We start from the raw sequence: 72,089 nt of genomic DNA on the forward strand, positions 1-72,089 counted from the left end.
TACAAATATGATGAATGAACTATTAAAATCATTGATTTATTTTATTTATTATACTTAAACATAAGCAAAAAACAAATAATGGCATTCTATTTCAAACAAAAGATGATCTCAAGAAGAGTACCTATACTTTTTGAGCGAATTTTATACTACAGAAAATATTTTTATTTAAAAAAATTTCTCTCAATTTTAGAGAGAAATTCCTGTTTATAATGTAATAAGTTTAAAATTATAAGAGTTTTATTGAATTTTGTTAGTGGTACATATAATATATGTACCGGAGGCGCAAAAGAATTAAAAAATACAAAAACCAATTTTTTCAAAAATTAAAAAATTGCTGAAAATTTATTTTTTAGATATTTTTGAACCATAATACACCTACAAAATTTTATCAAAATCCGTCAAAACGTGAAAGAGAAAATTTGTCTACAAGAATTGACAAGAAACTATAACCTAATGAAGATTGTGTTCATAAAAAACTGGATACTGTTGGAGTTAAAGGAAAGGCTAGATTAAGAAGCATTGAGTCATTATGGAGATATGTCTCTTACAGAATCTATGATGACCCTAGAGAATGTAGAAGATTTACCATAAATAATTGATGAAAATTTCCAAAATTTTTTTCAGTGTAGATCAAAAGGCCAAATGGATATAATATGTATATAAATATACACTCAGAAAAAAATTTGTTCGAAACAACCAAATTTTGGTTGAATCAACTAAATAAATGCATTGCTATACAGTCAACCAAACGTTTGTTTGATTCAACCAAAAAATTTCTTCCAATACGTTTATTTGTATTAACCAAATGCTTATTACACTTAACCAAAAAATTTTATTTAATATAACTAAAAAATTTGTTTATTTCAAGAGAAAAGATTTGTTTGATTCAAATAAATAGTTTTAGTAAACGTATTTGGTTCATTTAAATAAATATTTTTGTTTCAAAATTTTGTTATTTATTTTCCTCTAATAATATTTGAATTTCCTAATTTAATATTTTCTAGTACATATTATTGGTTAATTTATAATTTATTATATAATTATTGATATTTTAAAATTATACATATAATAAATTATAAATTAACCAATAATATGTATACTAGAAAATATTAAATTAGGAAACTCAAAGATTATTAGAGGAAAATAAATAACAATTAAGTAAAATATTATATACGTATTTCTTCATATAAACAAAATTACTTAATTATAAAAAAACATTTGAAATATTACATTAAACATATTATAATTATGATTTTTATACGTGCACTCAGAAAAAAGTTTATTCGAAACAACAAACTGAAAACTTCACAAAACCTTTTTGTAAATATTCTTCTCACTGGTACAAATTAAATATGCAGTAAGTCAATGAACACAATGTATTTAATATTTATTTAACCGACACTTATAATTTTTTTTCTTTGATTTACCGATTTAACAAATAAATTTGACGCGAACGCGGACTGTAGACAAGTGAGATCGCCATTTTTAAATTCCCAGTAAGAAACGAAAAATTAAAAAGTATTAAAAAGATTCTATTCTTTTGAATGTTATTTCTGTCCAATACTTTTCTATCCAGTGAGAGCAATATAAATAGTAACGATATCAATCCTCTTGAATACCCAGTAAGAAAGCAAAGATTAAGAAGCATTAAAAAAATTCTATCCTTTTGAATGACATTTCTGCCCTATGCTTCTGAATTCCGCGACAGTAGTATAATAATATAATACTAATATTGTTGACATATAGAATGTTCAATTACTTTCAAATAACTGCACTCATGAATTTATTTGCTATTTTAAAAAGGAATAATTATTAAATTATCAGTTAAGAGGGTTAAAAGTGTTTAAAGGTCTCTGAAATTTTTAGGTTAAGATTTATTGTCTAACAGAATAACGGTCCTGACTCGTTTAAATGACGTTAAATTGGTAAACAATCAATTTTTCAGCAAGTTTTTCTTTGAACACAAACACTTTTTACAAAATCTGCCACCGTATGTATCTTATAAATTACAAAAATCCAGAAGATTGCTTGAATGCATGCAGAAGCGCGGTTCCAATGAAAAATTGAAAAGTGATATAATGACAGGCTGTAATAATTTCGGATGGGATTGGAAAGCATTCAGAAAAAAATTTTGTCTTTGTTAAAAATTACAAAAAGAATTGAATAGCATTCATTTTTAGACGAAACGTGGTCCTATCATGGTATAGAAAAGTATTGGACAGAAATGGCATTCAAAAGTATTGGATAATTTCTACTACACCATACAGAGTTTGAATTATTTCAATCCTTTTCTATTTTTCGTTTCTTACTGGGTTCACACATGTACTTTTTGAGACAAGCAAATATTTTTGTTCGACTCAAATAAAATGATTTGGTTGAATCAAACAAAGTTGTGTGTTGTGTCGAACAAACTGTATTTAACTAAACAATATTCTGTATTCAAAACACAAATTTGGTTAAATGAAACAAACAACTTCAAATAAAAAATTTCTTTCCAATAACCAAACAAATTTTACGTATTTATTAAAATAAACCAAATTTTTATTTAAATCAACAAAATTGTTTTATCGTGACAAATAAAATAGGTTAATTAGACAGTTTGGTTAAGTGAAATAAACTTTTTCTCTGAGTGTAATATAGATCTTAGTATTATTCTATTTGCTTAATTCACTGTAAAAAAAGAGCGTCTTGGTTTAAGACGTTTACGTGGTCACATTGAAGACGTTTATAAGCGTCTTATTTGCCTTCTAAAATGCATGTATTTGGAGGTTATGTTTTTCATTTAAGACGCTCAAATAAGACGCTTATTTACATAAGACGTTTATAAACGTCTAAACGTCTTACTTTTAGACGCCATTTTTTGCAGTGTTATTATTCATAAATCCTGTCTTTGTGCAGTTATATTATAACAGTAATACTAATATTAATTTGTAATACAAAATTAGAAGATAAGAATTGAAACATATTTATTTACTTTATGAATAAACGTTTTAGATATGGTATCTAAAATTACTTACATATACACTTTCTAAAATATCTTTAACTAATTTGAAGATAATCGTTTCTTTTTTTAACAAAATAATCAGGATTAATGTGGAACGGGAATGTAAAATTTATGAATTTTTAGCTTATTATACATCAGAAATAACATCAAATACTACCTCGTTTCCTATACCAATTTCCTATGTCGTATACGACGTAAGACAAGACTGCCCTACAACGGAAAAAGACACATAAGCGACATTTTGGTGAAAAATAAGTTTTTAGTATCAATGGATTCGTAATCAAAAACTGCATCTAACTATCGTAATTAAAATAAAAAATTTAAATTATTTATAGTAAAAAATTAAGTTTGAAAATATTGGAATTTGCGAAAAATGAGCAATTGCAATGGAAAAAGACACATGAGGTACTTTGCGTTGTCCAGAATCTGCAGAAGGCATGAATTACGTCACAAAATACAGTGTGAAAATACACACAAAGTCGTTTGCGTTCTTTTTCCATTGTAAATACTGCCGAGCTGGGCTTCGTTTGCGAAACCACATCTGCAAGGGCGCATATGTATTTTTTTAGTTTGTAAACTCAGTGAGTAGAGCAAAGATGTCCAGCGGAAACTATACGCAAGCGACATCGGTTTACCTCGGAACTGCTTTGCGTATGTTTCTTCGCTGGACATCTTTGCTCCGCTCGATGACTTTACAACGAAAAACTCTGCAAGCGACTTTGTGTTCTTTTTACGTTGTATTTGCGATGAAAAAACTTCACAAGTGCATTTATTAACAGAGATTGTTTAAATAATTAATTTTTTTTACTCAATTAGAAAAAGCACATGCTATTTACCTTAGTAAGGATATTTTTATTCATGAAAAATGAGCTCTCAATGAAGTTTTTAACGCAAACACGGTTTTTCTCAAATATCTCCGTTGGACCTATTTGTCGCTTATGTGTCTTTTTCCGTTGTAGGGCAGAAGACGTGACTTCGGTTAACAGTGTAGTAAAAATTAATTTTACTTAATTTAATTTTTTTTGTCTTCAAATTTTATGATCTTTTTTATTATCTTAGTATTTTCGACAACAAATTTCAATTTTGAAAAATCAAATTTTTAGTTAAGAAATTTATTTTGTTAACTAATTACAGAAAGTAAAGAAAAAAATTGCATTGAATGAAATATTGCAAAATGAAGAACCCTATCATGTCCGTGCCTTTCCTTCACTGATTTGAGATGAAGGTCGAAAAAAATGAACAGCAAGTGAATTTTACTTTCTATTGAAGCAATATTTCAATGAAAGGAACAAATTTTGACGTTTTATGTTTTTCATTTCAACAGGAGGAGAGGAGGAAGAATGGAATAATTTTACTAGTGGTAGGGATGCACGATTCTTTATTATTGTCGACGTAAATACTGTGGCTCAGGAAAAGTGGTTGCTCGCGTGGGGCATTTGCAAGGTTCTTTGATTGTAAACCGGTAAGAAAGAAAAATTTCATGATCCCTTGCAAGTGAGGCAAATTCGAATCAGTCTGAATCAGTCGGTGGTCCAACGCTCAAGAAAACGGTTATATCGTTTTACTTACCGCGATTCTGAGGGCTGGAGGGTGGGTTTACATTCTTACTGTGATTTCTTGATTTGACGTACTTAAAAACTCTTATTTGCCTCCCATTGGACTATTGTGCCTAAAACAACTCTTTCATCTAGTTATTTTGTTTTTAGGTAAATTAAAAATTACTTTTAAAATATTTTAATGTACACCCATACACTAAAATAATAATCAGTATATTATTTTGTATTACCCTATTTAATTCAATATGTTTTCAAAATAGTACAAATAATTTATGAATGTAGTTAACAAAATAAAATTTTAGTTGAAATTTAACTAAATGTTTTAAAAAATTCATTATTAAAATATATTATTAATTAAAGTATAAAATTTATAAAATAAATTAAATACGTTGAATGAAAACATACTACTATTTATTTATTTAAATAGAAACTATTTTATAAATATTTTTTTAAATTGGAAAAATTTATTTAAAAAAACAATTTAAAGAACATTTCCACTTAAAGAAGTGTTTTTTATAAACTGTTGATGAAACTATTATTTTTAACCATTGCGTTAAAATAAGTAACCCATTAATTTAAGTATAACAATAAAGAATAGATTAATATTATAAAATAAACAGAACAAAAAATTACAAATAAACCTTAACGAAATTAATATACATGTATACTAAAGAAATTTTAACGAAAATAATGAATACTAATATGACAAGGAAGATAACTTAATAACAAGATAATTAACAAGTATGTAAATAATTATAGCAATTCATTATTAAGCATTGTAGAAAATACACAATAAAAACAAATTTTCTACAATAATGTTAATTTTTGATCTCTGATGATTTCAAAGTAGTTGACAGTGAATATAAATTAAATAGAAAAAACCGGGAATTTCGCATAATGACTTACTAGAATAACCGTAGACGGTAGTCTGTGAAGGTAAACTAATAATTTAATTATTTGATCTGTATCTAAATGACGCAGTAGTAAATGCCCTCTTAATAAGAGTTGAAATGTTTAATAGAAAAAAGTGTGTATGTCAGCAAGTTGCTACTAAGAGTATATTATGAAAACCAGTTTATTCTTCTTTTAAAAAACCTCAGAATTTCAATACAATCTAAATTTGGTAAAAGATTCATAACAAAAAATTGCTTAGAGAAATCTATAATTAATAATGTGTATAATAATACATAAGTATATAATATAATAACTATTATAAATCGTTGTATTTTTTATCCTAACCTTGTAATATTTTGGTTTATACATTTTTTATTTAAAGTTTAACATTAGAAATGATTAGAAATTATGAGTTATCTATTAAACGATTTTCATATTTGTTAATAATTAATTATGTTTTTTTCATAAAATTTTAAAATTTTTAATTTAAAATAATTGTATTTTGTATTCTATATAAAACCAACAATAAGAACTTACTGGATCCTGTTAAATTTTAAAATAATTTATTATCAACATGTTATTTTCAAAATTATTTAGCAAAGAATATGAGTTTTTTCATACAAAATTCTTTGATTTGAAAAATTACACCTTTGTTTATAATCCAAAAATAATGGTGATGGTTGCATAAAGACACATATTTAATTAAAAACTTAAATAAACTTCCTTTACTTTGTCATATGTCTTTTTTTACTATTACGCGATCTCATATTGTACTTTCGAAGAAAATTACGCAATCAAATATTGAGCGTCAATATGTGCTACAAATAATGATATTTTGCTCATTTTATCTGTCAAGAAAATCGCTTACTCTCGAGTTAAGCAAAGTACATAAAAATTATCATCTTTCACACCTGAATGAGTAAACGGCAAATTATTACTTTAATTTAAATACTTTTTACAATTTCTATTACTAAGTTCTGTGAAAATAATTTTATACGCAACAAAATTGGATATTTAATTATTTCACATTTTCTAACTGTTTCTTGTAAATTTAAAGAACGAATATAAATATGTTTCATTTATTAGCTTTTATTTTTTAATACAAATTATGTAAAATTTCCCAAAGGTTAAAAATAAATTTCCAAATGTACGAAAATAATACAACGAATACATTCAGACAAGTGGTAAATTAACACTAACTTTCCAAAATTCATTTGTTTTATTATTTTTCTATAGTGTTTAATTATTAAAGGCCTTAGTATAAAAGTGAAAATTTCTCAACATTTATTCTGTCCGTCCTATGAAAACATTACCAGGCATATATGTAGAGACGCATGATTATTCCCCAAATGTTATTAGACCGAACTGTCATTTTACCGAATTGCATTTATCCGAACTGTTATTTTAACGAAATGTCACTTTTGCAAATCGTCATTTTTACGAATTGACACTTTTGCGAAAAGTCATTTTTGCGAAATATCATTTTTACGAATAGTTATTGTTCTGAAATGTCACTTTTTCGAATTGTCATTTTTACGAAATGTCATTTTTGCGAATTGTCATTTTTACGAATTGTCGTTTATGCGAACTGACATTTTTTCGAATTGTCATTTTTACGAAATGACACTATTGCGAATTGTCATTTTTGCGAAAATTGCTATAGTAAATCTATATATGCATACAAGTTTACTATAGCAATTTTTGCAAAAATGACAATTCGAAAAAATAGCAGTTCGCATAAATGACAATTCGCAAAAATGACTTTTCGCAAAAGTGGCAATTCGTAAATATGTCGATTCGTAAAAGTGACATTTCGTTAAAATTCGGTAAAATGACAGTTCGGTCAAGTGCCATTTGGGGAATAATCATGCGTCTCGTTTTTTACATATCCAAGTTTTCACCTATGAAGGCCGAAAAGTGGCTTCTCTTAATTATAGAGGTTTTTGTACTTATAGAAGTTCAAGTTCGACTTTTCTCACTTATTGAGGTTTTTTTAATTAAAGTTGCATTCATTCGAATTCATTTATAATTTTTAGTTCAACAAGTTGTCCAAAAAATTAACTTTCTACTGTTTTTTTCGAAAAGCTTAAAGTAATATTTCAACATAAATATCTATAGCCTTTACTGTTTTTCCCCATATCCTCAATTGCTAAATAAATTCTGGAGTAACTCTTGAACAAAGATTTTCCGTGCAATAAAATAAGAATATCTATATTCTATAAGAAATAAAATAAATTACCCAGAGAAATTCATCAAATTACTCTTTAAGTCAGAATAAGTGATAACTTGTCCTTTTATTTTAATAAGTACATATATAAACATCTAAGAAGTGAATATTCAGCTATTCGAATTTAGCGAAAATTTGGAGAGTAGACTTAGATATTGAAATTATTGTGAAATAACAAAATAATAAAAGTAGACGTATTTTTTTTGGTTGATAAGAGAATCAGATTTTCAACTTAGTAGATTATTAAAATTACCAAAAATATAATTTTAGGTATATTTTAATTTGTCACTGAAATATATAACAAAACAAAGTAAATTAAAATTATAAGCAAAATAATTTTATTTTTTACATGTCGAAAGAATAAGCTTTTATTAATACAGAAAAGATTTCATGTCCGAATAAATGACAACCAATGAAACGCGCAATGCATATAGCACAAAGGCTTAAAAAATAATTGAAAATGTTGAAATAATTGAATGATAAAAATTATTTAAATACAATATGATTTATTGTGAGAGGAAATACTTTTTTTCGACACACCTATTGCACTAATTACCTCCTGATTACAGCAATCGCGTTTTCGCGTATGTACTAAGGAATAAACTTGCAGTATAGGTAGAGTTCGCGACTCGATAATTTGATGCATTTCTCTCGATCAATTACTCCACCACATTTAGAATTTTTTAAATATTTGATAGCTTTGGGTAATAATCACAAAAATAAAGTATCCTTACGCGGTTGCATATTATAGTTGTGCTCTGGAATTTATAAGCTTAACGAATTGTGCACGCATGACCACTTTTAGAAATGAAAATATCTCTCTATTTAGATTATATAATAGAATATAATAGAATTGATTTAATCAATAATGATAGTATTGAAAAAATTATTTAAATATTTTATACGTAGATTATTAGTAAACTAGCATAAATAACGCGCGCGTGAAGTTTCTTTTTTTAATTGCCATTTGAAAATTCAACTATTTACAAAAATTCTACACAAAATATACTTAAATATATAAAAATAAAAAAATAGTGAAAAAATAAAGAAGTATAATATTATCTATCCAACCATTAAAAAAACAAAAGCATAATCATAACTAAATTCAGTTGTGAACAGACTGGACAGAATGAATAAATATTGATGCATACGACGATTATTATAGTTAATTGGCTGCCAATGCTCTGAATTGTTGCTTGGGTGTTGCTGAACAACATTCTGATTGATATAGATTTTTAAATTAACTTTTAAGTAGTAGCAGGTCCACCCGTACGTAATCACTATTTCTCTAAATTTATTCAGGAAAGTCAGGAAATTTTGACAAAAGTACTAAAATAATATTCAATTTAAAAAATTCATAAGAATATTTTGAATGTTCTATTCGGTACCTGCGGACAAAAATTCCAAACCAAAATGTCCAAGACATAAAGTCCAAAGTCAATGAAGTCCAAAAAAATAGTTTATGTTGGATTTTTGGATTGGACTTTATGTCTTGGTCAAAATGTCCAAATCAAAAAATCCAAATCCAAATTTTCAAAATTATAAAGTATAATGTCGTTTTAATCGTTCTATATTAATTTTAAAATGTGAAAGTTACAAAGTATAAAATAACAGGGAATTTAATTCGACTTGAAAAAACAGAGAATAAGACAGAAATTTTATGCAGAACACCGGGAATTTTTTCACCAAATTAAAAAAGTTTTATTATTTTCATTGGTTTTTAAAATGTCGCTTTGTATTTCAATTTGTATAGATATTTATACTGTTCTCTAAATTTGAATTAATTAAAAATAATTAATTTGATAGTTTTTGCATCTAAAAATTATATTATTATTCAATAATTATAATTATTATTGAACTTCTCTGTTATAATTTAAAATTTCTGAATGTTCAAATAAATTATATATTTTTAGTACTTTAGCAAATTTAATTTTTATTGCTTATTAAGGAAATAATTAATTATTCAATTATTTTCAATATAATTTGAATAAAATTGAAAAATCAAATTTTCAATTATAATATTATAAACAAACAAGATTATTTTAAAAAAAATTTTCTCTTTCGTTTTTTTTTGTAGTTTGGATTCCTTTTCTTGAATATTTTGGTGTGGATTTTTTGGATTGGACTTTTTGTCCTACCTTTCTTATATTCTTTAGCATTGAAAAGATTTTATTTATTTCAAACTCATCCTATTTTTAACAATAATTGAACTTTACAGATATAAAATTGAATTTTTTCATTTATTTTTTTATTTAATAAAATTGAAATTGTTTTATTTATTTTTTATTATTATTTCGATAAATATAGTTTTTAGCAAATAGAAAATTTTGTAAATATTTTTTCCAAAATAAATAAAAAATTTCTTAAACAAAATTTGATTTATAACTTTTTTTTCACGTGCTTTGTTTATAAATTGTAATTGAGAAGCGAAAAATGTGCAAAATATTTTTTACTTTGTAATTTTAATTTCCCAACAATTTTTTAATTTTATTGAAAAATTGCTGTACTTATAATTTTTATTTGTCAAGCAATTAAGTTTTTCATATTGAAAAAAGGAAAATAATTAACATGAAAAATAACAATCATTTGTTAAGTACGTCTAAAATGTTTGTTACAAAGTGCTAATTTTTTTGGAAACAAAGGAAATAATGAAAAATAACATTAATAATTTTTTTCGATTAATGAAAATATTATTGAATTATTTAACAAATAAAAATAAAAGGAATAACTTCTAAATAAAATAAAATAATATTATTAAATTTAAAAAATAGTGAAAAAATAAAGAAGTATAGGGTCAGTCCACTGACTTTCGTCCTGATTCCATTAACCACAATATTATTTCGAAAATTTTATTTTTTCAAATTTTATTATTAATCAAAAGTTGGCCTCTCAGAGTGTTATTTTGTAACCTTAAATTTTTCACTTTTTTAAAATCGTTTTTATTCAATAACTATTTTATTTCATGTAACAGAACTTACCAAAAGCATAAATTATTTGATGGTGAATCAGAAATCGAAGCAATTGCTATGAAAATATATTATTTTTAATTAATTAAGTGAAATCAAACATTTTTTTCACAAAAAAAATTTCCGATTTTTTGAAGACTAACTTTTTTCTCAATGCTCCTAAAATTTCAATCTTCTCCGTGTAGCTTAACAGTAATATAATTTACTCAATATTAAAATTTGACGTATGTGTTTTGCTTCGTTTTCGAAATATTAATTTTTTTAAATTCTTCACTTAAAAAGGTTAATTTTAGGACTTGAAGTTAACCGACCAATTTCACATCACTCTATTTACACGTTGAAATTCGATGAGAATTGTATAAAATTAACCTTTTTAAGAAAATATAAATTTAAAAATTAATTTTTCAAAAACGAAGCAAAACACATACGTCAAATTTTAAGATTAAGTTAATTATGTCGTTATTCAACTATACGAAGAAGACTGAAATTTTAGAAGCATTGAGAAAAAAGTTATAGTCTTCAGAAAATAGGAAAATTTTTTTGTGAAAAAAATTTTTGATTTCACTTTATTAATTAAAAATAATATATTTTCATAGTAATTGCTTCGATTCCTGATTTACGATTAATAATGATTTATGCTTTTGGTAAGTTCTGTTATATGAAATAAAATAGTTATTGAATAAAAACGATTTAAAAAAAGTGAAAAATTTAAGGTTACAAAATAACACTCTAAGAGGCCAACTTTTGATTAATAATAAAATTTGAAAAAATAAAATTTTCGAAATAATATTGTGGTTAATGGGATCAGGAAGTCTTCGAGTTTTACATATTTTTAAACCAGAGTCAGTGGAGTGACCCTATAATATTATCTATCAAAACATATAAAAAAACAAAAGCATAATCATGACTAACTTCAGGTGTGAACAGACTGGACAGAATGAATGAATGCATGAATACGACGATTATTATAGTTAATAATTAATAATTGAAGAACAGAATAGAGTTATGTTGTCAATCGGATTATTAATGTAGAACAAATGAATTTTATTTTTTAAAATAAATAAATTTATTTTGATGTTCTCACAGTTTAGGCAACAATAAAATATTGTAAAAAGGAAAGTAATTTTTTAAATCTATATTAACAATCGTTTTTTTTCTGTCTCTTGTCATAATATAACCCAAAAATTTTTTTTGACTTTTTTATAATTTGTACTTTTGTAATTTTGGTCGATGACGAAGGACTCAAAAAAAAGAAAGCCAGATGAAAGGTCGCTAAAAACGTTCGTAGATAAGGTGGTAGACAAGGCGTCAAAGTAAAGCCAGGTCAGTAAAATATATATAGATGTAACCGCGAGGATGAGCTATGATCGTCAAGGTCTCTGAAGGCACGACTATGTCAATGTGCTAAGGAAATTTAGAAGAGAGGTTTTGTTTTGTCCATTAATTTTTTATAAACTTCAATATACAATTTTTTCTAAAACAAAATGATAGTTATTTTCCAGTCGTCAGATAAAACGACACTTAAAATAATATAAATATTATTTTTGAATTCTGAAGACGATATTCCAAGAATTTGCAAATATTTTTACTTATAAATTGTAAAGCTTTATTTATATAAACTATATAAAGTTACTTATAAAATATTATGCGTATACAATACTGTACTTCTTACTTTATTGAAAAAGTTTAAAAAGTAAAAAAGAGTAAAACTTGATGAATTAGATTAAAAGACTATTGACTTCATTTCTGCATTTTGAGAAATGTAAATTTTGAATTTTCAAGATCAGGAAACATAAAAAGAATTATAAAAGCTAATTTGAAAGTTTTTGCCATAACAATGCTTTTATAAGGAAGCGATATCAATACCTTCATTGATCTTACATAAACAAATTTATATTAAAAAATATTCAACTTATTCTTGTAATTTCATTCGAAAATATGCAAATAGATTTTGTTTTAATTTAAAAATATTTTAAAAGAATTCACATTGACAAAACCTAAAAAGAAGAATTTTTAGTAAGGAAACATAAAAGAAAGAAGACAATTAAACCTCTCATATAAGTAATAAATCTTTATTTAACAGTTACTTTATTGTTTCGCAACTATTACATAGTACGTAGAGTGACATTACTGAATCAAATTAATAATTTCTAAATTATCAAAAAACTTTTTCCACCTTTGATAAATTCCAACTGAATGATAAATTCCTTTTCTTTAATTATTACTAAATAATATTGTTCCAGAATACATTTTAAAGGTTAATTTAATTCTTTTAACGCTTTTAACATTTCATTTTCGTTGAGAAATTATTAATTTACTTATAAAAATTAAAAGGCAGTAAGCTTTAATTAAAACGAAAATAGTCCTAATGAAATAAATTACATGTTATAAATTCTTATTATCATTTAAAAACTTTTTTAAATAAATAATAATTCACTTTCTCGGTATTTTGAACTTTGACTCCAATTCTCATTAAGAACAATCTTTTATAGTGTAACTACAAATGTTTGAAATGAACGAGTTTCTTAGATCATTAATGTTACTACTACGTATTATAAATTTTTTTAATTTCATTTCTAGAAAATAAAATTGAAATTTTGCAAAATTTATTGATTCTTTTCAAAAATATGAGAAAAACTAATTTAATATTTTTAAGATGTCAACAAATTTTAAATTACTTATTGAAGTAAATAAATATTATAAACGAATGAAAATAATTATAAAAAAAATTAAATATATAAAATATTAAAATCTACTTTATTATAATTGTTAAGCTTATACAGTATTTTTTTATTGAAACTGATTTTAAAATAATTAAATTTTTCACTTTTTAAATGGGATATTATGAAATTCAACAGCCCTTAGCATGACAAGAAATATAAGATGAATAAATAAAAACTGTTTTATTTCTGTTTGTTAGTAAGATATAAAATTGCATGTAAATAAAAATTGCAAATAATTACATCATGATTTAATTGTGATTCTTATGAATAAATGTGGTAATAAAATACCACACTAATAGATTTACCAAGCTTCTACCTTGATTAGTACCATTATTCAGCAATATTTTGTTAACTATTTATGTACTCAAGTGCACTAATGATAGTGTTACTCAGTATTAGATGTGATTCATTAATTCATCAACAGGATTTTACTCAGAAAAAAACTGTTTAATTTTAATACAAACACTTTTTAAAAATCTCTAATAAAATATTTGTAAATCTGAAAGCCTAATAACTTCTAATTGAAATAGCCAAGTACAAATAAAAAAATTCTAGGAATTATTAAAAAAAATACATTAAGTCATAACGAATAACATTGTGATTGTCAAACATTATTATTGTTTTTTTAAACTATGAAGAATAAAGAAATAAAATATTTTAAGTTCTATTAAAATGATACGAGAAAATATCTATAATTTTAAACGCACGGGTAATTAATTGCTAAGAGATCTATTATCAAACTTGCTTGAATTTAAAAAGCTTATTATCATAATTCTTCAGCAATTTTTGCGTCAAATTTCAATTTTAATTAATTTTCTCTTTTTAAAATTTGTTTCCTCTTTTATGTTTCACTTAACTTTTAACCTGCTTCGTCTAAAATATTATTTTTAAGTTTCGTTTTTATTTGTTTTCAAAAAATTAAAATGGGATATGTCAAATGTGACAATTATCATGCGTGTGTTATGACGCACGTAGTTTTTATGCGAATACAAAAGTAATCGGCGGACACCTGTATTTTTTACAATATATATAAATTAATTTTTAGACACGTTGAAGTTAATATAAAAGTGTTTTTAAACATTTTTAATAGAACCACAAATGGAAGCAAATCAATCAAAAAAATTAGTTGAATGCGAATTTATACAGTAGGGGAGATCGGGGTAAATCCGGTCACTTTTGGTCAGATAGGTAAAAATTTAGAAAATTATTCTCTAAATTCAGATTAATTTATATCATTCGAAAGCTTATCATTTCTAATACCAAAATAAAAACGATTTTTTATTTATCCTTCTTAGTTTAACTTATAAATAATTTTTAATTCACATATACTAAATTTCAAAATTACAATTTTCCAGGATAAATTCGTTCACTTAATTTTTTTAAGACGGAACAGTTTTATTTTTTAAATATTAAAATTCGTCTTATTCCCGTCTTAAGTACGAATTATTATTTATAAATTATGAGTTCTATAAACAATAAATATTGGTTTAATAAATATATAGGTTTCATGAATTACAAATGTTGATTTAAATAATGTTATATTTTATTAAGAGAAAGTGAAATTTGGTTACAATTTTAGATTCAACAAGTTATAAATTTTATTATTGGTAAAATATAATACGTGAAATTATTTTATTCTAAACTTTTAATTTAAAACTAAGTGGCCGGCTTTACCCCAATTTCACGTGACCGACATAACCCTGAAAGTATTCCTCACATTTCAGAATAAATTTAATTAAATTTTTTTGAAAACAAACAAAACTATATATGGGTCAAAATTCAACTGCCCAGGTCAAAAAATGAATTTTCTCTCAACTTTGTTGAAATATTACTATTATTAGTAGAAGTGTAAATATAAATTTTTTTTACTTTGATAAAATATTTTTTGAGTTATGGAGTTTCATAATTTTGATTTTTTTGAAAATATCTTTTTTTTGATTTAATATATTGATAAGTAAAATTAATCAAACTTAAAGTATGAATAGTGATTTTTTAAGGGTTTTTTACGATCTATCAGCTGGTGATAAAAAAAGTTGTCTTCTTTCAATATGACCTTGAAATTCAAGGTAAAGTTCTTAATTTCAATATAACTCAAAATCGGTTTTTTTTATTTTTTTCTAATTTATCACAATTGAAAGCTTACCTTTTTTTCTATAAGCCATGTAAAAATCAGAGTGGGACCATGAAAATTTTTAAAGAAAATAATTATAAATCATCATGTCAATTGGAATAGGTTAGAAAAAGATAAAAAAACAGATTTTGAGATATATTGAAATTAAGAATTTTACCTTGAATTTCAAGGTCAAATTGAAAGAAAACAAATTTTTTTCATCACCAGCTGATAGATTGTAAAAAACCCTTTAAAAATCACTATTCATACTTTAACCCTTTGAGGGGCACATTATACATATGGACGGATTTTCTTTACATCTCAAGTCTTAATATTTTTGGAGTCGCTGATTACGAATTTGAAGTTATTTTTTAAAAATTCAAAATGGCGGATCCAATATGGCGGACATTTCTTTTTAATTAATCGGATTCGCTTGAAAACGTTTACTCGGGGGTTTTCGAGGTCGCTGATTACGAATCTGATATTAGTTTTTAAAAATTAAAAATGGCCGATTCATTATGGCGGATAATTTTTTTTCAATTAATCCTATTTGCTTGAAAATGTTTATTTGGCAGTTTTTATGGTCGCTAATTACGAATCTGATGTAAGTTTTTAAAAATTCAAAATGGCGGATCTAATATGGCGGATGACTCTTTATAAAAAGTTTATCCAATTGACCTAAAAGTTGGTTCTCGGGTGAACCCCGGTTACTGATTAAAAATTCGGTGATAGTTTTTTAAAATTCAAAATGGCGTTTGCAATATGGTTTATGAGATTTTTCAAAATTTATTCAGATTTGCTTGACACTTACTTTTAAAAGTTAATGCTTTTTAGAAATCTAAGATCAATTGGATAATTGTAAAAACTGAGTTTCTGAATAACTAGAATTTTTTTTTGTAAAACTAGCAGGAGTTTTATAATAAACATATTCCAGTTTATTAATTTAAAAAATTTTTCTTCTAATTATTAATCCACAATCTAAATTTGAAAATAGACTAAAGATTTGCAATCAGGGACTACAAAAACCTCCGAGTAACAAGTTTCGTGACAATCTAATAAATTTTTACATTTGTCATCTATCATATTGGATCCGCAATCTCGAATTTTTTAAAACTAACATCAGATTCGTCATCAACGATCCCAAAAAACACCGAGTGACAAGTTTCAGGTAAAACTAGACAATTTAAAAAAATCTTCCGCCATATTAGATCCGCCATTTTGAAATTTTAAAAACCAACATCAGATTCGTCATCAGCGAACTCTGAAACCCCCAAGTGACAAGTTTCATGTAAAACTAAACAATTTTTTAAAAATCGTCCGCCATATTGGATCCGCCATTTTGAATTTTTAAAAACCAACATCAGAATCGTCATCAGCGATCCCTAAAACCCCCGAGTGATAAGTTTCATGTAAAACTAAACAGTTTTTAAAAAATCGTCTGCCATATTAGATCCGCCATTTTTAATTTTTAAAAACTGATGTCATATTCGTAATCAGCTACCCCAAAAACCCCCGAGTAACAATTTTTTAGTCGATTTTCAAATGTTTAAAAAATTCGTGATTTTTAACAATATTAATAATTTATGAATTTTTTTAAACAATAGGAATTTTTTAACATGATCTAGGTTACAATTTTTAAAGCCCTATTCTTCCTGAAAAGAACGCACTACATTTGACTCAAAAATATTAATTTTTGTCAAAGATATTGAGGTTTTTGTAGGTGGGGACGTATACGTCCTACCGCCAAATTTGATTAATTCTACTTATCAATATATTAAATCGAAAAAAAGATATTTTCAAAAAAATCTAAATTTTGAAACTCCATAACTCAAAATAGTACATTGTACAACTAGTGGCGAAAGTGTGATTTTTCGAGAGTGAAGTTTGCTGCTCTCGCTACGCTCGAGCCGCAAACTTCACTCGAGAAAAATCATTCTTTCACCACGAGTTGTGTACTACGTTTTCTCCAACGCCTTGCGAGGAAAGGTTTCTTCGTGAGTTTCGTATAATTTTAATTTAACGTGTGCTTATGTTTAATACAATAAAAGACGAATGTTTTGAGTGGGGAAGAAGTTAGATACAAAATAAATCTCGGTCAAAGAACAAGAAAAAAGAAAAAATTCATGATTTACTTTCGCCACGCTGAATTTACTTTCGCCACGCCAAATTTTACTTTCGCCACGCTCTTTAGAGCAGTTGAGAAAAGTTCTACTTTCGCCACACTTTTCTACTAAGAAAAGTACTCTTTTCAGAGAGAGAAAATATTTTCTCCAACACTTGCTCTGAAAGGAGTACTTTTCTTGGTAGAAAAGTGTGGCGAAAGTAGAACTTTTCTCAACTGCTCTGAAGAGCGTGGCGAAAGTAAAATTTGGCGTGGCGAAAGTAAATTCAGCGTGGCGAAAGTAATTTTTAGCGTGGCGAAAGTAAATTTGGCGTGGCGAAAGTAAATCATGAATTTATTCTTTTTTCTTGTTCTTTGACCGAGATTTATTTTGTATCTAACTTCTTCCCCACTCAAAACATTCGTCTTTTATTATATTAAACATAAGCACACGTTAAACATTTTTAAATTAAAATTATACGTAACTCACGAAGAAACCTTTCCTCGCAAGGCGTTGGAGAAAACGTAGTGCACAACACGTGGTGAAAGAATGATTTTTGAAATTTTTGAAATCACACTTTCGCCACTAGTTGTACAATGTACTATTATCGAATTTAAAAAAAATTTATATTTACACTTCTACTAATAGTAGTAACATTTTAGCAAAGTTTCGAGAAAATTCATTTTTTGACCTGGGCAGTTGAAGAATTGAGTGCTTGGATACAACAAGGGGACGTACGCTCGGCGAGCCGCTTTAAAGTCAGTCAAAGGTACCGTAAAGTGTAAAAAATGAAAATTCAAAATTTTGAGTTTTAAAAACTGCCATCTCATAGGAAATAAAAATGCGCATCTTTTTTTCCTTTGAAATTTCTTTGAGTAATTAATATTTTTATATGATAATGGAAAAAATGTGATTAATTTTCATTGTCAAATTTCATTGAATTTTAAAATATAAATCGTCGTATCTCCGACAAAAATGAATGAATTCTTTTGATTTTTGGTATACAAATGCATTTGGACCTATAGAAGACGACAATATCACGAAAATGTTAAAAGTAATTAATTGTTTATTGATTTTTAATTGTTAATACTGACCGGTCAAAAATAATTTTTTCTTATCTTTGGCTGCAAAAAGTATGCGGGGAACTTTAAAATTCAAACAACTTCCAGTGAGACATTTGTTTATTACGATGTGAAGAAGTTATCTGTAAATTTGCAGAAAGATTAGTTTTATATTTACAGAAATACAATAGTTTTAAGAAAAATGCTCGCGCCTCCAACGATCCCTACCGCACAGATTTTAAGGTTATATTTGCACGGTAAAGTTTTATTTATATATAAATACATATATATGTGTGTAATATTTGCATTGAATTATTTATTAATTATTACATACTATATATACAACATAGGTATAAACTTTTTTAATAATTTTGTAAAACATTATGTGTATGAATATAAATATTACAAAAAATTCTAGCAGTATTTAATTAAATTAAGATTAATATCTGTGTTAAAAGAAATGTTTTTATTTTAAACATTATAAAATTTTTAAAACGTTTTTAGATGTCAGTGTTATTGTTTAAAAACCGGAAAAAATTTTTATTTTAAACAATTTTTGACAATTGTGATATTTTGAACTATTATATTTTAATAGATATTATTAGATTATACTAGATTCAACATAATATGTAATTAAAAAGGACATTAAGTGTTGTTACGGCATATTGAATAATAGTTTTAATACATTATAGAGTCGATAAAAATTGAGTTGTAAATAAACGATATACTAACAAAAATAAATATCCAGAAATAATCTTAATTTAATTAAATACTGCTAGAATTATTTGTAATATTTATATTTATACACATAATGTTTTACAAAATTATTAAAAAAGTTTATAGCTATGTTGTATATATAGTATGTAATAGTTAATAAATAATTAAATGCAAATATTACACACATATATTTATATATAAATAAAACTTTACTGTGCAACTAACCTTAAAATCTGTGCGGTAGGGATCGTTGGCGGCGCGAGCATATTTCTTAAAACTATTGTATTTCTGTAAATATAAAACTAATCTTTCTGCAATTTTACAGAAAACTTCTTTACATCGTAATAAACAAATGTCTCACTGAAAGTTGTTTGAATTTTAAAGTTCCCCGCATACTTTTTGCAGCCAAAGATAAGAAAAAATTATTTTTGACCGGTCAGTATTAACAATTAAAAATCAATAAACAATTAATTACTTTTAACATTTCCGTGATATTGTCGTCTTCTATAGGTCCAAATGCATTTGTATACCAAAAATCAAAAGAATTCATTCATTTTTGTCGGAGATACGACGATTTATATTTTAAAATTCAATTAAATTTGACAATGAAAATTAATCACATTTTTTCCATTATCATATAAAAATATTAATTATTCAAAGAAATTTCAAAGGAAAAAAAGATGCGCATTTCTATTTCCTATGAGATGGCAGTTTTCAAAATTCAATATTTTGAATTTTCATTTTTTACACTTTACGGTACCTTTGACTGACTTTAAAGCGGCTCGCCGAGCGTACGTCCCCTTGTTGTATCCAAGCACTCAATTTTGACCCATATGTACTTTGAAAAAGGACATTCAATTGCAGCAAAAAACTTACCTAAATAAATTAAGACTCAAAAATAATGATCGAAAAACTTAAATATCTGAAACAATAATAAAGTAACAGTGTTAATCTGAATTCTTTAAATGAACCTATGTAAATTAAATAGAAAATGTGAAAAATATTTTTTAGTAGAGAGGAACCTAAGTTCTACAACTTTTTTTAAAAGAGATAATATTTTAAAAATTTATTTTTTTCATATAGGACAAAAATTTCCCAAAGTATCAAAGCAATCCCAAGACTTTTAATTTTTGGCTAGTTAGCATTTCAGTTTTCAAAAAGTCGAATTGGCTGTCTATTTCTATTTTCGGGTCGCTAAAACAAAAAAGACCAGGAAAAACAAATTCGCCATTCCTTTACCCCCTAGAACTTCCTTAATACCTCAGAACCCACCTTAAAATTCCAACCCCCTGGAGGGGGTGGAATTTGTTTTTAAGAAAAGTCTAGTATGTTGTCTACTCAGCCACTCTTGTGTCAAATTTTTCTATTGTTAAAGAATTTCTTAGTATTTCAAAAGAGGTTATAAGTTTTAAACCTCCTTCTTTACTAATAAAAGAATAAGGGCCAATTATTTTAGCAAGTCTTAAAAATATTCAATTTTTAGGATGAATCTATTGCCAAATAATACTACCAGGAAGTAAACTATTCATTGTCTTTTACTAGTTTACTATTAGTTAATGTTTAATTTTAATTACAGTTTTTTATATCACGATAGATAAAGAACTCTTAAAGCTGTTCTTAACAGAAGACAAAGGAGGGTTAACTTCCTGATGGTATTGTTTGACAATAGATTTATCCAAAAAGTACATATGAAAAATGTTCTTTAGATTTTTAGCTGTGTTATTTTTTGTATAAGTAATGTAAAGTAAAATATTGAAGACATGAATAATGAAGAACAAACTAAAATAGTTAAGATTTTATTGTGTTAATAGCTTCACCTTGAAGTGCCTTTCTCTTTTGCGGAAAGTCCATTAAATCAGTTTTTTCGTATTTTAACTCTTTGACGGTAAATTGAAATTTTCTTTCTTTCAAGAGCACTTCCTGTTCTTTAATCAAATGTTTTCTCAGTGTTATTAAAATGTAAACGTCCTATGTCACCTTGACAATGTCCTGGCCAATGCTTTTGCATGTATCAAAGGTTCACGCCAGTGAAATCTTGATAGGTGTTTCATTTTACAAGGCCAAGGGGTACCTGTTACCCAAGGAGCTTAAAAAATAAATTTCATTATGGAGCAAAAACCTTGCTATGATATCAGGCTAAGAAAATTCAAGCTTGCTCACGAGACTGCATTCAAGGTGGAATACTCGCGTGCGTTGTCCAAACAAGACCACATTCTCTTAATTGAACCTTGCCCAATACTCTCGGTACTGGAACTGCTCTCTTTATGTTTCAGTTTACATTTTCAAAAATTTGTTTACAACTAGAGAATAAAAACAACTGCGATTAAAAATCCTATTACTTTTTTTATATTACCAATATCTGTTATTTCAAAAATTTATAATTCCAATTCATTAATCATTTAACATTCTTTTTTCAATTATTTCTCATAAAAATAATTATCAAATAAATGTAATTTCAATTGGTTATAACAAATTAAAACAAATTATTTAAAACAGTAATAAATTATTGTTTTAAAATTTTATACCAATATTATTCTTTTCTTCGACCAAATAGTAATTACATTACTCATATTTAAAGAATAGTATAAAAAAGAGGTGAATAACGTCAAGTAATACAATACAACAATTTCATCTCTTTTCAATCTTTTTATGTATCTTAAACATATCAAAAACATGAATTCAACTCACCTTCTCTGGGTGCTTTGATAAGTAGTGTCATTCAACTGACAACCTGAAATTAGTGATAAGAAATAATTGCTGTATAACGTAAGCTACTGCCAATAAAATTTAGTGCAAAACGCAGTCATCGGCAACTTACTAAAAACTTGTATAAGAAGTGAACACCGTATGTTGATCTATACTTGAAAAATGTAAAAGTGTATCTAAAATTCTTTTTCTCGCTCACAGACTTCAACGATCTGTCATAAGTAGGTGTAATTTGTCAAGAGCAGATAATATAAGTCTATAATTTACAATCATTTTATCATAGCTTATATCTTATTTTTAAACACATATATAAATGTATTTCTAAGTTATAAAAAGTTGTACACGATTGAAAACAAAGTTGCAAAAAGTTGTTTCTTACTTACAAAACTTTGAATTTGTAGCAGTATGTTTTAAATCTACTTTTAATAGTCAATATAAAATAGCTTATAATTTTATTCTGGCAACTAAGGATATTTTTTATATTTTATTCATATTTCTATAAACGAAATTTATTTTAGTTTTTAACCCATTAAAATTCTAATTATTTTCATCCATTCAATTTCTACTAAACTTTGAATCTAAGGCTTTTCAGGGCAGCTAATTACGAATCTGAAGTCGAAGGTTCAAAATTCAAAATGTCCGCTTTGACAAAAAAATTAACCATTAAATCGATCTGTAATCGAAAATTTAAAATGGTAGACTTAGTAGCATAGATCCACTTCATTTAATCCGTAGCAGTCGAAAAAATTAAAAATCAGTCGAATTTAGTTCAAATTTGATACTCGAGGACTTTTAGAGTCACTAATTATGCATCTTGCCAAAATTCCATAATTCAAAATAGCGAATCCAATATAGGAGACGATTTTGTCTCATATAAGAAATTTCCTATTTAAGAAAGGTGTAAAATTTTTATAAAAAGGGTATTTACGGTTTTGTGAGGTCGCTGATTTATTATTTGGTATTTTTTAGTCTAGTTCACTTCCAGAAATTTTTTTTCGTTTCCAACTTACTTTTGTTATTTATGCAGTTTCTTCGATACTACTTCTATATTATTATTTTCTTCAATAATTTTTTATCAGAATATTAATTCTAGACGAAATAATGAGCGTGTGTACTTTTAACTTGTCATATCGTTAGATATTTAATAATAAAGTCACGAATTTTTCTTTTTGTTAAATTCGCTTAAAACACAAGGGTTTTTTAAGTCGCTGAATACGAATGTAGGGTCAATTTTTAAAAATTCAAAATGGCGGATCTAATATGGCGGACATGGAAATTAAAAATCAACATAATTTTCTTTAAAATAGTTACTCGTGGGTTTTTAGGCTCGCTGAATACGAATCTGTCGTTATTTTTAAAAAATTCAATATAGAGGAATAAAAAATATCGCAAGTAAGGGGCCGTCCATAAACTACGTCACGCCTTAGAGGGGGGGGTTGGAATTCATTTTTTGTGTCGTTCTGTAGAAAAAATGGCGCTAAAGCATGTAAAATTTGTGACGTGGGTAGGGGAGGGGTGGAAAAATTATGCAAAATAGTGTGACGTAGTTTATGAACGGCCCCTAACTTGGGAATAAAGACAGCCAATTTGTCTACGATGATTTTTGTGACACGAGTGGAGGTCTCGGGGCGCCCTCGACCTCCACTCGTGTCACAAAAATCACCGTAAACAAATGGCTGACTTTATACCCTTGTTGCTTAATATACTATTTTTGATGAAAAATTAATTATTTTTAATAAACAATTTGAAAAATTGACATGTTCTGCGCTAGCTAACAACTTTTTCAAAAATGTATCAAAACTACATAGATTCAAGTTCATTCTGCAAAAATAAAAACTTAGATCCATATTTGACTATAGTAGGGTTTAAGGGGTTACCCACAGTTGCAACGCAAAAAAATAGGCTATTTTCGTGAATTTTTTAAATGCAAAACTGCTGAACTGTTTTAAACGATCAATATATCATCTGAAAGTACATATATTATACACATTTTAGTATTTTTTTATTAAAAAATATTGAATAATTTTGTTAGAAATTTCTGATAAATGAAAATTGTTTTTATTATTTTGTTTTGCGGTGACCAAAATTGTAGGGAACTGAATCATGTGAAACAAAAAATGTTAATAGATTTAGTTAAATAACACTATAAACTAGTCTTTAATCGAAGGATTTATAAAAATATGCATTTTTTAAAAATGGCTGACAATCAAAATTCGTATTTCGATTTTTACTAAAAAAATTCGTTGTTTTCGGTTATCGAACAACCATTTTTATCGAAAAATAAAATTGAACAATTAAAGATTACATTTTTATGTATTGAATAAGCCTGCTAAATTTCAGAAAGTTCGGTTCAGTAGTTTTCAAGTTATTTTGGTCACCAAATTTAAAAATGCGATTTGGAGAAAAACGCGTTTAAAGATTTAAGTTCATTTTACAGTACGAAATTTTTTTTTAAATCTATTTCTTTATAAAATCCCCATGAAAATAATTGTGTTTGAAAAATTGTAAAAGTTTTGTAGCAATATCATAATAATCTTCAAATCTCCGTCACTGAAAAATTTTATTTGAGTAAATAGAAAAGTGTTCCACTCAAGGAGACATTTCCCTTTTAAGAACATTTCCCTTTTTTTCCCTTTTTTAAGTGCGACATAATCCGCGCACTGTCATAAACAAATAAACCCCAATTGGACAAATATGGCCCTAACTAAGTTTTTAGTTTTGCCACAATGAACTTGGATTTACATAGAATCGATACATTTTTAAATAAAGTTGATAGCTAGCGCAGAACATATGGATTTTTCAAATTGTTTATTAAAAATAAATAAATTAAAAATTTGTTAAAAATAATTTTGATATATACATTATATAGAAATTATTATATAGGGTGATTGCACTAGTTCCTGCGGCATTCCTGCCAAGATATATTTTGCATAGAAAAAAAAATATTTATAACAGGTGGATTCCACGTCAGTTTAACACACTCATTTTCATGACTTGTTGGGATTTGGCTGTACTTTTGTAAAGTTATTACTTTTATAGTGATAAACAACTCCACCAAATATTTTTTCAAAATTTTGAAAATTACCAAAGATATGGCATTTTCAAAATTTTTGTCTTTTTTTTAAAGTGCTATAACTTTGGTTCTAATTAACCGATTTTGGATTTTAAAAAAACGATTTCTTTTGTTTTAGGTATATTTTAAGTTAAAATTAAAATAAAAAAAAATTAAAATTTTTTTTTTCAAAATTTTAAAAACTCAAAAATTTGCTTTTGAAAAAACATCATCTTCGATTTTTTTCAAAATTTTACTAAATGTTAGGGCAAATGTGCTTTACATGTCCTGTAAGTTTTATCTTGGGATGTCAAAGGGATTCGGAGAAAAATAATAAAACGTAACCACATATTACGAACATATGGGGCAAAATTCCTCAACTGCCCAGGTAAAATAATGAATTGTTTCTAAACTTTGCTAAAATGTTACTATTATTAGTAGAAGTGTAAATATTATTTTTTTTTGAATTTAATAAAATATTTTTTGAGTTATGGAGTTTCAAAATTTTGATTTTTTGAAAATATCTTTTTTTCGATTTAATATTTTGATAAGTAAAATTAATCCAAATATGAATAGTGATTTTTAAAGGGGTTTTCACGGGCTATACGCTAGTGATGAAAAAAAGTTGTTTTCTGTCAATTTGACCTTGAAATTCAAGGTCAAATTCTTAATTTCAATATACAGTAGATCACGGTTAATACGATCCCGTTTAATACGATTTCCCGCTTAAGACGCTCATTTATGGTGGTCCCTGCAATTAAAAACATACATTTTATATCCCACCTAATACGTTTTCCCGCATAAGACGCATTCTTAGTGCGGTCCATAGAGAATCGTATTAACCAAGTTCTACTGTATCTCAAAATCGGTGTTTTTTATTTTTTTGTAACCTATCCCAATCGAAAGCTTACCTTTTTTCATATAAACCATGTAAAAATCAGAGTATGACCATGGACCCAGGTGCGATTTTTTGGTCGGCCCATAGTTGGGCCAACTTTTACAAAGTCGGTCCAACTTCTCGTGCCAGAGGTTGGGCCAACCATACAGATGATAACGGCGACCGTCTAATGGCGACGATGGTTGGCCCGACAACACATAAGGAAGTTGGCCCAACTTACAATGCATATGTTGTGCCAACTATACATTTCAATGGTTGGTCCAAAGACTGACGCCAAAGTTGGCACAACTTTAGATGCGTAAGTTGGGCCAACCACAATTTTCAAAGTTTGGCCAACTTCAACAGCCAAAGGTAAAAAATTATTAAAAAACTACATTATTTAAACAATTAACACGTTATTATTAGCGGGAACATCAGATATAACCTTTACCTATTATTATTAAACACAATCTCATACATACATTTTCGAAAATATCTATCGCTCGCTGGGATCGAACCCCTAACCTAACGCACCGAAGACTTATACACAGACCACTACGCTACGCTCACATGGGAGTGCATAACGCAAAATGTATATTTAAGCTGCAACAGTCGGGCCAACCGTGGCCCAGAGTTCGGCCAACCAAGAAAGTTTAAGTCATTTAAACCGCATTTGACAAAGTTTTGCCAACCGTCGGGCCAACCGTGGCCCAAAGTTCGGCCAACCAAAATAATGTAAGTCAATTAAACTGCGTTTCTAGAGTTTTGCCAACCGTTGGGCCAACCGTTGCCCAGAGTTCGGCCAACCAAGAAAAATCAAGTCAATTAAACTGCGTTTCACATAGTTTTGCCAACCGTTGGGCCAACCGTGGCCCAGAGTTCGGCCAACCAAGAAAGTTTAAGTCATTTAAACTGCGTTTCTAGAGTTTTGCCATCCGTTGGGCCAACCGTTGCCCAGAGTTCGGCCAACCAAGAAAAATCAAGTCAATTAAACTGCGTTTCACAGAGTTTTGCCAACCGTTGGGCCAACCGTGGCCCAGAGTTCTTCCAACCAAGAAAGTTTAAGTCAATTAAACTGTGTTTCACAAAGTTTTGCCCACCGTCGGGCCAACCGTGGCCCAAAGTTCGGCCGACCAAGAAAGTTTAAGTCAATGAAACTGCGTTTCTAGAGTTTTGTCAACCGTTGGGCCAACCGTGGCCCAGAGTTCGGCCAACCAAGAAAGTTTAAGTCATTTAAACCGCATTTGACAAAGTTTTGCCAACCGTTGGGCCAACCGTGGCCCAGAGTTCGGCCAACCAAGAAAAATCAAGTCAATTAAACTGCGTTTCACAAAGTTTTGCCCACCGTCGGGCCAACCGTGGCAAAAGTTCGGCCGACCAAGAAAGTTTAAGTCAATTAAACTGCGTTTCACAGAGTTTTGCCAACCGTTGGGCCAACCGTGGCCCAGAGTTCGGCCAACCAAGAAAAATCAAGTCAATTAAACTGCGTTTCACAAAGTTTTGCCCACCGTCGGGCCAACCGTGGCCCAAAGTTCGGCCAACCAAGAAAGTTTAAGTCAATTAAACTGTGTTTCACATAGTTTTGCCAACCGTTGGGCCAACCGTGGCCCAGAGTTCGGCCAACCAAGAAAGTTTAAGTCATTTAAACTGCGTTTCTAGAGTTTTGCCAACCGTTGGGCCAACCGTTGCCCAGAGTTCGGCCAACCAAGATAAATCAAGTCAATTAAACTGCGTTTCACAGAGTTTTGCAAACCGTTGGGCCAACCGTGGCCCAGAGTTCGGCCAACCAAGAAAGTTTAAGTCATTTAAACTGCGTTTCACATAGTTTTGCCAACTGTTGGGCCAACCGTGCCCCAGAGTTCGGCCAACCGAAACTGAAAGTCTTTTAAACTACGTTTGGATAAGTTGTGCCAACCTTTGTCGCCAAAGTTGGCCCGACGGTTGGTTAAACTCTGCATTTAATGGTTGGCTTGCAAAGTCGGGCCAACTGTGGGCACAAGTACTTGCTAAAGTTGGGCAAACTCTGGCAACCAAAACTTTGCTTGCCAAAGTTAGGCCAACCTTGGGCCAACCTTCAAACTGTGGCGGCCAACCTAAATTCGCACCTGGGGAACTTTTTAAAGAAATTAATTATAAATCATCATTTTCTATGTAAAATAATGATAAATTATTATTTTTCTCAAAAATCCTCATGGTCCCACTCTGATTTTCACATGGCTCATAGAAAAAAGGTCACCAGCTTATAGCCCGTGAAAACCCCTTTAAAAATCACTATTCATATTTGGATTAATTTTACTTATCAAAATATTAAATCGAAAAAAAGATATTTTCAAAAAAATCAAAATTTTGAAACTGCATAACTCAAAAAATATTTTATCAAATTTAAAAAAAATTTAATATTTACACTTTTACTAATAATAGTAACATTTTAGCAAAGTTTAGAGAAAATTCATTGTTTTACCTAGGCAGTTGAGGAATTTTGCCCCATATGTTCGTAATTTGTGGTTACGTTTTATTTTTTTACTCCGAATCCCTTTGAGATCCCAAGATAAAACTTACAGGACATGTAAAGCACATTTGCCCTAACATTTAGTAAAATTTTGAAAAAAATCGAAGATGATGTTTTTTCAAAAACGAATTTTGAATTTTTTAAAATTTAAAAAAAAAAATTTTTTGAATTTTTTTTTATATTAATTTTAACTTCAAATATACTTAAAACTAAAGAAATCCTTTTTTTAAAATCCAAAATCGGATAATTAGAACCAAAGTTATAGCATTTAAAAAAAAAGACACAAATTTTAAAAATGCCATATTTTTGGTAATTTTTAAAATTTTGAAAAAATATTTAGTGGAGTTGTTTATCACTATAAAAGTAATTTTACAAAAGTACAGCCAGATCCCAACAAGTCATGAAAATAAGTGTCTTAAACTGTCGTGGAATCCACCAACAAAGGAATTAAATTGAAAATTTATTTAACTAATTGTTTGTATTTTTAAGAAATTTTTGCAATAATTAATAGCCTATGAAGTTATAGAATTTGATTAAATTTAAATAATTAGAAAGAATATCAAAAGCGTCTAATTCTGCGCGCTGTGTTAATTTTTTACGCCATTCAATAGAACGCAAATGAAAACAAGAAGTTATGATTGTTAAATTTTTCTATCGATTCCTAACTGCCGAAGTAAGTTCTCAAACTTTATAACATTGTGCATCTGAGCATTATGGTTTATAAGAAATTATTAAGTCTAGGTTATTTTAAATCCTACTTTTTGATTTCAAACCACTTTCAGAAACTTAAATAGTTTTATTGAATACCAAGATATAGTAATGAAAGCTTCATTTCAGCTATAGTAATGTATGAAATTCGCATAAGTCTGTTTTTATAGCACTCACAGACCATATGAAATTCATGTCAGCTTTTCTTACCCTACGTTAAATGGTAAGAAAAATCGATCCATATCAATTTTTGTAAACAGTAATGCGCTATTTAATTCTAATTTCTTCACTGAGCCTTCATCAGAAAATTACAGCAATTATGATTATGACTTGTATACCATAATCAAAACAAAAACAGTCGTGTTTCTCTAAGAACTAGATTGTATAATTAATAAAAACCACAACCTTGAATAAATTACAACATATGGTAGAGATTTTGCCGTCCTCTTCTCGTATTTGAATTTAATCATACTTAAAAATACCTACAAACACAAAATATTAAAAATAAAAAGAATAAAAAAATTTCTAGTAGTTTTTAAGTAATAATATTTCAGGAGAAATTTAGAAAATGACACTCCATTTATCTTAAACAGGCACATAAAATCATACATTTATATCTCAAACTTATATTTATTTTTATTCTTAATTCTACTTAGTCTTCAGTTTGATCATCATTAACGTAACAAACGCCTTATTTTTGATAGGTTTTCCTTTTGCGAGTAGATCTATTGTTCATAAACAGATTACAAAATGAAAATTAATAAACTTTGTATTCTATTTATTGAAAATTGAATTTATGCAATTTAAATTTTTACATTTCAACAAATACATTTACGATATTCCAGTTACGAACAAAATTGGTCTTAAAGAATCTTCTTTGTATATTTTAATGAAACTTATGACAAGAGTTAAGAGCTTTTTTTCTCCAAAATGACAGGAAAGCATAAGAAAAATAGCAATCGTTTTAGGTAATTTGCTATTAAAATCTTTACAAGCATTGCTTGCTTTCTTTATTTCTTCACCTATATCTATGGATTTTTTTGGACGGTTATTTAGATATTCAAACTATTAACAATAATCATTATATGTTGTTGTTCGCTTTTTCTCAATGTTTTCGTTTTAAGTATTAAGAACATTCTTTACAATAAAAACAGAAGAATGTTCAAGAAAATAAGACACTGTCATTAAGAGTGGCCAATGTAATAAAAGAATTTCAGACAGCATTGAATTCTGATTGTTTCTTTTATTGATGGTAATACATTGATATAAGTAAGTTTTATTTAATAAATCTTTCCTTTGTTTTTCACTCAGGTGTCCTTTTCTAAAGTCTTTTAATAAAACTTCTATTTTTTCCATCTGACATTCTTTTGATTTTTCATCTGGCATACAAGGTTGATACGCAATGTATCCATATTCATCTTGTTCTAGTTTTAACCTTTTTAATGATTTAGTTTTAGTTTTGCTATTTGCCAATCGATTATCTTCAGCTTCTTTATTTTCATGATGTGCAATTTTTTTTCTTTTTCTTATATCTTTATCTTCCATAATATACAGCATCCCATTATTTTCAGAATATTAGCACCATATTAGAATATGTACACTTGTTGTCAGCGGACATATTATCCCAGGTTTTACAGGCAAAACCCCTAGGGAATTTATTAATTACGAACATGTCTAGCCGAACATGTCTAGCTACATGTTCGGCAGTTTTTAATGTAGAATCTTTGATGCTATTTTTCATGTAGTCTGCCATAGACGCTGACCCCAAAGGAACAATGGTACTGACTCTCGAATTTACAGAAGAAGTTGAAATGCTGTTGGTTTGTTTTTCTGCAAAATACAATAGTATTAAAAAACATTGTATTAAAAACTTGACTCTTCCTAGTTCGCACGCAACTTATCAAAAAGTTTACAGTTGTGAAAACATTTTTATTAATATCAGTAAAAAAAAGTAATATTAAGAATTTACAACACATTCTTCCTACATTTGTGCTTATGAGTAATTTGAAACTTTGTAATAATCCATGTATTTACCTTTTTGTAACATTTGAAGGGAGTTTTAATATCTGACATGAATAGAAGAACTCTTCAAGAATAGAACCGACAGCTAAGTTCCTTTTCATGCCTCTAAAATTTGTTACCTTAAATAGTGGCATTTTCCGACTACAACAAAATATTTTTTTGTCAAAGTAGTTATATAAAACATTTTAAAGTGATCACTTGTAGTATTTTAAAAATTTAAACTGTACCATTAAAAATTCTGGTAACAAATATTTGACAATCGTAGTTATTCAAACATTCTTTTATAAAAAAAACTTAGCTTAGACGCCAAATATGACTGCGTTCCCGGCAGCAAGGAAAGTGAAAGAAAAATGTAAAAAGCTACTTGATGAAGACAATCTATTTCTATCCGCATCTTCAAAGTGGACTTCGCTTAATTTGAGAATGGTCTCACAGACCAGGCTATCAATTACTTGAGAAAAATAGTCCCAATGAGTTGCTGAATTATCATATTCAAAGAAAAAATGAAATTGATTGAATTTATTATTTGGATCATCAGTCTATCCAAACAAATATTTGGAAAACACGAATTGCCATTTTAGCGATTTTTACTACCTAGGATAAAGATGTTTTTTTTAAACATAATGGATAGATTAGGGGGATTATATTAGGGGAGCAAAGATCACATTGTATATACATATGAATATAAAGTAAAATAAAATTATTTTTGATCAACATCTTACTATATCTTTTGATGCACAATAATGATTATTTTTCGTTTTAGCAAATTTTGCAAGAGGAGGATCAAATTAAACAAAATGATGTCTGTCGTTGAATATTGGCGTGATCTCATATACAATAAAAATGGTAACTATTTAATTTATAATTTTTGTTTTTGCAACATTTTGTCATAATTTTAATGTCGTAATCTCATTGATATGTAGGTTTATACATATTTCAGCGAAAGCCTTTATATCTTTACATACTAGCTACCCACACAACACAATACATTAATATAATTTTATTTTATCCCCTTCCGTGTTTGAGAATAATTTTGTAGTATAATCTTGAAATGCATTTTTCTTAATTGTTCGATTATATCGAGGTATAATGATGTACACTGTCGACTATTGTACAGTATACACCATTAGAAGTCGGTTGTCGATAAACCGGTTGTATTCAGGAGAAGTTTTCTACAGTTTTCCTCTCCTCTGGCGAGAAAATACATTAGACGGGTGGTCCAGGCAAAATTTAGTATTATGTATAGAAAATATTGTAAGAGAAAATGTATCAAATGTAAACACTTGAATAGCTAGATAAGCTTAAGACGGGTGTATAAACAAATAAAATATATAGGTATACTATCATCGGTTTGTAATAGTTATCAATTAAGAGAAGTAAATACATTAGAGAATTATTGTATGATACACAGTTTTATTATGAGTTTGACTGTCATTTCATAGTTGTCAGTTGATCAGTAAAGTTGGTAATTTGTCATAATTGTCCAAATTTTTTTTGCAGATCCTAGAACAAAAGATTGGTTTTTGGTAACAGGCCCAGGACCTCTATTGATGATAGTTGTCTCTTACATCTACTTTAGCACCTCAGCTGGTCCGAGGTACATGAGAGATAGAAAACCGTATACTTTGAGGAATACATTAATTGTATATAACTTTATTCAAGTTCTTCTAAGTATTTACCTTGTTTATGAAGGACTTATGGCTGGATGGTGGAATGATTACAGCTTTCGCTGTCAACCAGTCGATTATTCTAATAATCCCAAAGCGATGAGGGTAAGAGTTTTTTTTTATTAATTAAGTATTCCGTTCGCAAACGTAAAGGCCTAAGTGCAACTGAGTCGGGTACGTAAGACGAATGCAGCTAAGTTCCCGCAATCGTCTTTATTGTGCGTTGACAAAGCGGTTACAGGAAACATTGGCGCAACTGTTTCTTTAAGACGGTTGCTTGCGGAACTTTAATATTCCGCATACGTCTTACGTACCAAACTCAGATGGGTTTGTGTTGCGTCTTCTTTGCCATGTAGATACAGCATTTAGTTCATACATACAGCGCTTTAGTTCTGCGCAAGGAATTTAGGAATGTAGTGTTTCCAACTGCTAAAGCTTACTCTACATTGCTAAAAAAATAGTTATTTATTAGTAAAAACATGGCTTGTTCAGCTCTCGCCATAGAATATTTACAAAGTTCATAATTAGTTTATTACTTTCTAAATCTAAATTAGTTGGCAACACTACATTCCTTGCATCAGAACCAACGCACGGGTCAGTCACGCGTTTCACAGTGTGGTGTTATACGTCCAGGTTAACTTTTCATGTCCTTGGGGTATACACTTAGGACATTTTCAGGACATATTGAGAACGTGTTAAATATTCTCATTAAGACGCCGTTAAGTCTGCTTTTAAGACATCTTAAGATTATCTTTTTTAAGACATTGTTAAGATATTAATTAACATTATCAAAGAAAATTTTTTAAAGTGGAATATTGAAGTTAATATATCAAAGAACGATGCTGAAAAAGGGTCAAATTCTACCCAGAAGGGGAAAGTAAAAGGGTTAAAAAACTACCCCTAAGTCATATATGTCATTAAAACCCGAAAAATTAAAATTACATATAGTTTTTGTAAAAACGCGGACTTTCACTCAGTATTTAAATTTTCTTTAAATAATATCAATAGAAATAATAAAAAACAATTGCACTCTACAAAATAAAAAACTACCCTCTGAGTCCCCTCAAATTTGAAAATTACTCAAATAATTTGAAGTGTAAGATAATGCTAGGTACTTAATTTCAAGTCATTATTTTCTACTTGTCCCATACTTTTTCAGCGACATCCAACATATAACAAAGCAACCCTCTAGCATGTCAAAAAACCAACCCCCATCATCCCTTAAAATCCGAAGCTCCATGAAAGCCTTAAATATCAAAAAATTAAATCTATTACTTTTCTGATCACTTTTTTAATTAAAGCAATATTTTTCCAAGTATTATAAAACCTTAAAAGAAACTACCCTTCTTTTTATCCTTTATACATAAAAAGACTTAAAGATCCTAAAATAGTTATTGATTATCTACAGTCAGTGGTAAAATGATTGGAATATCCAATCAATGAAGATAAGATACGCTCACTTCAACCAGTTAAGGTAGGATCATTGGAATATCCTATCAGTGAAGATGAGATAAGGTGTCAACAACCAATTAAGGTGGGTTCATTGGAATATCCAATCATTGAAGATAAGATGTGCTCTCACCAACCAGTTAACCCATTAAAGACCAGACGGACGAAAAATTTCAATTGACTTTGAGGACCTCGTTTTTCATTAAAATGCATATAAAAAATTAGCACATACCATTTTTAATGTGAAATTTACTCTTCTTTTAGATTCTGTTGCTAAAATTTGTTTATACCAAATTGTTAAAAAGTTATATACAATTTTTTACAACAAAACAAGATTTTTCAAGAAAATAATTTCATTACAGACGTATTTTCACCGGAAAAAAGAAGGTAGATACTCTTAAAAGCTCAAAATAGCGCGTCCACGGACCCTCAGATACAAAACCCTAAAGCGACTAATTTTTTTCAAAATGGCGTCTAAAACTAAAAAAATGGCTCACATATGAAACATAGTGCTCCAACTTTTTCAAGTCACTAAAATCGCCTGAAACTAATTACTCGGGGGTTCTTGGGGTCGCTGTTTACGAATATGATGCTAGTTTTCAAAAATTTAAAATAGCGGATCCAATATGGCGGACGAGTTTTGAAAAATTAATTGTATTCATCTAAAACTCTACTCGGGGGTTCTTGGGGTCACTGGTTACGAATATGATGTCAGTTTTCGAAAATGTGAAATAGAGGATTCAATATGGTGGGCGCAAATTTAAAAACTCTTCGAATTTTCTCAAAACTCGTCACTCGGGGGTTTTTGGTGTTCCAATTAACCTAAAACTTTTTTCTTGTAGGTTTTCAAGGTCGCTGATTACGAATCTTATGTCAGTTTTTTGAACTTTAAGGTGGCGGATCCAATATGGCGGACGAAACATTTTAATGTCGTCTATTTCACTTAAAATTCGTCACTTCAGGGTTATCGACGTCGTTGATTACGAATATAATGTCAGTTTCCAAATCTGCGACAAACAGTTTTAGATCAATCAGGATAATTTTTAAAAAATTCTGCCATATTGAAACTGTCATTTTAAATTTTGAAGAACTAACACCGAATTTATAATCAGTGACCCCAAAAACCCTCGAGTGACAAGTTTTGATCAAATTTGACATTTTCACCCTGAAAGCGCACACTTACGAATCCATCCTTAAACCGCACACTGGGTGTGCGACACCCGGGGACTTAACAGTGTGTTCTTTAAGCTGGAATAGGATATTATCTTTTATAAAAATTATCTTATGTAACTCAGTACATCTACACGGAAAGAAAAAGTCCGTCAACCATTAATGGATTAGTATATTACTTTGAGACGGGACTCTTTTTCCGTTGATGGTTACTTAACTTTACTTAACGATTGAAAACGAGTCATGGATTGATTAGAATGCCAGTATGTGACCAATTGTTTTAGATTTAATGCTGAATTGTTATCAATGGCTGTTTGAATGTTTACGAATCATTAGTGAAAGTTTGTGAAACGTTAGTTGACTCGTATTCTAAATCGGCGCTCTTCACTAGCGCATTGTTGCGCAGTGTACCGATGCGCATTTCTTCCGGTTTCTCTATAGTCCATGTGTTTTTGCTGTCTGCTATACATATCCCTATATACTATTATGTGTAATGTGAATATTTAACTTAACTAATAATTTGCAGTTGAATTGCGTCTAGAAATTGACCTCGATGAAAATATATTTTCTTTTATATTTCTCGCTAATTAAAAAGTAGTTATTAGTGCAAAATCATTTCTCACAAGTTGTGAAAAATTTTGTTATTTGGTATATAAGAACAGTTCGCTTCTAAACTTAAAGTGTTATAAGTGTGCGTTTCTACGTGTAGTTATTATAAGTGCGAAAATGTGTTGGTCTAAAGCGTCTAAGAGTGTAAATAAAATATCAGAACTGTGCAACGAAAAAAATGTGTTCATTCTGTACCAAATAGTGTCTAAAATTAGGGATAATTCTGAAAGAAGTTGAATTTTTTGAATGCTTTTGATAGTCATAGGAAATTTAATAGACAGTTTTCTAAATTTTAGTGAACGAGTTTTATATATTGATGACAGTTTTCTAAATTTTAGCAAGCAACTCGTCACTGATTGTGACTCAAAGTATGTTATCCATTCAATGATTTTGTGTCCCGTCTCAAAGTAATATACTAGTCTATTAATGATTGACGGACTTTTTCTTTCCGTGTATTTTGAACAAAAATAGGTTTCATAATGATTTATTTAATCTTAATAACTACAAAAAAAAATTTCTTAAACTACAGAAATTACCTTAAACCGATAACTGGGCGTCAGCCACATAGAAATTTTTCGCCGTCAACTTCATAACGAGTAACGAGTTTCAGGTGATTTCAGTGACTTGAAAAAGTTGGAGCACTATGTTTCATTTGTGAGCCATTTTTTAAGTTTTAACCGCCATATTAGCGTCCGCCATTTTGAAAAAAAATTGGTCGCTTCAGGGTTTTGTAGCTGAGGGTCCATGGACGCGATATTTTGAGCTTTTCAGAGTATCTACCTGCTTTTTTCCGATAAAAATACGCCTGAAATGAAATTTTTGTCTCGAAAAATCATGTTTTTTTGTAAAAAATTGTTTATAACTTTTTGAACAATTTGGTATAAACAAATTTTAACAGCAGAATCTGAAACAAGAGTAAATTTTACATTAAAAATGGTATGCGCCAATTTTTTTATGCATTTTAATAAACAGCAAGGTCCTCAAAGTCAATTGAAATTTTTCGTCCGTCTGGTCCTTAATGGGTTAAGGTAGGAACAATGAAATATCTAATCACTGAAGATAAGATGAGGTGCCACCAACCAGTTAATGAAGGATGATTGGAATATCCAATCGATGAAGAAAAGATAAAGTGCCACAAACCTGTTATGGTTGGATTATTGGAATATCCAATAAATGATTTATTCATTGATTGGATATTCCAATTATCCTACTATAACTGGTCTGTGGCACTTCATCTTTTCTTCACCGATTGGATACTCCAATCATCCTACCTTAACTAGTTAGTGTCACCTCATCTTATCTTCAGTGATTAGGTATTTTATTGATTCTATCTTAACTAGTTGGTGAGAGAACATCTTATTTTCAATGATCGGATATTCCAATGATCCTACCTTAATTGGTTGCTATCAGTTCACCTTATCTTTAGTGATTAGATGTTTCAATGATCCTTCCTTAACTGGTTGGTGAGAGCGTATCTTATCTTCATTGATTGGATATTCCAATTATTTTACCGATGAGTGTGGATAATCAGTAACTATTTTAGGATCTTTAAGTTTTTTTATGTATAAGGGATGAAAAAAGGGTAGTTTCTTTTAAGGTTTTATAATACTTGGAAAAATACTGCTTTAATTAAAAAAGTGATCAGCAAAATAATAGATTTAATTTTTTGATATTTAACGCTTTTATGAAGCTTTGGATTTTAAGGGGCGATGCGGGGGTCGTTTTTTAACATGTTAGAGGGTTGCTTTGTTATGTGTTGGATGTCGCTGAAAAAGTCTGGGACAAGTAGAAAATAATGATTTGAAAGTAAGTAGCATTATCTTATACTTCAAATTATTTTAGTAATTTTCGAATTTGAGAGGACTCAGAGGGGGTAGTTTTTTTATTTTGTAGAGTGCAATTGTTTTTTATTATTTCTGTTGATATTTTTTAAAGGTAATTTAAATGGTGAGTGAATGTCCGCTATTCTACAAAATTGTATGTTAATTTTAAATTTTCAGGTTTTAATGACATATCTGACTTAGGGGTAGTTTTTCAACCCTTTCCCCAAGGTATGCAACTTGTTAATGGTCATTTTCGGATTCAGCATGGTAAAAGCTATTAAAAAATACTCTTTTTTTCTGCCCTTCTGGGCAGAATTTGAACCTTTTTCAGCATCGTTCTTTTATGAGTAAACATCGTGTTGGACGGTGTCCCATTTTTTAACCCAGAAAAAAATTTTATTTGCTGATTCTTTTAATGTACATAATATTTGTTTGATTTTCAGATGGCAAGAGGAGTCTACTTATATTTTATCTGTAAATTGATAGAACTTTTGGACACCGTTTTCTTCGTATTTAGAAAGAAACAGCGTCAAATTTCTTTTCTACATGTGTATCATCATGCTATGATGCCAGTTTGTGCTTGGATTGGTGTTCGATACGTACCAGGGGGTCAGTCAACTCTTCTCGGTGTCATCAATTCCTTTATTCACGTCATCATGTACACGTATTACATGCTCTCTGCTTTTGGTCCTGAGATCCAAAAATATCTCTGGTGGAAAAGATATTTAACATCTCTGCAGTTAGTGCAATTTTCAATCATCCTCATTCATAATGGACAAGTTCTTTTCACAGACTGCAATTATCCTAAAGTTTTATCATTTCTTCTTACTGTCAACGCCGCTTTCTTTATCTATCTTTTTGGTTCTTTTTACGTAATAAATTACACGAAAAGATCTGAATTACGTAAATTTAAAAAAGTTACTAATGACGGTATTCAATTTCATGAATCCCCAAAAACAAAGGCTGAATAAATAAAATTTTTATAAAGAAAATTCCAACAAATAATTGTGAATTTTACTTTAATATTATTGCCAGATATAGTGAAATATGTATTAATCTGTAATTGTGTCAAAAAGGACCTGTCGAAATGACTTATATTATACCGATTATTGAGTATTAAGCATTATAGAATTTTCTATTTTGGCTTTGAATGGTTAAATTTTAGTTGATACAATAAGATCCAGACCGCATTACCATATTAAGCCTCGAATCATTTAGTATATTTCATGAAATATTATTCTTAACGTAAGGTATTTGATAATTAAGCATAAATTAATAAAGTAAAGTCAATAAAATGTATTTATAAAACACAACAGTAGAAGATATAAAAGAGAGATATAAGACAAATAGAAATTAATGTATTTACTTTTTTCTGGCACAACTTTTTCTACGAAAAATGAGAATTCTCTAAAATAAGATTCTCTTTACTTGAAATACTGTAAAAGAAAGGTACAACTGATATATTTATTATTTTTACAAGAAAACATGATTTGTATAATTGTCTGCATTGCACTGTATTTATAAAATGAACACAAAAAAAGTTACGCGACCAGAGTAATGTTAAAAGGTAAGGCGACGAGGCGGTTTTTAAAATTATAATAAATCAAAAAGGACCAAAGTTGCATATGTTTATAAACTTAACTAGCATAATCGCAAAGGTGCAAAAGTAATTATGCTGTTATGCCTTTCTCCTACAGAGTTCATTAAACTGTTTGAATAGAATTAAGAATTTTAAAAATTGGTGATTAAGGTCTTACTTCCATGAGAGTTGTTTTTAGCTATAGACCATGGGTATAAGAATGACAAACAAATTAATTTTATAAAAGTTTTTTTTAATAATGTTCTTACAGGAATTTAATTTCATAAGGGAGTTATTATAAAATGTGTTTGGAGGACGTCTGCTTATCTCAAATAACAAAACATGTAACAAACCAAATAAATTTTAATTAGGTCAAATAAAATATCTAATTTCACCTTACGAATGTTTTTACTCAAACAATATAATAATAGTTGAAACAATTTATTTATTTCTCTTAAATATTTAGTTTGTTGATCATTTAAAAAACATTTAACAATGTAATTGAGTAGCTATATGTAACAAATCGACGAGCGCGCAGACAATCTCTCTATAATGCCACTGAAGTTCATTTTATTGATTCAAGGAAATTCAATTATTAAATAATAATAATTAGTTATTTAATGCAAATGAGTAAGAACTTCTAAAACGTAACATATAAAACTTAAATTAAATTTTTTATTTTGCTATTGCTACTAACAATTAAACATTTTTACTACTTTTCTAAAAATCAATCACAGAAACAATTCTTGACCGAAAATTCATTTGATTAAAAAGTGGCTGACTCAGAGGGTTATAAGAGAATATTCAAAATTTTCACGAAAATGCTGCAGAGCGAATGCCCTTCTAAATGATGCATGGTAATATGTGTAACGATGTTTACCTTAACTTACGGGTTCTACCCATTAATCGATACAAAAATGGCAACTTCCGTATTTTCGGTTGCCGAATTATAAATTCCACACTTCGAATTTATAATACACCATCGATGACCCTTTTTAGGAAACTTTCCTGGCGCACAGGTAGGTAAACTACTCGAATCACGATGATGAAACAAAACGTAGAACTTTCCAGAGCTAGGTTTTTACCGAGCTAAATATTTTATACCCACGAAGTTAACTATTATATTGAAATAATAGTGCGTGAGTACCGCACACAGAGGAGAGAGACAAGTTTGTTAGTGTGTTTAACACACACACATAAAACAATTGAATAAAGAAAATTATTTGTATGCACACGAATATTATTTTCTTTATAAATCACTTCTTTTATTTTTGCACACTGAATTTGCCTCCATTTTTAAATGTTTTTACAAATTTTTTATCGGAATTTGTAGTTTAAATTGAGTACTTTTACACAATAAATTGTTTTAATTAAAAATGTTAGTGGTTTTATTTTTAGGTTTGCCCCAGCAGCATGATAACAGGCCCAACATCTATGACTGGTGGTTGCCAGTTGGCAGTAGATTTGTGCCGAATAATATCCATTGTTAAACATTTTCGCTCGGTTGATAAATAAATACCAATAAATAAATTTATAACGTAAATCAACCAGAACGAATTCTCTTTAGATTAACAATATGATTTTTATACAACTTAACATTCCTGTATTATATTGATTCTTTACAATTCAAAAACATAATGAAGTAAAATGTTGAGTTCGATTCTCACTACCGCATTTAATTTAGAATAATTATTTAAGAATTATGTAACTGAATAAGTTTCGGCGAAACTTTAATTCGGTTTTTATAAAGTGATTATTTAAAATCAACGTTATATATATGTTACGCTGGCGTAACATGAACATGCCAGAAACTCTAAATAATCTTACATCTTTTGCTGAGATTCTCTAATCAAATAATTGGCGATTCCTTTTGGATTATGACAATTGACACATAAACGTATCAATAGTTGAAGGAGAAGATTTCACTAAAGTTGTTATATTGGTCGACGTTGAATTTGCGAAAATATTATTTTCTACAAATAGATTTGATTTTTATATCGATCCATAAAAGAAAATCATTCCATCTTCTGAATTTAGTGAACAGCAATACGAACGATCTTTCTTGCTGCAATCGTTTACAGTGAGTTTCTATCATTTTAATAAGGAAACCTGTAAAATGATTGTCTTTTTAAAGTTGGACAACTATCTACTATCAAATGAAGAGAGTGAAATCAAAAGATTTATTTATCAAAGTTTGGCGTTGGCGTTCTTACCGAAAGTGGAAATTGAAAATTTCTTTGATAAAATGAAGAATAATCGATCTGACGACGCCTTTCAGTCGTTAATGATTTTTATAATAACATTTAACCGAGAATGGATAACAACAGTCACACCTTGAAAATTTTTAGTCTATCCTGAATTGAAACGGACTTCTGAGTATTTGAATTGTATTCTTCGCAATTGCAAAATTCTGGTACACATCCAAGCATATGGGATTTTATCAAAGCGACTGTCACAATTCAAAAACAGACGTATTCCGATTGTCAAAAGTTGGGGGATAATCAGAGGAACGGAATTAAATCAAATCAAGTTCTTAACCGCGTGAAGAATCTTTAACATCAAAATTTATTTGTTGCAAAATTATGATGCCACGTTGGATTCAAGAAGCTTCTGTTAACGTGTACATTGACAAGGCATGTAAATATAATTACTTAACCTTTCAGAAGAGTTTAAATAATTTTATCTAAATATCTGAAAAAACTTTATTATCATTAAATGATATCATTGATTACAAAATTTATTTTTTAAACTTAATAAGATTTATATAACTGTATTTAAAAATATTTTTATACATGATAATTTTTATTATTTATTCGTATTTATTTAATTATAAATGGTCAAATTAAAAACATATTTAATTTCTGATTAGGGTGTATTGGATTTCGTCTCCGAAACCTTACAAGATTTTACTTTCATTGGAATGCCAGTCCTTGGTGGTAGTGAATCCAGTAAAAAATATAAATATATGTTTGATGTAAAATTTATATGAGCGGAATAAACTTCTCTTCTACTTCGCATCTAATTGTCTAGCACCTGCTGATGGTTTCGAAATGTAGAATGTTGCTTTTTTATACCTACAACATATATTAATATTAGTATTTTTAAATTACATTCATTATTATCGATTAGTTAAATGATAATACTTCATTCTGAAAGGTCTACTGTTATTTTTGAAAAATTGATATACATATCCATTACTAAAATTTATAGTCAACATTATTTTAGTAATGGCTAGAGAGGGGGCAAGCACGCGGGCAGTAAGAGTGCAGTACCATGCTGGTAGAATAGTAGAATAATAGATTTGACCAATCTGAAAAAGTGTTAAAAAAATCCAGTCATCTAATTAGTCAAACTGTTCAACTATTCTACCGCAATGGGACTGCACCCATGGTGCAATGTGATGATGAAAGAAAAGTTAACGTTATATGGATTAATGCTCGATTAATACTAAAGAAAGCATAACTGACATCAAGACAAATCTTTTACCCTTAGAAGCACACCGAGTCTCGATCGACAAATTCTTGTCAAAGTCGAGAAAATCGTCAAAATAACAATGAAAACAATTGAATTTTATAGTTTCATCTTACTTCTTTTATGTAAAGATGCAAAAAACAAACGACTTAAAAAATTGATTTTCGCTAAATTATACAATTTATCAAAAATTAAGCCTTCCAATTCTATAACTCGCCCGACGCTCGAATGCATGCGCAAATGCCAGTCGAGTAGCATTGTCGCGTCGATCGAATTATAGAATTGGGAGGCTCAATTGTCAAAAACAATATTTTTTAGAGGTGTCAACCCCTTTTTCAAAAATTTGAAATAATGTGAAGTCCCATTCGGGGCACTGTAATTAAAAAAAAGTATAATGTTTATAATATAGTTGTGAATAACATGATTACTAATTTTTTATATGACAAATAATTACTTCTTTTTAATATGTTTAATAGCTTTTTCAACAGCATCTTTTCTCAAAAGCGTAACAGTGCAGCCTCCAAAGCCTGCTCCAGTTAAACGACTTCCCACAACTCCCTCAACTTCTCTTGCAGCAGATACTAAGATATCAAGTTCCGGCGAAGAAACTTCATAGTCATCCTTTAAGGAGTTGTGACTTTCATTCATCAATCTTCCAAATTTCATTAAATCTCCATTTTCCAGAGCAACAGCAGCTTCCAAGCATCTTTGAATTTCAGTAATTACATGGCGAGCTCTCTTGATCATTACTTCTGGACAATTTTTTGATTTCAATACTAGAATGTTAAAAACCAAAAGACAATAATTATTGTTATATCCAAAAATAAGGAACTGCAGTGAAACAACAGTCAAATAAACAATACATAAAAAATAAAAGGAAATCATCAAGTTACAAAACTTTATTATAAAATTAGAAGAATGTATAACACACTTGTGTCGTCATCGAAAGCATATCGCGAACTCCTTACTTTTCTTATTATATTAAATTGCTTCCTTCGTTTCATTCGTCGTTCATCGTCCAAAAATCATATAAAAGTTACCTGATAAGTTAACCCTTTGAGGACCAGTGTTGCTTTCAGGCAACATGAACATTTTTTTATTAACTCGTGCATAAATTTCCTAATTTTCAAAACTGAATATTGAAACAATAATTTTCACATAGTTTGAAAAATTGCGTATGACAGACACTGGTCTTCAAATAAAAAACTTCAATAACTTCCTGAAAAGTTTGCTTAAAAATCAAAAATCGCGATTTTTTAAGAAAAAATTTGGTCCTCAAAGGGTTAAGAGGGTCCTTAGGCCAAAAAAATATTTTTTCACTTTTTCAGTGATTCTTATATAAAAAAAATATTCTCTTTTCATCCCAATAAACCTCACATCTCTAGCTTAATTAGTTTTTTTTTACAAATGCGCTTAAAAGATGGATGCAATTGGCTAAAAAAACGTTACAAACTATCAGTACAAAAGAAATGTATAAAATTGGTCCGCGATTTTACATAGCGAGTAGGCTATGTTCCAACTCGAAATTGATGTTTTTCCGTATTAGAATGCATGGAAATCTCGAAATATGTCAATCCCAATACGGACAATTTTAAAATGCTAAGAAGAAAAGAAACTTAGCTCCATCGGCAAGTTTATTTATTCAAGTGAAAGTTGAAATTAAACTCCAGTTTCTTACAATTTAATAGATACATATTGAAAGTTAAATTTTCAGGTGCAAATATGACCATCAAAATGCATTTTCTGTTCAGCCATTTGAATTTCTTCCCTGATAACCTAGGTGCCGAAAGCGATGAACAAGGTGAACGCTTTAATCAGGATATGGCCGAAATAGAAGATCGCTACAAAGCAAAGGATTCTGAGATGAATCACTGATGGCGGACTACTGTTGGTTTTTCATTCGCGAAGATGAGACCCCGAAAAAACGTAGAAGTTCAAGCCGAATCTCATTCAAAAACACTGCGGCTAAAAATACCGACTCAAAGCAATCAAGTAAAACAATTCAAAAGTGCAAAAAAGTAATTGAAAATTACATTAAAATTAATTAATTAAGTAATTTGAAATGGTTCAAAAAATTAAAACCTTGATATTTTTATTGTTTGATTTGAATTTATTGTACTTTCAATATTACCATATTTCTTATAAATGGACTAGTCATCTTCACTACGTGATAATTTAAATAAAACTATGTCATATTGGATACTCTTTTTTAAATATTTGAAAATTTACCTTTAAATCGTACTCAGCGGACAGAGTAATATAACGTGAAAAAGCCAACGAGCTCCGTTACACCGAAAATGATTTAGATAAGACTATCGTTAATTCACCGATTCCCTGTACTTCATTGAAATCGCCCCTAATCATGTCCGCGGATTTCACTTTTAAAACTAGAATAGAATGTTTGCTGATTGATCTCGATCTTATCAACCCCACTATAATATAATCTAGAAAGCTGAAAAATGGACAGGTGCTCGTTAAAAAATTGGGAAATTATACATTTTCTCAATTTTTGTTAAGAATACCTTCTATGATCACCTTCTTCCTGAAGATCTTTATTCGGGAATTTGTAGCTTGAAGGTGGCTGTCAAGAAAATTGATATCACTTCGATCAGGGTCTCGTTAGTAAAACATAGTCTCGACAAATTGCCCCCTCACACATTACGTATTACTATTCAATACGTATTCTCAAACAGCAACATCACGTTTGCTTTAAGTTGAGTCTCTAATGAGTGAAGGTGCGCATCGATGTTCATAGGTATAGATATATACCACAGCATACTTTAGTATACCTATAGCTATAAACATCGATGCTCACCTTCTCTCATTGGAGACTCAACTTTATGCATGCTCGGGAGAAATCCAAACTCATCCCCCCGAAAGACGAAAAGATTTAATAAACGAATACCCTACAAGTCTAGTAGGCGGACACAAAGAGGTAACAAAGACATTTTGAATAATTAGGAACCGTTTCGTTTGGTTGGAATTAAAAAGAGATGTAAAAAATTTCATTAGATTTTGAATTAGTTGTCAACGACAAAAATTAGTATGGGTAAAAGCAAGGTAACCGATGGTTATCACAGATACACCGGCCGATACTTTCGATAAAGTGTCCATGGATCTTGTAGGCCCTTTGCTCATTGCTCTCGACGGGAACCAATATGTTTTGACAATAATCTTTTACACGAAACGCTTACTCATTACGTGTGTCTACTACAATGATTAATGAAAACAATAATCAGTTTGTGAGAAATGTAGAAAGAGTCGTCGAAATATGTAAGATGGTGTAAGAGATGTTTATGAAGAGTCGTTGAAATGTGTGACAGATGTGTAAAAAGAATTGTCGAAGTATGTAAGCAGGGATAAGGGAGGGAGAGTGAGGAAAGAGAAAAGAAATGTAGCGAAATTGAATTTTGAGAAATTAGTGTCGTCAAGGCCCTGGTACGAGCACCTAGCTGCGTATAGGTCAGCGAGTGGCGCTAAAAAGGGCGATTAATTAAATTTTACACGACGCACAATAGGGGTAAGAAATAAATTCGTAAAAGTGAAATAAATATTTGTAATTGAATAAATTTCTAATAATTGTGAAAATTTACAGCGGTTGGTGTATGAAATTTGTGACACCTCGTGTTTGTAATTGCGGCTTAGAGTTGCGACACGACTGCTTGAATTGGTAAATCTGATAGACGATTTATTGAAAGAAACTCATTTCGAAGGTGTCTACCAGATCAATTTCTGTCGTCAAAGATCATCATTAATGTTAATTCACCTCATCCGTTTAACATACTTCTATTGATGTTACGAGGATACTGATTCTGAATTCAATTACATGACAAAGTGGATACCTACATCTGTTCAGGTTGTTCACGATACTTTTACTTTAATATTCACGACAACGGTGAGTTGAACTCAATTATCATTGATGCTAATCAAAACAACATGCCTTTTTTTGCGAAAAACGGCCAAAATTTAATGTTTTTCGCGGAAAACTCTATGAAGATTAACTCCAATCACGTTCGCTATATTTTTCGTGCAATCTACGCGTGAAAATACATACGTGTACCAATTTTTAGCTCTCTAGATGAAAAACTGTGAGCGTTAGGGGGGGGGGTACATGGTCATTTTCCGTAACCGTTTTAATAGGGTTCCTACCGGGTACGGAACCCTAAAAATAAAAAGATTAAAAAAATTAAACCTAAATGAAAGTTAGAAAAAGTAAAACTACAGTTACCTTCAAGATCTACTAATGTAGCATCCCTAAGACTCTTTTTTCCTAGCAACTTAGATGCTTCAAAACAACTATCTCTTCGTTCACAATAAGCACTCGAACTCAATTTGTGAGGAGAATTTGAATTCGTTATTAGGAAAACGTTATCCTCAATATTCTCTATTGGAATATGCTTTACAGAAAGATTTCTGCAGTCTAAAAGAAGAGCATGACCTTCTTTTCCCATAACTGATATGAATTGGTCCATTATTCCACAAGGAACTCCAGCAAAGTGATGTTCAACATTTTGACAGACTAAAGCCTGTAAGATAAGAAATATTATTTGTAGTATTGCTTCTTCATAAAGAAAGAATTGTATTAGTAAAAACTTTTAATTGTAGTTTTTTGCCATATTTCGATATAATTTGACCTCAGGAGTCCAAAATACATTTTTTTAAATCTCCGTCTGTCTGTGTACTAACATTACATTAGCTTCAATATCTCAGAATCAAAAATAGCTGTATGCTTAAATTTTTTTTAATTTAAGGGAGACATGAAATAAGAGAATTTCAGCCCATTTCTTAAAGTTAAACTATACTTTTTTGCATTTTCAATTTTATAAAATAAGTTTTTTGACTATAACTTTAACAAAATGTTATGACACCTATAAATTTTTTTTTACATTGTCAAAATCGACTATTTTTTATGATCAAAACTTTTATTAAAAGGTCATTTACCTTATCTGTTAACATAAATTTACTATAAATTGAAAACATTTTAGGGATAAAATCGTGGATTTTCATGGTAGCCACGAGAGCTTTCTGCCTCAGGGCGCCGTAAATGGGATAGAATCCACTCCTGAGGAGCTGCTACTGACCCTTCAGGAGTAGATTCTCAGTTTTTTATGTCGAGATTCCTGAGACAGATACCTCTAACTTAGACCATGAAAAGCCTGTAGTTTTCCTAAAATTTTATCAGTGCAATTTTAAATATAAACTAAAACTATTGACTCACCTTATCCTCCAATTTTGTTGTAAAACAACCAGTAAGTGCCTCTAGAAAAGTATATGTTCCGACTTCTAATGCTGCTGAACTACTAAGTCCGGCTCCAACTGGCACAGTTGAGACAATGACTGCTTTAAACCCTGGTAATATTCCTGTAACTAAAATATAAATTATTATTATGTATATTATTATGTAGGGGAGATTCATTTAACCAGTCTTTGCATTATACCACTTTAGATGTCAAATACCACATCCCAGAGTAATACAGAGTTTTAAATCTTTGATAATTCTAAACAATTTTCGTTACGAATTACTTTGAAGTCAAAGGATCTCTAATTGTTGATATTTTTTTAAAGAAATTTTAAATGAATTTAAATCCAATTTATAAATATGTTAACATTGGAGTTTAGCGATCATATTACATCGGAATATATGATGTCACAATATCAGGTTTTCACCTTTAGGATCCGTTAATGAAAAAGAAAAAAGTATTGAAAAAGAAAAGTATTGAAAAGGAAAAAAAAGTAAAAAAAGTAAAAAAAAAAGTATTGAAAGTATTGTATTTAGAGTGAGGTTTCAAAGAAAGACTATAAAAAAATCTCCTTTTATATCCTATTCAATGACAAAAATTGGTTCCATTTATTTTGTTAAATCACCGACATTTCGGGTTCTGATCGAGAGCCATCATCAGGGTTATTTTTAGATTTTAAAAGGAAATCATAGATTGATGTTAGAAGAAATGATGTGAAAAAATGTAAAAAAAAAGGAAGTAATGTGATATGAAGAGACCTTCATAGTCTTCCTTGGTCGAGCGCGTCTAAGCGTCTTCTAGTACCGCTTAAAAAATTTTGAGAATATTAGAAATTTCCATTTTTTTTTATTTTATTAACATTATTAACATCAAAAATTAAAGAAGTTTATAATTAAAAATATAGAATCTGATATTTTCATGATTCCCAATGTCTAAAATTTATTTTAAAAATATTAATTTGAAGATATTAAAAGATACCCTTTAAATATGGTTAACCTGGTTTATGAAGTAAAGTATAAAGCTAACAGTTCTCACAAAACATTAAAATCATACTATAAAATTGTGTCAGGAATAATTTTAAAAAATCACAAACCATCAGAGTAAAAAAAAGCATCAGAAAATCTAAAGAATAATCAGAATGTCTGATGTTTTGTGATAATTCCTCGATATTTTTTTAGTAGGGTCTTAGGGAAAGTTAACTTTTAATAAAAAAGAAAGAAAATGCACAGGAAGTAACGAAGTTTCCAGGTCGATTCAAGTCATTTCAGCACTAGTTGAATTTCCTAATATTTTCACAGGAATTATTTTCTTGAATAAAAGTTTCTTTTCTGTCAACACTTTTTAAGGTCAACTGGTCATCCTAACCTACAAAATTGCAGTAACAATTATCTTTTCATGACTTCCCACAGGAATTTTTTTCTATAATAAAAATCTTCTTTATATATATAGGTATCATTTAAATATCTAATGCCACGTATTTTCGTTTTTGATTAATTATTTTAGATTTTTACACGCAAAAAATAAAGCCACAAAAAAGAAATACTTTAAATTTACGTTACTGATGCTAACCTAAAATCCGCCATTACTCAACTGTAAGATCTATATTTCCTTGTATTTTGTAATATATAATCATCCTCAATTTTAAATTTAAAAAAGAGAATACAAGCTTAAGCGCACAACACTTACATGGAAACTGATCAATGCAACCTTTGACATAAGTGGCCCATTTAGGATCCCCTGACTGTAGGCTCGTCTTGTCATTAATATCGAACTCAATTTCATTTTTGTCACCAACTGCATCACAAATGGAGACTATTTTACAAATATTATTTCCTGTCGCTTTTCCAGCAATAACAGTAACCATTGACAGAGCCTAGAAAGTAAATTTATATACATGATAATTTATTTTATTATAATAGATTTGAAAGCAGTAAAGTTTTAGTTAACAGTAGGGTAGTGGCATCAGTGAAAGAACATTTAAGGAAATGTATACTTTCGATACTTTTTATTTTTAATTGACATTCTTGAATTTCCTTTTAAACATATGCAATGCATAGCAAAATTTCTAAAGAATTTGAAGCCTATGATACAAATTTTGTAAATATAACATGAAATATCAAATTTTAATCAAATATTGAAAAATGTCCATTTTACCAGTGAAAGAATGTTGACCAGTAAAAGAACAGTTGTATTTTCCAGTGAAAGAACAAATCAAATTTATATTAATACAGTGTCTAAAAATAACAAAAATTGTATGAAAAACGCTAAAAATATTCTGAAACAATTTTGCAACTTACTATTATTAATATTTTCCTAATTACGCAACCAGAAATATTATTTAATTGAACCTGAAACTTGTAACCTTTTTTGTTTATGCTTCATTCATTTGTCATGTTGTCTGTTAGGATGTGCTAAACACGAATCTGTAGTCAAAAATAAATTGTGACAGATGGCAGCTGTCAATAATGCTGTCAAACTTTTGACAATGAGTATTCAAATATTTTATTCCAGTATTTTACATTAATTTAAATAAGTTAAAGTATTTTCTAGACTACTGAGATCAAACTAAGTAGCAACATGTCTTTTTGACAGTTTACAGCTGTCAAAAAACTGTCAAACACGGAAAATGATAGTTTTTAAGAAATTTTACATTTACTTTCTCAAATAGAAGTATTCTTTATATTACTATGATCAAACGGTATCCGAACAAGAAGTCCAAACCACAAAATCCAAAGTAAAGAAAATCCAAAAAAGTAAAAAAAAAATAGTTTCACTTTGGACTTATTTTTTGGATTTTTTGTCCTGGTAAAAAAATCCAAAGAAATTAAAAATCTAATAAAATTTAAATGGTTGCCTTGTACTTTGGACTTATTTTCTTGAATTTTTAGGATTGGATTTTTTGAACTGTAATCTGATCAAACCGTATAACGGAGTGTCATTTTGTCAGATAATCCAACTATCTTTTGGAGCATTTCGATTAAACCGAAGAACTAGATGTCATTTTGCTATTTAGGTTGGTTGAGTTTTGGTTAATGACCTGTTGTCCCTTTATGTCAAACAGCCATCACATATTTTGCGATTTCTTTATTTAAATATACATAAATTTACAGCTGTCAACTGTTAAAATGACATGTTGCCATTTGATTATTGCATAATTCTCTAAAAGATCTCGTTTTTAAAAGCTTGACAGCATTTTTGACAGTTGTCATCTGTCAAAATGACAATCCGTTATTTGGTTTGATTTTAATAATACTTCTGTTTAAGAAAATAAAGGTAAAATTTCTTATAAGCTACCGTTATCTATGTTTGACAGTTTTTTGGCAGCTGTCAACTGTCAAAAAGACATGATGCTACTTAATTTGTAATGTTAAATATTTCTATTTAAAAAAATAAATGTAAAATTACTTGTAAACAGTAGTCTAGTCAGTAGTCTAGAAAATACTAAAACTTATTTAAATTAATGTAAAATACTTGAATACTCATTGCCAAAAGTTTGACAGTATTATTGACAGCTGCCATTTGTAATAATTTGTTTTTGACTAGAGAATCGTCTGAAGAAATACACTAAACTTATGTTAAACCCCATTTAATTGTCCATGTGCACAGCTCATTTTTGTTTTTTAACAAATTATTTAAACCATTGTCAATTAATTATAAAATAATTCATAATACTTTAAATGCTAAGTATAAACACAAGGTCCGACAAAAAACAATAAAAAATATAATAGTTTAGATGCAACAGCCAGACTGAGATTAAAAGTTGCGTATTATCTAATACTATTTATATTCTAAATAACTAATAAATCAGTTTAATTGTTTTTCTATAGAACTCAAATGACGTTTTTTTCGAAAATTTTTATTATCACACGTACTTTACCGTAGTTTTGAATAAAAAATATGAAAAAATTTGAAATAATTGATGATAAGATTAGTAAGTTTTTTAAATAAAATTTCATTTTTAACAATGTATGTATCGATAAATTTTTTTTTAAATGTAAAAACTTAATAATCTTATCGTAAATTATTAGAAATATGTAAAGATCTAATAAATGTTATAAATTATCCCTTAAAAACATAACAATAAATATTATTGAAATAAAATATATTTACCATCGGCAAAACAAATCCATCATTATAATCAGTGTGTTCACCGATTAAATTAACTCTGCCAGGTGCGCAGACGCAAATATTAGCATTCTCTCCAAATTTTTCAGTAAAACTTTGCAGTGCTTTGACGCGGACGTCATTTAATTTTGGTACAATTAAAGCCATTTTAAACTCTATACTATAAAAGTATTTTTCAATTTTTATATAATTCTGTTTATTAAGAATTTTAATTTACTGTGGTGCGGTAAATTGTCTGTATATCTGAAGGTCTAACAATAACTGGTAGATAAATTCATTAATAGGAATGACTGGCTGTCACATCGCACAAAACAATCCAGATACTGAACACTTTTTTTCTTATTATCACCAGATAGGCTCGTACACACAAGAGGCTCTTTCTCTTTATTTTAATATATATGTATGAGGCTCTGGATTTTAAAAGGGCACACACGCGAACACACGACCAGTCAGTTGGACCCTTATAATGAAATTTAAAAGTTGTTCAAAATCAATTTTAATATATTTTTTCCTGCACAGAATTTCAAGGCACACCTGTTTTCAAAATGAAAAAATTTTATGTATTTTTTAGTTTTTAAGTAAATTACAAAAAAATGATTTTTCAAGTTAAGAAATTTTAATTTATTTTTGACTTCAACTCGTGAATACTTCGTTATATATAAATATTTTTCCACGAAATTTACACAGAATGTTCTTCAAACTATTCTAAAAGTGAAACAATACTATACTATACTGTTTAAGTATTAATTAATTAAGGGTCTAGAATAAAGAAACTAAAATTATTAACACTTTTTACCTCCTAAAACAAGCATTATTTCAAAAAACAAGCCCCAGGAGTATAGCAGTATACTTGTTGGAAAAACTTTTTATTTCATTTTAACATACAGAAAAAACATCCTTGCAATTAGCGATCTGGAGAACCCTCTAGTAACAAATTTAAATCAAATCCGTTAAGTTATTTAAAAAATTGGCCGCAATATTAGATCCGCCATTTTAAATTTTGAAATTCAGACTTAAAATAACCCTTTCAGTCCTATAATTAGGGCAATTAAAAAATATCTACAATAGGTATAGTACCTATGGTTTTCGGGGTCGCTGATTACGAATCTGGAATCAGATTTTCAAAATTTTGAAAATTCAAAATGGCGGAGTCAATAAGGTGTACGATAAAGTAAAAAATTAATCAAATTTACTTGAAAGTTGTCACTCGGGGGTTTTTGGGGTCGCTGATTACGAATCAGGAATCAGTTTTTCAAAATTCAAAATGGCGGATCGAATATGGCAAACAAAATTTAAAAATTAAACAAATTTGCTTGAAAATTGTCTCTTGGGGGTTATTAAAGTCGCTGATTACGAATCTGAAGTCAGTTTTTCAAAATTCAGAATGGCAGATTCAATATCGCGGACGATAGATTACAAAATTAATCAAATTTACATAAAAGTAGTCTTTTGGTGGTTTTTAGGATCGCTGATTACAAATCTGGAGTCAGTTTTTCAAAATTCAAAATGGCGGATCCAATATGGCGGACAAAATTTAAAAATGAAACAAATTTGCTTAAAAGTTGGCATTCGGAGGTTTATGAAGTCGCTGATTCTTAATCTGAAGTCAGTTTATTAAAATTAAAAATGGAAGATTCAATATTTTGGACGAGGAAATAAAAAATCTATCAAATTTGTTTGAAAACTACCGCTTAGATTTTCTCTAAGGCACTTATTACGAATCTGAAGTCAGTTTTTCTAACTTTAAAATAATGAATACAATATGATAGTCAAAAATTAAAAATTGACAATATAGGACTGAATGCTGCTTCTTGGAAGTTTGCGGGGTGTGTAAATACAAATCTGGAATCATTCTTACAAAATTTTTAAATGGCGAAATATTTTTAAGGGGTTACATCTGGTTGGAATTTTTTTTTTGCATTTTTTTTTATTGGCTCAAATTGCGTCAAAACATTCCTAGATTAATAATCAATAACGGCCGAGCATGAAAAGACCTCAAAAATGCTCTAAAAATTGGTTTTTGTAGAGCAACTTTGAGATCTTAAAAGAGCGAATTTCGAGTATATCGTTGACGCGGCATTTTTTGAATCTCGGGGTCATATATATGCTCATAACTTATCGACCGCCAAGAATATACTTCAAAACTTGCCTTGATAACGTAAAAAAAATACCAAAGGTCTCGGGGGCCAAGGTAAATTGACGGGTAAGCTCATTGATGAACTTACTATTTTTTATGGACTTGCTATTAGACGCAATACTGAATCTGTTGAGAATATGAGAAATGATATATGGGCAACCCTCTATCACAAAATATCTACAGACGAACAACCGCAGCACGAAAAGTGTCCAGTCGGAGTCGATTCTTGGTGCTCTTGGCAAAAGAGCAAAGCGCTAGGTACTTTTTTCTCTTATCAGCATAAGCCTATTATGCATAAGGATGTCTTTGAAGCTATCAAGCCCATATACAAAGACTTGAGCTCCGACGATCTTCTCTCTCGTTGCTTGGGCGGATACACTCAAAATCAAAATGAGTCTGTTAACTCAGTTGTATGGGCTATCGCTCCAAAATCGATGTCAAACGGAAAGAAAATACTCGATATAGCGACTGATATCTCCACCATCACTTTCAACGAGGGATTATCCGGTTTATTTTCCATCTACGATGCACTGGGCATAACAGTTGGGCGTTTTTTACTCGACTTTTGTATGAAATCGGACGCAAATAGCATTAAGGCCGCTGAACACTCGATTTCAGAAGTCGAGAAAATGACGAGACGCAGCATTACTTCGTCGAGAAAGGAACAAGAGGACCAAAATTCTAATTTGGAAGGGCAATTGTATGGTGCTGGGATAGCAGAGTAAAGGTAGAAAATTATTGTAGATCTCATTATCATGATTTCAAAAAGTTGTAGTGTTCTTAAACTTTAACTGCGATTTTCTAGAAACCACATTTTTGAAATCTGCACGCAGTAGAACTCAAAGAGTTTTTATCCAAATGACTTGAAATTTTAACTGTAACTTCTTAATTAGATTATCTAAAGAAGTACACACGATTTTTACAGTGGATAAAAAAATTTTTTTTTAGAGATATTTAAATAGCGATTTTTCCCACACAGCACCGGGATATTCAGGATATCCCAGAGACGTCCTGGGGATATCGATTTGTTTTCGGAAGTTTGGATATCCCTGGATTATCCTCTGGATATCCATGGACGTCCCTAGGATATCCCAGAGATATCCAAACTTCCGAAAACAAATCGATATCCCCAGGACGTCTCTGGGATATCCTGAATATCCCGGTGCTGTGAGGGTTTTTTTTTCTTATAAAATTATAATCGTGTGTACTTCTCTAGATAAACTCGTCTAGTTTATGAAAACAAATTTTTTATGCTTGCAGATGATGGTCCAGGAGACTTCTACTGCGTGCAGCGGAGCCATATTTTTAAATATCACGTTATATTTAAGGCCTAAGCACAACGGTTCGGTTTCGGGAGACGGTTTCGGGATATGTAAGATTTACATACATTTTGAGGTTAGGAAGCCCATATCCCGAAGTCGTCTCCCGCACCCGACTCAGTTGTGCTTAGGGCTTTATCGACCGAATACCGCCATTTTGTTTAGTTATGTCAATAAACAATTTTTTTCATATACTTGAAGGGTTGCTTAGTTGATCTATATAGTATTTGTTTATGTTCATTCGAAAACCTGATCAGAAAAAAAATTTGAAAAAAGACTATTTTTTAGGCCTCCAACCAGATGTAACCCCTTAAAAAACAAAATTAATAATGTATTAAAAAATTTAAAAAAAATTAAAAACATTTAAAAAAACAAAAACATTATTAGAAAAAAGATGAAACTCTGCCATTGCCGGTCCCAAGCCCGTGTTAAAAAAGAGGAGGGTGTTTCCAAATTCGTAACTTTTTATGTCTGCCATATGGATTTATGGATCCACTATTTTGAATTTTTAAAAACTGACTTTAGATTCGTAATCAGCGACCCCAAAAACCCCGGGAGACAATTTTAAAGCAAATTTATTTAATTTTTGTCCCTCATATTGGATCTGCCATTTTGAATTTTTAAAAACTGACTTTAGATTCGTAATCAGTTTTAGTTTTAATATTTACATTTGTAGTAATTAAAATTTTAATGTAATTTTAATCACATAATGGAGGAGCTGCTATAATTTACTTTAGATAACCTAAGTTATCGTGAAATAAATATTTTGACACTCTGATAGTCATTTATTTATTTAATGTAAAAGGTAAAAGGTGCGGGAGAAAAATTGCAAAAGAATCGAGAGTGTAAAAGATCTGAATGCAAAAGATCCGAGAGTCAAGTGTAGATTAATTTGTTAAAAAACGACTGAACCCTATTTGTAGGAACGAAAAAATTAGAACTATGCAATTATTTAAAATTTTTCTTTACGTTATGTGCGATTCCATGGGAGATTTTAGTTTTTTCGGAGTAAGTAAACCAATTGCAATGAAACTTAGGAATTTTAATCTACACACAAGAAGACTATATACAGGAGAACCAACTCGCCTGCTTGTTCATAGAGAGCAGTGGTCCCGATTTTAACGTACGACTGGGTGTACTACCCCGAGGCGCACTAGTCTTTTGCACATCCCAACACATGCATAACTGTATAAACTCTATCTGTGTATCTTTAGATAATGTGTGTTTGTTTTGTTTACAATTTTCTTGGTTATGTGCAAGTTCTGTGACAGTTGATTTTGAAAATATGTAGAGTTTGTATCTTCAGAAATATTTGTGCTTGATTTCATCTTCATTAGTTTTTATAATTTATAAATCCCTTTTAAAATTTAAGTTAAGTTAGTTTAGTTGGAAAAATTCCTCTTTTGGAGGTTATGGTTAACCTCAAATACAATGCTATAACAGAAATAAATATAATTGCAGCAATAATAAATATATAATAAATTATATATTATAATAGGAGCGATAATAATTTATAATATAACATGCCCTATTTTTTATTGTGAGATAAAAAATGTTTATGAAGATCCCATTACAACTTTTATTATTTAAATTAACACTCTTCATCAAGACGAATCATAATTAAAAACACTAGTGTTAAATACACTTCTCACTTTTTTTAGAAATTTTTGTATTAAAAATATTAAGTTCACTTAATATTTACACTTATTATTCAATATGGAGGAGATAATAAAAACTTGCAGCTGTTACAGCTGTCAGATGGAATATATATAAAATATACACAGTTATGCATGTGTTGGGATGTGCAGAACACTAGTGCGCCTCGGGGTAGTACGCCCAGCCGTACGTTAAAATCGGGACCATCGGAAATACTCGAGTTGTTCCTCCTGTATATAGTCTTCTTGTCTACACATAAAAAGAAACATTTCCAGCAAATATTACGTCAAAATATTCAGTAGTTTTTGAGATGTCAAAATTTTGAAATTGTTATATCTTCTTTCCATCTTAACCAAATCACTTAATTCTTTTTGGAAAAAATTCAGCATAATAAAACAAAATTTTTTTTTTATATTATGTTTATAAAAAATTTTTATAAACAAAAAAGTTATTAAATAATAATTGAATAACTTTTGCACGACTTAACGAAATTGAATGAGACAAACACTAAACAAATCTTCGCTGTGGTTGTTTTAAAAATCCGAAAAAAACATGGTACATCACGAAACATTTTTATACAATATTTTAATATTTTTGTTCACTTTTGAGCGTAAACATTAGAAGTTTCTGCTACTTTACGTGTAAATTCAGATGCGCGCGCAGACCTCTCTTTCTAATCAACCATTCAAATGACGGATAATTTATTACTTCATTCATTTAGCTAAATGAATTGTCTATTAGTTAGTCTTTGCAGTCAGTTGTTTTACAACATCATTGAATTGCATTTCCTTTAGAAAGTATATGTGACCCCATCTGAGAAAAGGGACCTTATGGCCAAAAAATCGATTTTTTTATTTTGACAGTGTCTTACACTTTAAGGTCCTTAAAATGCATGTAGTCCTGGGTTAAAAAAGTAATTTCAATTTTTTAAACAAATAAAACATTTTCACTTAAAAAAAGTTTAGTTTGTTCATAATGCCCCTGTTCTCGGACGCGGTCACATATTGTTTCTTACTTTATTGACAACACCAGAAAGACATGGTTTCTCTAAAGAACGTATAAACTTTTAACACAATCTAATCTTTCTCTGAAATTTTCACTACCATATTAAATTCGGAATATTGAATTTTTGAAAACCGACTTCATATTCGTTTTCAGCGACCCCAAAAACCCCCGAGTAACAAGTTTCAAGTGAATCTGATGATTTTTTAGAAATTCGTCCGCCATATTGAATCCGCCATTTTGAATTTTTGAAAACTGACATCATATTCGTAATCAGCGACCCCAAAAACCCCCGAGTAACAAGTTTCAAGTGAATTTGATAATTTTTTAGAAATTCATCCGCCATATTGGATCCGCCATTTTAAATTTTTAAAAACTGGCATCATATTCGTAATCAGCGACCCCAAAAACTCCTGAGTAACAAGTTTCAAGTGAATTTGATAATTTTTTTAGAATTTCGTCCGCCATATTGGATCCGCCATTTTGAATTTTTGAAAACTGACATCATATTCGTAATCAGCGACCCAAAAAACATTCAAGTACTATTTGTCTTGAAGATAAAAGGAGAATTAAAAAAAAAGTCCACAGGGTGTCAATTTTGGGGAAAAAAAATTCTTTTGTCGCCATTTTGGATCTGCCATCTTGAAATTTTTAAATGTATGGTCCATAACTTTGAAGCTTGAATATTGTGGACGCGATATTTTATGATAAAGAATTTTTCTGGTTACTGCTAACATGAAAAAAAAAATCATTTTTGAATCAAAAATGTCAAAAATTTGGATTTTTTTCCAAAAAAATGGCCATAACTTTTAGGAATTTTTGTTTTTTCCAATTTTGATGACAGATTCTGAAAGAGCGATAAAAAATACGTCAGAAAATGTTATTCCGAAAATTTTCTACATGTCTAATAACCAAAATAATTAACGTTGAAAATGATTCAAAAAAAGTGTCCATCCCGGCTTTAAAGGGTTAATAGGTGGTCGATATATCGACCACTGAGACTGAAAGGGATAAGGGAGATTGATTCTAAGTTGATAAAAAAGAAGTATAATGTTTAAATAAATATGAATATAAACAAATAAAAATATTTCCCTTCAATTTTATGACGGTCAGTTGACCTTTTTCCAGGTAAAAAAAGGTGTCGACTTTGTATAAAAAAACCTGAAGCTTTCTGATTAAACATGACTCAAGCCTGACGTTTTGTGGCTGCAATCGTAACAAAAGCAGTCTAAAATCATCAAAGATTCTGACTAAATTTCTGTCGTTTTGTGATTTTATTTTTAGTGGGTCACTTACATTTACATTGTTTAAATTTTTATTTGTTTAAACAAATTATTATCCAAACTGCTTTTTAAAAAGGAAAATGTCTTGCATAGAAATCCACCACCATTAATGAAAAATCGACTAAATTAAAAATTGCAGATGTTTCAATAATTTCTTTCTAAATACACCATGTTTTTCACTATTTTTCTAGTCTGCATAAATGTTTTGTATTTCTAATTTTTTGACTATTTTCTGATGAATTATCACACAAGACATGCTAACAAACAAAACGACCTATGATTTATTAAAATCGGTTCAGTAGATTCAGAGATAAAGTGTCCGCCATTTGAGACAAACGCATCTAAACCTTATATATATCGTTAGAGGCCATCCATAAATTATCTAAATTTTTTTCGCAAATTGAAACCCATCCACTTTTTGTTATGTCAGACACTGTTACCTATATTAGCACCACTGTTTCTGCTGATCGTAACAAATAGCTGGACCCCACCATCCCCTTAAAGCATTACTTAATTTGTAAATGGCTCTTTATATTTATTAAATACTTTTTGAAAAATTTACTTTTATTATTTACAATTGGTTATAAATACTTTAGAAAGTGTTTTTGAAGCCTTATGGAGTTAAAAAATACAATAAAAAAAATGTTTTTTTTTAATTCTAAAGTGTAGTAGTAGGTACCTTAATATTTTGAAAGATGTTCGAATTGTTAAAACAATAAAAAGTACAAGGCAATTACAATTCTTCAACTCCAGGACAAATGTTGCTTATTTTTCGAAATTTTTATTTAAAGATTTGATACCATCTGTCATAACAAAAAAGTTTTGTAATTTTTGTTATTACGAAAACATATGTCAATTAGTGCTAGCTCTAATCAATAAATAACAGCAAAAGAACATCGTATACAAAATGCTCTTGATAACATTCGGTTATATGTTTTCACAACTTGTTATTCGTGTAAGAAACTTATTACACCCTGATGCATTAATGCCTTCCTTCCGGTTTTGACAGTGTTTTAAAAAGTCGTGAAATATCTATCAAAATGTTGTTAGTTCATTACATATAAACGAACTTATGTGTCACTAACTAACAACATTTTGATAGATATGTTACGACTTTTTAAAACACCGTCAGAAACCGGAAGGAAGGCATTAAAGCATACAAATACAAAACAATAATTACATTCTTGTAGGTGCAATAAATTACATTCCCTACATTTCAGAAAAAATAATGGATATTAAACAACATTTATTTTTAATAATCAAAGTTGGTATCAATATGATGATTTAGATCAATCCAGGACTATGTCAAGTGGTAATCAAATAATATACCAAACTTGTCACTTTACGTGAAAACATAGAAAATGGCCATGGTCAGCTAATGAGATTGACTTTTCCACCCCTATAATTTTGGATTGTTTAAACTTCTTCACAACTTCGTCAGTCTGCAAAGAATTGAAACCTTTCATAAAATGTCAATCTTGATACACTGCTCTTTTTTCAGAATATAATGAAAATTCGTGTGATGGTAATGGTATAATATATTCCAGCCCTTTGACTGCTAAATTTAAAAACAATTTAAGGTACTACTACACTTTAGAAGGCTCTTAAAAGACCAAATTTAAAAAAAAAATTTCTTAGATCTTTTATTATAAATATATTTAAAAAACTTTTTTGCCTATATTAGTACATATTTGGAGAATAAAAATAATAGTTTGTTTTTAATTTTTATTTAATATCATAATCTGCAGACAGCATTCAGATCGAAACTCCAAAAAGTTAGTTGTCCAATTGCGGACAGTTTATCTCAAGATTGACAAATCGGAAACAAAAAATCCAAATTGCTTTTTAAAAAGTTAGAGGCCATCCATAAATTACCTACAATTCTTTTGCAAAATGAAACCCCACCATTTTTTTGACGTCAGACACTGTTACATACATTAGCACCAATGTTTCTAGTGGTCGTAACAAAAAGCTGGACCCCACCATCCCCTTAAAGACTTACTTAATTTGTCAATGACTTTACATTAATTGAATATTTTTTGAAAAATTTACTTTTATTTTTTACAATTGGTTATAAATACTTTAGGAGATGTTTTCTGAAGTCATAAGGAGTTAAAAAATACAATAAAAAAAAAAATGTTAAGTCTAAAGTGTAGTAGTACCTTAAAAATTCTTTATCTTCAACATAAACAAACTAATAATGTTCTGGATTTAATCTTGCATGACATTTCTAAAAAAAATTATTCTACTTTCCTTGCATTGAGCACGCGCTAAACATATTGTTCTACATAACAAAAAAGTACCTCAGCATTAGAATGAGGCAATATGCTCAGCATATTGCCTTCTCAACAATATTGTTTTTTTTGTTTTCGGCGTAGTTTTTTGCGCCAATTTCTATGTGTGTTTTATAATAGTTTTTCTTTCTCGAGCCCAGAGCGAATTTTATTAAAAGTTATCCTTGTGAAGTATTTCGATATTTGTTGTTAACAATTTAATTTATTCAATTTTGTTCGCGGTTTTTTTGTGAATTTGAACTCAGCTTTACACTTGTATATAGTCAAGATGGATGAATTTTTCGTATATCAAATAACATGTTTTTTTTCTTTTGGTTAAAATGGATTTTCTGCATTTCACTTTATAAAATATTTATTTTTCCTTCATTGGATTATAAACTATTTTGGTTTTCGTCTGTTTTTTAGCTTTATCTTATGTTACTGGTTTCAATTTTTGCTGAAATTTAATTTGGTTTCTAGCACGTGCTTAACCTCTCTGATAACCTGAGAATCACAATTTGATGCGAGATATAAGTCTGGTAATCTGTTTGGGATAGTTGCAGTGCTCGTAGGTCCTCTACCAAGTTTATTCTGGGAGTTTTGATTCTTTTGTTGGATTTATTCAGGATATTTTGGGTAAGCTTGATATTAATTATCTTTGTGTTTGTACATGAAATTATTGATTCTTATCGGCAATCAAATGTGCTGTTAAATTTATTTTAAGTTTTGGTCGGGGACATTTAGTTTCTCGGAAACTTTGTTTAATTTGTTCTTCTTACATTTAATTTTTATTAAACATTGAGTTCATAGTACCAATATAATTAACTAAATTGAGAATAGGGGAGAAACGAGTATCATTTCTTTCCCTTTAATCGTCTGAGTGTTTCCAATTGATATATAAAGTTTTCTGATATCGAGTATTAATTAACTAATTTAATTAATTAATTAATTTTAGACGAGAATTTAATCTTCTCTGTTCTTTGCAGGTTGACGTTTTTTTCTTTCTTTTATTTCATGTCGTCTTTTGGGGGTGCGGGGGGTCATCGACCAGTGAGACCTGCAGGTGTCCCTCCTCGTTTGAGTCAAGTGAATCCTTCCACTTCCGGCAACCAGACCTCTAATATTATCACGAAGCATATTTACGTCAATGACTTAAAAAAGAGGCAGTTATCTTCCGGTTCTATTATTAAGACTGGTGATCAGTCTTCAAAAAAGGTTAAAATCAAGCAACCATCGCTTGTTTTGCCTTTTGTTGCTCCGGGTACTGTTGCTTCTAATATTTTGGACGATACTTCTTGTTTTTCTCTACCTACTCAATTGGAACAATCTCCTCATTTCTCTCATCTCGACTCTCCGCAAGCTCGACTATCTGCTAGTCAGACTTCGGAGGTTGGTGCTGTAGACCAAGCCGATAATAATGACGATTCTCATCTTCCATTGACAAGTACTCCAGAATACTTGTCTTAGAAGTGATCATTCCCTGAGGTTTTGGAAATATTCTCTCAGGAATCCTCTCCTCCGTTCATTGTTTTAATTGAGTCCTCGATTCCGAATAGGAACATTGGTAAAATGAAAAAGATTGCTGTGGGTATCTTAATTGGCGGTATTATTCCCGGTCAGAAGAAAATCACTCCAAATGGACAGAACCAGCTAAAGGTCTTCTGCAATAGATGTCAGGATGAAAATGCTTTAGTTGACTCTCCGATTCTTATGGAAAAGAGACTTAGAGCATATATTCCTACATCTCTTTTTAATCGTAGAATTCTTGTCAGGGAGGTTGATATAGACTTTAGCGCGGGAGAAATTTATGACCTTTTAGGTCGCTCGTTTCGCCCTCAGGTGTTGGTAATTCATAAGAAGACCAGGTCTTGTCCAAAGGATAAAGATGGTGCTGCGGCGGTTGCGCATGAACCTTTGGATATTGTTGAGTTAACTATTTTCTCAACAAATATTCCTAAAACGGTTTATATTGCTAATATTGCTTGTTCTGCAGTTTCCATCATTTCATCTCCTAAGAGATGTTATAAGTGTCATAGGTTTAGACACATTACCAGACAATGCAGAAGTTCTAGGCCTATATGTAAGTTTTGTGCGAATTTTCACGAGGAGGTTGATTGCCATAACAAATTAATGCCTTCTCTTTGCTCTAATTGTGGTGGTAATCATGTTGCCTCCTCTAAGGATTGCCCGGTCTATGCATACGAATTTGAAGTGATGAGAGTCTGATTCTTCTGAGAAATTTCTTTCTGCACTCTCGAAATCCGCTGAATCTTCTAAGAACTCCTCCTTGATTAAAATGGAGTTGTAATTTTAATGACTTGTTTCCTTTTTTTCTTTTGGGACTTCTTGTCCCCGGCCAATACTTAATCTCTCCTTATTATTATTTTTATCGAAACTTTCTGTGTTTGTTGGCTAAAATAGAGAAGAAATTATCTCTATTTTTTTTTCTTTTCTGTTGACGTTTATCGTCTTTTTGTTATTTTTCTGTTATTTTTTTTCTGTTCAACTTTGTTAATGTGGTTCAACAGAGTCTTACCTGGGCTCTATGGAATGCTCATAGTGTGGTACAAAAGAAGATTAAAATTGAATCGATTCTTCACACTCGAGGTCCAAGATTTAATCAGAATTCATCTGGGTCTCCAGAGTTTGAAAGGCTTCAGAATGATCTTGTTTGTGAGGAGATTCCACCGGTCTCTGTTCCTCGTTATGCTGAAGTTGATGAGAGCAGCATCTTCAGTTCTTCTTTCTCCTGGCATGAATTTAGGTCTGCACTCATGTGGGGAAACATTAAATCTGCCCCAGGAACGGATTATGTTACATGGGAATGGCTGAGGGCTCTTTCGTTGAGGGCTCAGCATTTCTGTCTGAGATTTTTCAATGTCTTTTTTGTGAACTCATTGTATTCTGAGGCTTGGAGGAATACCAGGGTCATCTTTATTCCAAAACCGGGAGGGAAATGCTTTTGTCCTATCTTCCTTACATCGGTTCTTTCCAAGTTTATGGAAAGGATAGTCCATCGCAGATTGGAGCATTTTGTGGAGCAGAGGAATATAATCCCTAGTTTTCAGTTTGGATGAATATTCCAAATGTTCATATTATTTCGGATGCAAAACAGGTTCTTCATGATGTTAAAAATTGTGACGAACTTCGCGAGTCTTTTAATAATTCTAAAAACCTGCGACGTAGTTCGATGAGCAGTTGCGAATCGAGACGAGCCACACAGATGAGTAAAGATTGATCAAACTTACCAAGTTCGCAGATTGTTGGATCGCTGATAAGACGAAAAATAATCCTATTAGAAAGAAGGCGCACAACACAAGAAAACAATAAGATTAATAATTGAAAAACATTTAATAAAAGAATAAACTTAAATTATATACAAAATAACGAGGATGCGACGCAGCGCATCGATTACGCGCGGAAAATCGCAGTTTGAAGTCTCGCTTCTCTCTGATGAGAGAATCGCTTGAGATCGTCATCGTAATCCATAACACGTTTCGTGTGTGGCCCGATGACACCCGAATATATAATTCGGTTAATTACCAAAGGTTGCGGTACCTTATGGGCTATCGCTGGGCGCAATAAGTTGTAAGATGGAGAAACTACGAGAACGGCATATTTACAAAAATAAGGAAAACGATTTGGATCGTTACAAAATGTTTTTGGAAACGAGCTGAGGCTAGGGACTTATGGCCTTTCTTTGGTAAGCATCCGAAGGGATTGAGATATTTCTCTAGAGTTGACTTCGAGACGAGGAGAACTTGGTTTGTTGTTTCGAGAGCTTCTCGCACGGCTATTAATTTCATCACCCGTCTTAGGACGGGTCATATCATTTGTCTTGATCATTTCGGCCGTTTGGGTTGGAGAGTTGATCTTACTTGTCCCTGTGGGGCAGAGGACAGAACCTTGAAAAATCTCTTCAATGAATATCCTGTCCTGTCTCCAAACAGACCGGAATTTTTTGGTTTCTTGGTTCATAGGATGGGGATCGAGGATCCGGAGAATTTTGACCCTTTTGATGTGGTGCTGTCCCCTACGGATGAGATGGTTGAGGCTTTTGGCCGATTTATTGTCGGGAGTACAACCCGTATTATAATTTGACACGTTGTTCAGAAGATTTGACGTTTTTTGTTTTTTTATTTTGGTTTATATGCTCTGGGTTCTATTTAATTATTATTATTGCTATTAATTTTTCCCTTTGATTTGATTTTTATTTTTTTTTATTTTTAATTTTTTCCCCTTCTCTTTTGAGTTTTCTTTTTTTGGTTGATTTTTGGTTTTTGTTGTTTTCTTTTTCCTTTCTATGCTTGTATGGTTTTTTTTGCATTTGCCAACCTTCCCCCTGGGTGAACTGAGTAGCCTGGGCCTACGGTGGCGTTTATTGCGAAATTGACTATGCTATGCATATTTATTTTGTTACCATCGATTTTTTTGGTTTTTGATATTTTTTGGTTTTTTTGTTGTTTTTCTTCTTTATTATTTTGGTTTAAATTCTACTATTGTTTTTTTATGCAATTGCATTTCGTACGAGTTTCTAATGATGCATTAGTTCATTACATATGAACGCTGCTTAATGTTTAACACACATTTATTTATATGTGATCACACACAGATATGGCTGTATGCTCTGCAATAGGCCACTAACTGGGAAAGAAGAAGAAGAAGAATTAACAATGTTGCATGTGATTGTTTGGCTAAAATTAAATCAAGATTCATTAAAAGAAAACATATATTATTTGGAGTTCCGAGTATTTTTTCACAAAGAGCTGAAGCGGGTGCAGCGGTTGCTGCTCTTGATCAGGGTGTGGTCCAGACTTTTGGTGATTTTCTTACTAATAAAAATTACATTGATAATTTGTATATCGAAATTAAAAATAGAATCATTAAAAAATTTTCGATATCTCCAGAAGGTGAATTAAGAAGTTTAATGAAGAGCGAGACTATTTTTGACGGAAAACCATCTGTATTCGGCATCTGGGTAGAGGCAGATTCAGCAACGAAGTTTTAAAGACAATTTTTTTAAACATATTCCTGTTAATTGTCGTACCGTGTTAGCTGTGGCAGATACTGATAATCTCGACCGTTTGGCTTATATGGCGGATCGTATTATTTCATTTAATTCCTCTAAAGTAAATGCTTCAGCGATTTCGACAAATTCAGATATTTTGAGCAAGATAAAGGAGTTGACAGCAAGAATTGATTAAATGTCAACGAGATCTCGTTCTCCTTTGCGTTTTTCCTTTCATTCTCATGGGAACAATAATTTTCGATGTTGTTATAAATCTAAATTTAAGAAAGGGAATAACAACCAACACGATCGCGATTCGAATAGTCTTGATCTTTGTTATTTGCATCGCAAATACAGAAAGAAGATTCATAGATGTAATAAACCCGTTTTGAGGCGATTGGTGCGATGGTGAAGTCTAAACGCCTTTTTATTAGGGATCAAAATACAAATTATAATTTTATAATCGATATAGGATCTGATATCTCGTTGATTCCAGTTGAAGCAAAATTCAAACAGATTCCTACTCAATTTGCTATTTACGCTGCGGCGACAAATTGGCAAATAAATAGGTATGGTGAACGTCTTCTTAGTATTAGGCCGCAGTCCCATGGCAGCGTTTTGCGTTGCGTTGTAATGAGAGAGAATGCAGCAAACATATATTTGCGTCTTTTTCTCTCCCATTACGACGCAACGCAAAACGCTGTCATGGGACTCCACCCTTAATCTTGGTCTTCAACGAATAATTTCTTGGAATTTTTGTATAGCGGAAGAACGCTATCCAATAATAGGGGCGGATCTGCTTTATTCATGCGGTTTTAATGTCGATCTTTGCTTTCAAAGAATCGTTCATTCTCTAAAAGAAAACCAATCCATTGGTTTTGTGCGAAGCGTTTTTTTTATTGATAGTTTTATCGGTAGATCTTTTCTCAAAAATTTTGTTTGAATTTCCTACAATCACCGGATTAACGCTCTGTATTTTCTGGATTTTAGCAATATACTTTAACAAAAACATTTTTTCTAAGTTGGATCTTAACATGGCATATAATCAGGTGATGACTTCACGGTTATGACTTTCTGTTTGAGGAACCCCAATCCGACTTTTCAGCGGTATGTTAATCAGATGCTTGCGGATTTTTATTGTGTTTTTGCTTATATGGACGACATTTTGATTGCTTCTTTCAGCGTTGAAGAGCCTGAGATGCACTTGAAGATTTCTTAGATTGAATACACAGCCACACAAAAAAAGTACCCGGGCCAAGGGAATGAGACCACCGTTTCTTTGTGTATTTTGATACGCTGAACACGAAGCTGAAGTCCGTTTTGCTCCATCATGTAATGATTTTCATATAACCTTAAAAAACAGCAGATTTTAAGTGACAGGAGAACTTTTTTAAATAATGACAGATTTGCTTGAATCTTGTTACTCGGAGGTTTTTGGGATCGCTGATTACGAATTTAACGTCAGATTTATAAAATTCAAAATGGCGGATCCAATATGGTGGACGAATTTTTAAAAAGTAGTTGGATTTTTATGAAACTTGGTATTTGTATGTTCTTGAGTTCGCTGACATTAAGGAATGGACCGTCGGCATTAGCATTACCCGATGTACACCACGAGGAGGTTGCACGAGCGGATTTTGTACATCATGTAGCTCTTATAAGGGCTGTTTGGTATTTTAGACTATATAGAACTAATCTCCATTCTTCAATAGTTTTCCTTTTTGCGTGTTCTCTTTTCTTCAAATCCACTATGCAAAGGATTTCGTCTACGTTTTCTGCCCGTTCTTCGTATGTCCCTCTTGAGCATCCAACAGAAATCTGCCATCATATTTTCGTTCGATCTTCCCTGATAACGAGTTTCCATCACCTATATATCTTGATGAAAACGTTCACCTTGTTCCTTGCTGAAATCTCCGAGATTATCTGAAAAATTATCAAGATGAAAATGTATAAAATGTAATTTTAAGCTCATCAGACATCCTAGATTTTTAAAGTCCTTTATCATTTTGGCAACAATTTTTTTGTATTGCGGACTTTTTCTATTTCCCAAAAAGTTTTCGGAGACTTCCTTAAAACTTAGCCAAGCTGCTTTTTCTGTTGTATTCATTTTAGAAAGAAAGATTCCATCCTTAAATAGGGCTCGAATTTTAGGTCCATCAAACACTCCTTCTTTTAACTTAGCCTCAGAAATTTTCGGAAAATTCCTTTGAATGTACTGGAAGCAATTACATGTTGTAATTAAGGAAGATTTCGACTATATCAGCAATTAGTGACATCTATTAGACGTCAATTGAACTCTTTGGTTTAGAGTCAGGTGTTATTCTTAAGATAATTATTCCGATATGGTTGTCGGTAAATAATTATATTTTTTGAATTTAATTTTTGATCTGAAAAAATAAGCTGCGTGAACGACTGCACTGTGCATCTGTGAGGACTCGAACCCCAGTTAACCCTTTAAAGCCCGAATTATTTCCACCGATTCGATTTCAACCACACTTGGTATATAATGGTTTTTGGGGTCGCTGATTACGAATCTGAAGTCAAAATTGCAAAATTCAAAATGGCGGATCCAATATGGCGGACGAAAAAATAAAAAATAATGGGATTTATATAAAACTTGTCACTCGGGGGTTTTTGGGGTCGCTGATTACGAATATGAAGTCGAAATTGCAAAATTTAAAATGGCGGATCCAATATGGCGGACAAAAAAATAAAAAATAATGGGATTTATATGAAACTTGTCACTCGGGGGTTTTTTGGGTCGCTGATTGCGAATATGAAGTCAAAATTGCAAAATTCAAAATGGCGGATCCAAAATGGCGGACAAGAATTAAAAATTAAATAGGATTTACTTGAATATTGTTACCAGCTGACTATCATTTATTCTTTTTCATTCAAGTCATGCGCTCCAGGGTTGTCAATTGTTTTTATTGATTGGCCAGCTGATTATCATTTGTTCTTTTTCGTTTGAGTCAAGCGTTCCAGGTTTCCTTTCACAAATGGATTAAATTTCTTATTTTTATTAAACATAATTCGCCTTATTAAATCCACCATTATGATTCTTAACATTTTAACCTCAGAAACCCCAAAAACCCAAAGCATCAAATTTAATGTAAATCCCATTAATTTGTTATTTTTTTGTTTTTCATATTGTATCCGCCATTTTGAATTTTGCAATTTTGACTTCATATTCGTAATCAGCGACCCCAAAAACCCCCGAGTGACAAGTTTCATATATCTCCCATTATTTTTTATTTTTTTTGTTTTTCATATTGTATCCGCCATTTTGAATTTTGCAATTTTGACTTCATATTCGTAATCAGCGACCCCAAAAACCCCCGAGTGACAAGTTTTATATATCTCCCATTATTTTTTATTTTTTTTGTCCTCCATATTAGATCCGCCATTTTGAATTTTGCAATTTTGACTTCATATTCGTAATCAGCGACCCCAAAAACCCCCAAGTGACAAGTTTCATATTAATCCCATTAATTTTTATTTTTTCGTCCGCCATATTGGATCCGCCATTTTGAATTTTGCAATTTTAACTTCATATTCGTAATCAGCGACCCCAAAAACCCCCGAGTAACAAGTTTTAAAAGAATCTGATGAATTTTTTAAAATTTTTTCGTCCGTCATAGGAGAAAATGTATCTTGACACTTTTTTTATTTATTATTATTTTAATTATTTATTATTATTTTTTTACTTTTGTTTTTTTTAATTATCTGCTGGAAGAGTTTTACTAGAGCTAAGAATTTAAAATTTTTAGTAATATGTATTAGTTTCAAAGTTATGATGACTTTAATGCATTTGTGGTACAGCGTATGTACCACTGGGCGTTAAAGGGTTAATAGCTGCCTTTCGCGGGACTAGGTTTTTTTTTTTTTTTTTTTCGCGGGGTAGGCGTTAGTCCCGCGAAAGGCAGCTATTAACTGGGGTTCGAGTCCTCACAGATGCACAGTGCAGTCGTTCACGCAGCTTATTTTTTCAGATCAAAAATTAAATTCAAAAAATATAATTATTTACCGACAACCATATCGGAATAATTATCTTAAGAATAACACCTGACTCTAAACCAAAGAGTTCAATTGACGTCTAATAGATGTCACTAATTGCTGATATAGTCGAAATCTTCCTTAATTAAAATTCTTAATCAGCAAAATAATTTCCTACATTAATTACATGTTGTGTTTTCACGTATTGCTTCATAAATCCAAGCTTTAAGCGAAGAGGGAGCGGCAGAATCTTTTCGGACAATCTTTTTTCTTATAGTGATTCTGTCGATCTCTACTGTCCCACAAGCACAAATAACAAGGTTTCTTAGTGAAGCCCGACTGTTGACCAAGTAATAATGTTATTTTTAAGTCGCCACAGATCTGCCATTTATGTTGCTCGTAATTAATTTTCTTTAAAAGTATATCCAGATTTTCATACTTTTCCTGCATCACAGTTGAGTGAGCTATTGGTACTGGAGCATAAACGTTCGTGTTGTGGAGTAAAACTGCTTTCATACTTCGTTTAGAAGAATCTATAAACAGTCTCCAATCTTGTGGTTCATAGCAATTTTATTTAAATTCATTTATAAGTCCTCTAACATCAGTGCAAAACACAAGTGATGAATATAAGGATAAATATGAAGATAAGGATCTTTTTTGAAATACTTACAGAATTCCTTGTTTCGTTCTCGGTAAAAAGAAACCTTGGTGCCTGGTTCTAGACAATGTTTAGTCCTTAAATATGAGGCTAAGTACTCTGCACCATCTTTGGGTAAACCCAAATTTCAAATAAGATCATTTAATTCTGATTGTGAAGTTAATGACAGTGGAACTGTTACTTTCTTTGTGTATGGCACGTAGTCTGTGTCATTTTCGTTATTATCATCGGTATCCGAACTGTATTCGTCAGTTTCCTTTTTCATAACGGCATCAATTAAATCAGTTTTACCCTTGTCTGATGAAAGTAAAATTGGAGATGTCACTGATGTAACAGTGACATACGAAATTTTATTTTTATTTTTAACATTGAAACCTTATTATTTTATTC

The 72,089-nt window shown here is 30.0% G+C and overlaps 2 protein-coding genes and 1 long non-coding RNA gene across 7 annotated transcripts; 1 reads left to right on the forward strand and 2 right to left on the reverse strand.

Moving 5' to 3' along the window:
* The first annotated feature begins 4,481 nt into the window (after positions 1–4,481).
* Positions 4,482–39,908, forward strand: LOC122499692 (elongation of very long chain fatty acids protein AAEL008004). The gene is made up of 4 exons (XM_043608173.1): positions 4,482–4,710; positions 31,998–32,080; positions 32,735–33,006; positions 38,396–39,908. Exons 2-4 carry the CDS (start codon positions 32,032–32,034, stop codon positions 38,921–38,923), a joined length of 849 nt encoding a protein of 282 aa, XP_043464108.1. The 5' UTR covers positions 4,482–4,710; positions 31,998–32,031; the 3' UTR covers positions 38,924–39,908.
* Positions 14,941–22,237, reverse strand: LOC122499693. Of its 2 annotated transcripts, none has more exons than XR_006301362.1 (6): positions 22,179–22,237; positions 22,049–22,091; positions 21,521–21,660; positions 21,178–21,446; positions 20,237–20,282; positions 14,941–15,070 (listed from the first exon to the last, which is right to left on the reverse strand). It is a non-coding gene; the product is annotated as an uncharacterized LOC122499693 (long non-coding RNA). The 2 variants fall into 2 exon arrangements; XR_006301363.1 differs by having other exon boundaries at positions 21,521–21,677; positions 22,179–22,202.
* A 2,377-nt stretch (positions 39,909–42,285) lies between the features above and the next one.
* On the reverse strand, positions 42,286–52,904 carry LOC122499691 (galactokinase-like). Of its 4 annotated transcripts, XM_043608170.1 has the most exons (8): positions 52,353–52,449; positions 50,540–50,665; positions 50,397–50,476; positions 49,929–50,115; positions 48,221–48,369; positions 47,231–47,528; positions 43,457–43,778; positions 42,286–42,605 (listed from the first exon to the last, which is right to left on the reverse strand). In XM_043608170.1, the coding sequence occupies exons 4-8, from the start codon at positions 50,104–50,106 to the stop codon at positions 42,539–42,541; spliced, it is 1,014 nt and encodes a 337-aa protein (XP_043464105.1). In that variant the 5' UTR covers positions 50,107–50,115; positions 50,397–50,476; positions 50,540–50,665; positions 52,353–52,449; the 3' UTR covers positions 42,286–42,538. The 4 variants fall into 4 exon arrangements, with proteins under 4 accessions (XP_043464105.1, XP_043464107.1, XP_043464104.1 ...); XM_043608172.1 differs by lacking the exon at positions 50,540–50,665 and having other exon boundaries at positions 52,353–52,465; XM_043608169.1 differs by lacking the exons at positions 50,397–50,476; positions 50,540–50,665 and having other exon boundaries at positions 52,353–52,904.
* Between the last annotated feature and the right edge of the window lie 19,185 nt (positions 52,905–72,089).

This window comes from Leptopilina heterotoma, unplaced genomic scaffold (assembly GCF_015476425.1).
Source record: "Leptopilina heterotoma isolate Lh14 unplaced genomic scaffold, ASM1547642v1 Lhet_172, whole genome shotgun sequence".
In the NCBI taxonomy this organism is placed as follows: domain Eukaryota; kingdom Metazoa; phylum Arthropoda; class Insecta; order Hymenoptera; family Figitidae; genus Leptopilina; species Leptopilina heterotoma.

What these genes read in the sequence shown, in the direction of transcription:
- LOC122499692 (XM_043608173.1), top strand. Translation starts at nt 32,032, where the DNA reads ATGATGTCTGTCGTTGAATATTGGCGTGATCTCATATACAATAAAAAT. An exon ending in TCTCATATACAATAAAAATG is followed by an intron (nt 32,081 to 32,734) that starts GTAACTATTTAA and finishes TTTTTTTTGCAG; the next exon opens with ATCCTAGAACAAAAGATTGG. An exon ending in ATAATCCCAAAGCGATGAGG is followed by an intron (nt 33,007 to 38,395) that starts GTAAGAGTTTTT and finishes TTTGATTTTCAG; the next exon opens with ATGGCAAGAGGAGTCTACTT.
- LOC122499691 (XM_043608169.1), bottom strand. Translation starts at nt 52,514, where the DNA reads ATGGCTTTAATTGTACCAAAATTAAATGACGTCCGCGTCAAAGCACTG. An exon ending in ATGGATTTGTTTTGCCGATG is followed by an intron (nt 50,116 to 52,352) that starts GTAAATATATTT and finishes TTTACTTTCTAG; the next exon opens with GCTCTGTCAATGGTTACTGT. An exon ending in TACATTAGTAGATCTTGAAG is followed by an intron (nt 43,779 to 47,230) that starts GTAACTGTAGTT and finishes TTAACATTCTAG; the next exon opens with TATTGAAATCAAAAAATTGT.